The sequence below is a fragment of the Struthio camelus genome, chromosome 1, assembly GCF_040807025.1.
Source record: "Struthio camelus isolate bStrCam1 chromosome 1, bStrCam1.hap1, whole genome shotgun sequence".
Classification (NCBI taxonomy): Eukaryota; Metazoa; Chordata; class Aves; order Struthioniformes; family Struthionidae; genus Struthio; species Struthio camelus.
In genome coordinates, this window is record NC_090942.1 from 169,664,530 (window position 1) to 169,736,618 (window position 72,089).

A 72,089-nucleotide genomic window follows, 5' to 3' on the forward strand; every position below is an offset into this window, starting at 1 on the left:
GCAAATATTCATCTCTGTCACTCTTCTCTTTTTCTGCAATGTTTTCCTTTGTCCCTACAAATAGTGTAATGAGCATACAGTATAATGAATGGCACATATCTATCATTATTTCTTTGAAACTTTCTCCTGTTCCGTGAGTCAAAAGGAAACAGACCAATAGCTCTGTTCCTCTGTTTAAGAGCGATAGACCTAAAACTGACAGCTCATTGCATTTCCTTCGAGTACTGAAGTCTTTTAGTTGTGTTGCTATGACTCATTGCATTGCAATTGCTATCTATGTTTTTTTCACCACATCTAGCTGTTTGAGGAACACAAGATAATTAGGAAGATAAAATTAGTGAAAAAAAATAGCTGTCTGCTTATTAAAATCATACTTTAAGTACATTTCCTTTGCATTACATTGCCTGTACTATTATGCACTTGTCAAATGGAATACAGATGGATATTGATTTATAGAAAACTTTGTGTGATTTATGTTTTGGCTTCCAGATCACTCTTTCTATCATCCTTCCTTTGTGCTATTGCTGTAATTGGGATCATCAAAGATAATGAACCAGTAAATCCCAGCCTGAAAAAGCAGGCTGCTTCTAAATGCAGTGTTTAACTCTGGAACCAAAGTTGATACTACTTGGGAAATGGTATCAAGGTAAATACCATAAATTTTGTGGCAGTAGGTAATTAGGACAGCTATTTATAATTCTGACATAGCAGAAATACATCTTTCAAAGATCAGACATTGCAATCTATGTTTTTAAAATATGTTATCTATGAAATTCTATTTCTAACCAGTCAAATAATTTTGTAAATCTTTTTCTTAGTCACCTTTTCAAAGTTACATAAATTTCTAATGGTAACCATAAGAAACATGAGAAGACTTATGGAAGAGATTTAGGAAAAAATCAGTAGAAAAACAAGTCCTTTACTTATCATAACCCATTGGGAAAGAAAATGGGCATATTCCAATATAAATGAATCATACAGGAGCTATTTCAATGACTATGTTCATCCCACAGATACAAATGCTTTCATATGGTGAGCTGATAATGTTTTGCAGGTATTTATAAAGGATAAATAATTTTCAGTTCTAAACCTGTACCAGCGCCTGATAGTAGCTTTGACAAGACAGATCATTTCAGTTATTCATGAATGTATAATCAGTGTGTTTTTGTGAATTCTAATATAAGAAATTAAGGCTTTTACAAGGTTAAGCACACTCACCCACTTCAGTCCGTGATTTTTTCGTTATAAGGGAAATAAATAATTCTCAGGTTTAGTCTCAATGATTTCACCTACATTTTATCCTGGAAAAAAATGAAAAAAAAAATAGGCTTCTCCTACACCTCTTACAATGAAATACCTGTGAAATCATTGGAATGACCATAAATTTCTCTTAAGAGCAGAATTACAGAATCAGGTTCAAATGCTGCCTATACAAAACATCGGTACCAGCAAGAAGAACTCTAAAGCATAAAATCTCTTTCATCCCACCTTGCATATAATAAATGTATCTCCATGGGGCAACACAAACCAAATTTATTTGAAATGCTAATATGTAGTTCTCTTCAGTTCTGCTGAGGTCAAGAGACATGGATCAAATAACAGCAATAGAGAATTAAGCTTAGGTCATTAAGTGTAAGTGTAATATACTGCCAGGGATGTAGGAGAAAGTGGAATGTTCCTTTAGAAACATTTTTATTTTAACTGCGTAGCAGTACATTACTACACAAAGTACAAAGCAGAAAAGAATTCATTTCTACGTGAAAATACAATCTATTACAAATATAATGAGTCTGTATTTGCTTTGGAGGTAATCAATGAATATTTAATAAATGCATCACATTTGTATTCAATTTAAATTGTGCATTATAGCTATTGTTAGGACATAAGGAACTTTTAATAACTTGTCGTTGTCTTCTTTGTAAGATGTTTTAAAGACAGTTATATTTCTTATTTTTTCTGTATTGCATTCCCTTCTGACTATTTGAAAGAAATTTATAGCATTGAACATAATCTTAAGTGTATGTATGAATTTCACTGTGTCATTCATTTCAGTGTCTTTACTCATAGTCTATTTTTCCTGTGTAAAAAGGATACATACACTGGTTGCATTTACTTATGAAACATTTCCTTAGAATCCTAGACTATGCATTTTGGCTTATGTAACAGGAAACAAAAAATTTCAATTAGGGCAATAATTAAATAATTTGCCTATGAAAGAATAACATTTCAACAATAAAATTAGCAAAAATGGCAATGATAATATTGGAAGTCACTTCATCAGTCTGTGCATTAATTTGCACTGCAAATAGTTTTGGGTTTTGTTCTGTTGAAACCTGTGGGGGGATTCATTTCACCTACCATTAGGTGTTAAAAAGCAAGAAAGTTCAGGTAGAAGTCATCTTCTTAGCCTTAACCGTCTAAACAAGTTGTATTTCTAATCTAAACTAGTTGTATAGGCATATGTATAATCAAAAGATACAAATCTCCAAGAGGCAATAGATTTTCCTAGTGTTAGACAGCCCTCTTGGATAGAATCGCTGTTTGGAGATAAATTTTTCTCCCTTAATTATAGAGGGAACCTAGACAAGAACTAACCTTTAATAGCTGTTTGCAAGTGCAAAATATTCTGTGATGATGCTGGAGGAGCCTAATAAAATGTAAAATTAGCCCTATCCTACAGAAAATAAATGTTTTTCAAATGATCAAGGTTTTGCTTTGGAGAGAACTGGTTAGTGGCATTTTGAGTTTAATATCTTAGAAGTGATTTCATGTTGTAGGATTTTTCACTCATTAACTAGGCATCTCTGTGCTTAATTATTTTAAAGGATACAATCCAATGGGCAAGGCACCATTGCACTCAGTTCAGCATAGACCTCATAAACACTTTCGTTGAAAACCGCAAAGGAAAATTATTTTTTCACAGTTTTCAAGAACTTCCATGGAGAATAAGGTGTGGCGGGGCAGGGGGCTGTTAAGAATCAAGTGCACATCTCACACTGCTTGAGAGACAACTTGAATGCACAAATATTCCTAAAACATTCTGTTGAAGCTGGGACACCATGTAGTCAGCTATAGTAAAAGTTTTAAGGAAGTTATAAGAGCTTGCTCCATACCAGTCTATAACAAAGTACAACCCCGAACTTCTATTGATTAAGATTATACAATACTGGAGATGGAGAAATTTTTGCTCAGGGATCCAAAGAAACATTAGGACAGAGTCACTGTAACTTTTCAGCTGTTCACAAGTGATCTATTAAAAATGAAGTGGCTCAGTAAACAGACTGATATTAAGCAATAGGATTAGTGATAAAGATAGGATGTACAAAATATTTTTTTCTAACTCCTGTGTCTTCCAGTTTATCTAAATTGTAACTAACTATTAACAAGATAAACAAATCTTTATTCTTTTTTGATTGTCTGTTATCTTCATCTAATTGAGGCCTGGGTCCAAACAGAAAGTGATTTTTCTGTAAATGAAAAAAAAAAAAAAAGGTGAGATATCTAAATTTGTCAAACAACATCAGCTGTAATTAAAAGTGCAAAAGCATTATGACTGTTTCCAGAAGCAAAATAACTAATAATCTGGAGAGATACAAAAAATAACAAAGACAGCAAACACGTGAACCCAGCATTCCTACATGGGAACTAAAACACCCTCAGGGGTTTACATAAACTTGCATGAGTTTAACTGGCACTTACTTCACTGCTGATCTTGTTTTCACCCTAATTTGTCTTTTCTCTGAACGAGATTTTGCCTTTCAGCTATCGCTTATGGTTGTGCTATCTTTGCAGGATAAATAGAACACTTTTTTGAACACTTTCCAGTCAGTGCTCTTGCATTTTAAGGCTGAGAAGATAATGAGACAAGACTATCTTAATTAAGTAGGGAGAGTGACATATATGAGAACAACCTTGAATATCACTACACTATAAACACTAAGAAGAAAATAGGATAGGTTAGAGCAGCCTTAATGAGACACTCACATAAAAAAGACATATATAAGAAGAAAGGAAAAAAAAAAGACTAGTCTTCTGGGGTTCTGATGTGCTGACAGGGAAAAATATATGGAAAGAGCCGTCTAGTCTATTAAATCCAATAAACCACTGTCCTAAGCAACTACGCCATAGTTGCACCAACCTTTAATAATCAAACCAAAGTCTTTAAGTCAATCAGATTTCTCTATGAAAAACTACAGTGGAATTGCCCTTAATATTTGCCTTTTCAGTTTTTTTATAGAAAAAAAAAAAAAACAGTTCACTCTTATCTTTATTTTGCTGAGCTAAAAAGTTTGTGTTTAGCCTTCTCTTATGTGGCAGGCTCTGTATTTCCTTGATCAGCCAGGAGCATCCTCTTCATCCTCTTTCAGTCTGAATTTATCTTAATACTGGGATAGAATATTCTAGATGAAGCCTTAGTATTTTAAATCAGATGAACATTTCTCTGATTCAACTGGAGATAGATCATATTTTCTAGCATTACATTTATCTTTTTTCAGGTTCACATTTTGATGGTTTACGTGCATATACCAATCATTTAACTTCACAGTCATTTCCAACTCATGAGCCCTTTGTTTAGAGCTCATTATCCTTTTCACTCTTCTCTAAAAGTACAACCTTATTCTTTGATTCCTTAGATTTCAAACAATTTCTTATTACTTCAGATTATCCAAACTGGATTTCTGGATGCTGGATATGATCCTCCTTTGTATTAAGAATGTCTCCTAACTCTGTGTAACTTAGCGAATTGCATTTATATGTTTCCAGTTCTTGTGCTAGGGCCACAAACTACAGTATTCATCAAGTCAGTTCCAATGCACCACCCTGAAAACCTCCAGGTAGTTGATTCCCCTCTAGTCATAAACAGATTTATTTTCTCCCTAGCTAATGCCATCTGTACTTTACAGTTCATGTATTATGACAACCGTCTCCTTTTTAACAGATCTTTTCTTATCTGACACTATATCATAATCTTTAAGTTCTGATAAATTGATTTTCCACATTCCCTTTCTCATTTGCTTAAAGTCATATATTAAAGAATCAACGGAATATCTCACATCTCATTCTATAACATTTTTATATATGTGTATAGCTACATATACAATAAAAATTATTAAGATGGCTTTGGATTAAAATCAGAGTAAATTTATAAAGTCATGACTTCTGTAACACTAAAGAGCCAGACTGAGCTCTGGGAGTCAAATTCACTATAGTAGTGCTTAGACGGCTCTACAATGAGAGAGAGTTGCGTGCGTTAATTGGGACTCATAAGAAGGAATTAACTTAGTTAAGGTCCTGAGCCTATACCATGGAAGAGGAAACATTATAGAGAAGGACGTTTGAAATTCTGTTGCCTGAATGAGTTTACATTTTTATTTCAAGACTTCAGTGCTTCTGTAAAATTAGAATCCTGATCCTGAAAGACAGTTCTAGGATTAGACTCTTATATTACTATTTTCTTTCAAAAAGCAGCTTTCTTTCCAAGTGAACACCCTATATGGCAGGTCATTCACTGAAAATGGTGAAGCAGCTTTAATTTCTTCTTGCTGCTCTGTCTGGCCACAATGTGCTGGCAATCAAACCTTTAGATTTTTTTTTCCCCTAAGTATAGAGAAAATTGTATTTCAAATTATCTAGGAGCACTGCATTCCCCTCATATCTGACTTTTTTTTAAGTGGAGCCAATTTTCTCAGCTCTTACATTTTAAGTGACAAGATGACTATAGAATTCAAGTAGATCATCAACTTTTTAACAATGTTATAGACATAATCAGAATGAAATTAAATCTGAGATTTCATAGCACAGAGCCTACCAAAGATACCTAAACCATGAACTAAGCCTTCTAGCAAGGAGTACAGGAAGATGTCAAATTACAGGTATCAGATGATTTGGTCTCAGTCTTGTAGGAAAGAAATGCATATGTGTAGTTAAATCAGTTTCTGCCTTAGTTGTCTTTCTCATTACCTTTATGCAAATAAGTACTCTTTTATATATTTTACTTCTTCAGTTTAACCTCTAGCATGCAATGTTTTACATCAGTGAAGCTATCTGGATCATTTTCCTTTGTTGTAGGACCCTAAGATAAATCAGAGAGACTGATTTTCTTTTCTCCTTGTTGTTTTGTTTACCGAAGTATTTGGCTTAGAGACTGTGTGAATTTGATGTCAGTCTAACCTGAAGCAAGTATAATCATTTTAGCACAATTCCAGTTTTTCTTCCTATAGAGATTCAAAGGAGGGTATTAAACAATTGCTCATATGCTCAGGAAGTTGTCTCATCCTGCAGGAATCTAATCTGTCACTCTTCCAGTACACCAGTTATATAAGGCCTTCGGGAAAGAACGTGAGAAGACTGGGTTTGAAATATTATCATGATAATCTGCAGCAACACGTGCATTCACACATACTCACACACACACCCATACTAAAGAAACTAGAATCCTATATAAAAACCATTTGGAACCATGCAGTGGGACACTGAAAAATGCAAATTTTTTTTGGCTAGATTATGAAGTGTTGAATGTAAATTAAACATTGAACAACACTGATTGTAATTATTGAAATGATACAAATAATACCAACAGGAAAAAAAAAGTTATTTAAATTTGATTTATAGAATGACCATGAGTGGATTACTAGGTGGTGATTTCTTCAGCTTTGATGCCTCACTTAAACTACTCTAAGGACTATGAATCTAATATTCAGGGATTGATAGGTTTAACATAATATGAAGAGTAATACATATATAGTACTAATTACTGAAGACAACATTCTGTTTCTCCTATAAATTTTTAAGTTGCATGTTTAGAATATTTGCCTTCAAGTTTAAGATTTTGAGTGATGTGAATTCTGGTCATCCAAGAGAACCTCTGTTTCCTCAGTTGGTGAAACAACAAAGGAGGTATTTCAGCTAGTAGTCTCTCTGTATTTAAGTATCTGAGGACTGCAGAGGGCTAGTTAAGACTTGAGGGCCTTTCTCACTCTGCTTTTTTTTATATCTCAAATCTACCAGGCTGCAAAAAATTAGTTGAAGATACTTCTTTCCTCAGGTGGATGCCATGACAAATGATTGTGAATGTTAATTTAACAGTTTATAATCACCTAGTGTCAATATTAATCAAGAAAACATCAAAGATAGTATGCTAAAAGATAGTACGATGGGTGCTTTTTGCATACGCCTACAGAGACATCTGTGGTAGTCAAATATAATGTTTCTTAGCATGTAGCACAGTGTATTACATTGCCAAAGTTAGTGAGATGTCTGACAGAAAATAAACACAGGCCTGACTTAAAAATTTGAAGCTACTAACTTAGTTTTCTTTCATGGTCTTTATTAAAAACAGCATGTAAGGTTGTTCAGTTTGCTCTTCTGGCTATCTTGTGTTGTTATTACAAGCCAAGCAAATCTTTTTCTGGTTAAAGTAAGTACAGAACATTACTGACGCCAGTGATGATAACGTTTCAGAAATCTTCTGATTAACACAATAGCAAATGTGTAATTTTTTTAGCCAAACTGCCTTTATATTTACTAGAATAGTACAAAGTAGCTAGAGCATATTAATAAACCTTTAGTAGACTATAATGTATAAACCTGAGAGGGAGAAATGATTTCACAGAAACTTCTTCCTCTGACCTGTCTTATGTAGCTGTTTTTTGGTCAAATCATTTTTGAAATGTTTTTTTTTAATTTTTGCCAACATTGTTACATTTTTTAAGCATGGCTATTTAAAGATTTTATCATTATTATGAAATTTGAAAACTTAATGTTATCTAATTAAATTCTACATTATGAAAAACATGTGTAAGATCAATTTGAATAATTATATTAATTTGAACAGTCATGCTGACTGATTGAATTGTCATTCTTCAGAAGTAACCTCAAATAGTACAGATGAAGATTAAGTAATTTCAGACAGTATAGAGGAAACCTTGCACCAGCTACAGAACTTGAAAATATGATGTGATGCTCCTTGGGTGAAGAGTTTCACTGAAATTTGTTTATTTTTGTGTATTTGAAAACAAAGGGCAATGGTAAGGAAAAATGTAGCAGTTACACATTGTTGATATTAGATATAATTATTGTAAGCCTAACAAGCAAAAAATAGTAGACTATTATTCTTTACATACTTCTGATCAAAATAAATAATCAAATAAATATATAGATATGTAGTCATTGTAGTAGTCACTCGGAATAGGTAGAAAAATGTAAAAATAAGACCTTTCAAAAAAGCTGAATCAGAATTATACAAGTGTTACTGTATTTAAATAACAAAAAGCAGATAAGGTTTTGTACATGTGTATATGCACATATTTTTATGAAAAGATGGAAGGCAACTCAAATGCACCCATGAACTGAATGGGAAAAAACATGGAAAAAATCATATAGATACAGAAGCACCAAAAAATCCCTCATACTACACAGTGAAGATAAACATAATTGTGTAGCAAGGCAAAAACAGCATTATCTGAAAATAAGTTCTCAATGGAACTTCCAAACAGGGTTTGAGTTATAAACCATTTATGCAGGGATAATAATGTTCTTAATATTTTGGAAAAGGGCTATTACTACATTTTCAATTCCAGCCCAATGATCATCTGTGAATACTTGTAAGTATCTCAGCAACCAGATTATACCTGTGTGCAACTAATTTCAGTAGAAGAACAGAGCTTTCCCATCTTCTCTCATCTTGGCATAGACTGTTCTCCGAGTTCACAACTCAGCTGTGTGTGTGGGTTTTTTTTAGTTTTTGTTTGTTTGTTTGTTTGTTTTTCATCATTCATTTTCTCAAGCCAGGCTCTTTTCTGCTTCCTTCTCTCTGTCACAGATTGGAAAGTAAAGCTCTTCTGCAAGACAGAGTGCAACACTTCTGCTCCTGGCCATGCCCCAGTACAGAGCTAAGTAAAGTCTCCCAGCACGGAACAGAAGTGTATCCCCATCTTAGACCAGGATAGAGTTAAATCCTTCCTGGTAAAGGAATTAATTCCACCTGACTTCAGATGTCACCATTTCAGCTCACTGTCTGAACTCCCCTTATGATTAAAGGACAGAGATGGGAACTTTTATAATGTTTCTGATTTCATATTTACATAAACATAAAATAGGTCTGATGAATCATTCCTCACAAGTACCTTTTTTCTCCCATTAAGTGTCATCTAAATGATAAGTCCAGATATAGATGGCTACATTGCATGTTTTGAAGGACAGATGAAGTTAAAAGCATTCATTATGACTATGCACCAAAGGGAGAAGCTACAAAAATAAGTTGTTGTTGAATATGCTGTCAGACTTCAACATGAATTGCATTTTTATGCTAATATTTTCTTTTAGATTTTTGCTGATAGCTGTTATGAGCTTCCCTTTAGATGATTATTTTAGTTGTTACATTTTGACTCAGGAGCAGATCATGAAGCACTAACCTTAGTTTGATGAGCAAACAAATGCTAGGAAGACTGTTAGAAATTTTTCTTCATTAATACAATATCTGGCTTCCATTTCAAATTTATCATATCTGGATATAAAAGGTCAATTTACTTCAGAGAAATTTTAGAAGAACACAATCTTTTTACTTAATGCTGAACTTAGGTATGCATTTTCCTGTTTCATCACTACCTGACAATCCACTTTGTGCATAAACAGATACTTTCGTTTTTTTTTAATGAAAAATTCTTGTTCTCTAATATCAGCTTTCTGTATTTCACAAAATAACAAAACTGTGAGCATATACACACAACACAAACAGATACTTGGAAAAGATATGTCAATTTTATATTGTTTATATCAATGGACAACTAATTTCTAATTTTACTTTTTTATTACTTTTTATTGTTTTAGCTTTTATTAGTTTTACAAAATTTAGACCTTTTTTCCTTTTTTTATAATTCACCCCAGAAGCAATTGCTTCTGTAATGTCAGTGTTTTGGGCAACACAAATTAAACTCTAAATGGCATTCTATTGTATAATGCCACACTATGGTATGTGATTCAGGCCACTTAATTTAGGCCCTTAGAGGCTCAATTCAGTTGCCAATAGTTAGGCATCCAGTGCTGTTTGAAGTGACACAAGGCACCTAAGGTATCTACAAAAGGCTATTGGATATGCCTTAGGACTTATCAGAGATCCTTACCTCCCTGGCTCAGTACTGGGAAGCCAGGGGGGATACCTTAGAAGCATCTTGAAGGAATACTAAATGCCTCTATTTAGGCAAGTGACGCTATCCCAAGTGAAGAGTCAATGGAATCTCAAAATATCTATTTGACCAACTATAGGTGTCTAAGGGGAGCTCAGTAACTCCCTAGGTTCCATTTACTGTATGTATTCAACTTATTTAACTCTAATTATGTTTGTAGATGTGCATACTTAGATACCTAGATGATGTCTACATTTTGGAACTGAATCTCACCCTTCATTTCAAGTTCCTTGTAAAGCAATGTTACTAAAGAAAATACTGAATGTGTAGCTCAAGGGAAGAGCTAGGCATAATTGAAAGGCTACAGAGAAAACTACCTCCTGCCTATGTTTAGGTATCTCTGTGACAGTTCTTCTATGTGGTGTGAAATTCCAATAGGTATGGATGAAAGGCTAACATAAAAGGTATACTCTTATTTTTCCAAACAATTGAAAACTGCTTAGGTGGGTAAGTTGTCTGTTAGCTAGGAAAATCAATTCACCTGTATGGGCAGGTGACTAGGTAAGCAATCAACTGACTGAGCTGGTCAAATGAAACCAAACTGGAATCCTCCTCAGTGCCCCCTCCCACCACCACCACCACCACTACATACACACACATAAGTCAGTTTAGACTGTATGAGTGCTCTGGCTGTAAATGCAAGGCTTAGAGGCTGGAAGTAACCTCACAGTGAAGATATCTGTATTTCATTTTATCATATTAAGTTCCCTTTGTAGTTAGGAGCAATAAATAGATATTTTTGGAGGACAATTTATTTCATCCTAAAATTAAATGTCTCAAATATTTCAGCTGAACTAGCATCCAGAATTGCTTAGTTCCATTGGTTAAACATAGAGCAAACTAAGAGTAACCAGTTTTGATGTACACGCTTTCACTACTGACAGCTAAATTTGGGAGAGATCCTGCTCTGAATAATCTGAAGATGTAAAGCAGTAGGGGAAATCTGATATCAAAGAATATTTAAAGGGTGAAGAAAAGAACAATGTCTAGTGCTTTATAGGTTCTGCTCTCAGTGTTGTGGAACCTATAGCAACTTGCTGAATGTGCTAAATGACAATAGTATGAGAGGAATCAGTTAGAAAAGCATTATTCTATATATTTGACTTACAGACTCATTGGACACTTTAACAAGTCATACTTCCTTCCATGATTTCTGACCAAGATTATCTGTGAAAAATTACTACACTCTCTGTGTCTACAATTTAGCACCAGGTGCCTCACAAATGTGTGATTTGCAGAGGCAGTGATTGACAATCCTGACAATTTTCCCCAAATCCTTATAACTGACAACACACAGAACGTAATGAACATGATTATATAGCTTTGCTGTTTCAGTATTTAATGTTCAATGACATGTCCTGCACAAATAAATCCACCAGTGTTTTTCAAACTGCTGCTGCTCTTCTTAGTTCATTTAATTCCATCTCCTCTTAATGAATTCCTCCCCTGTATCAATTGACATTAATTTTCATGTAATCATTTTCAGGTGAAATGAGTTTTCGTCTTTGGCAGTACCTATAGGATATATGAAGGGTAAAAGTTATGAAGATATCTAAAATGTAAGGGCATCCAGTTTGTGAGGTATCTGGTTAATATTAGGATACATGGAATATAAAGGATATATGGATGCTTGGAATGTAAGAACATCTCTTTTGTAAAGCTATCTGGTTAGCAGCTATTATTTATTTTTATAATTGCTCATATTTTATTTCTATCTATTATTTATGTTTATATTATTAGTTGTTAACATAAAAACTAAAGATGAGAGACTAGAAAAGTAATAAAGACCTATATACACAAACCCTAGCAAATAGGAGAAAATGGAAACAATATTGAAGATCAGAGCTCTCAAGTAACTGACTGAAAGGCCACTGAAGGAACCACACAAATATAGTCTTAGAGACGTTCAGCCAGAACTCTGTAGCTAGTAAGAAGGAGAGGGAAACAAGATTATTGTAAGTCTCTTAAGGGGCTGTTGTGGAATTTTGTAAAAATTACTGTTGGATACTTTAATAGTGAGAATATGTAAAACTTATTTTGGGATGTTTAGGGGAAAAGACAAGACAAGGCAAGGATCAAGGTGGACCATGGAGGAGCAACAAAAGACACACCAGAGGGCTGTGCGGCCCTTCAGAGGGACCTGGACAGGCTGGAGAGGTGGGCGGAGAGGAACCTCCTGAAGTTCTACAAAGGCAAGTGCCGGGTCCTGCCCCTGGCAAGGAATAACCCCATGCATCAGGACAGGCTGGGGGCTGACCTGCTGGAAAGTAGCTCTGCCGAGAAGGCCCTGGGAGTGCTGGTGGACAACAAGTTAAGCATGAGGCAGCAGTGTGCCCTGGTGGCCAAGAAGGCCAATGGGATCCTGGGGTGCCTGAGGCAGAGTGTTGCCAGCAGGTCGAGGGAGGTGGTCCTTCCCCTCTCCTCAGCCCTGGGGAGGCCTCACCTGGAGTCCTGTGTCCAGTTCTGGGCTCCCCACTGCAAGAGAGACATGGCACTACTGGAGGGAGTCCAGGGGAGGGCTGCAAAGATGATGAGGGGACTGGAGCATGTCTCCTATGAAGAAAGGCTGAGAGAGTGAGCTGGGCCTGTTCAGCCTGGAGAAGAGAAGACTGAGAGGTGACCTGATCAAAGTGTACAAGTATGTGAAGGGAAGGTGTCAAGAGGATGGGGCCACACTCTTCTCAGTGATGCCTGGTGACAGGAGAAGAGGCAACGGGCACAAACCGAACTGCGGGAAGTTCCATCTGAACATGAGGAAGAACAACCTTGCTGTGAGGGTGACGGAGCCCTGGAACAGGTTGCCCGGAGAGGTGGTGGAGTCTCCTTCGCTGGAGATATTCAAAACCCGTCTGGAGGTGATGGCCTCCAGGAGGAGCTGCTCCATCACCTTTCCAGGGATGGAGGTGAGGCTGACAGGCCTGCAGTTCCCTGGCTCCTCCTTCTTGACCTTTTGGAAGCCTGGAGTGACACTGGCTTTCTTCCAGGCCTCAGGCACCTCTCCTGATCTCCAGGACCTTCCCAAGATGATGGAGAGTGGCCTAGCGATAACATCCACCAGCTCCCTCAGCACTCGTGGGTGCATCCCATCGGGGCCCATGGATTTATGGATGTCAGGTTGGGACAAAAGATCTCTAACCCAATCCTCCTCGACCAAGGGAGAGTCTTCCTTTCTCCAACCTTCCTCTCTTGTCCGCAGGGTACTTACATTCAGTGCTGAGATAGATTAGCAGTGAAGCGCAGAGACTTTACATCACAGTCTCCAGGCCTATCAGACCTTTCACCATGAAGGTAGTCTTTAATGTCAGTATCTAAAGCCTTCAGTTGCTCACTTTTCAGAAGAAATAAAGCTGCATATTTTTTGGAGCTAGTAAACTACTTTGCTGAAATAGGATTGCTGCTATTTATAATTCAATAATAAAATGATGTAGTTGTGCATGAATTTGCATACAAATAACTCTCAAGATAAACTAACACAGACAGTGTCCTGAGAACCAGCCAGACTATAATAACACCACATACACTGAAAGACAGAACAGATATTGATACGAGGATAAATAATAAGATAGAAAGAATTAGCTGATGGCAACCACAGAGGTAGTAGTTCTTTTGTCTGTAAGAGGTCAGTTATACAGCTATTATGTCTTACTGTTTTGTCTTTATACATTGAGACAAACTATTTCTTTGTACATCTCTAAAATACAATACAATGGCTTGAATAAAGACAGCTTGTGACTTTCTTTGTTGACCATTACAGGGTTGCACAGCAGAAGAGAAGAGATGCATGTCAGTGAATATTCAGGAAGTAACTGGTTAAGAATATTGCACAAAGAAACAGTACAGCATATGCAGAAGTGCAGGAGTTGCATTTTATTTTTTCCTTAAATGTTTTCAGCTAAAAATAATTGTACCTTCTCATTTAGATAAACCAATCTTTTAAGTTGCTTTTTGTAGCAAAACTGCTAAGACTCAGAATGCTTTTTAACAAAGCATTGTACTATAATGTAAAGCTGCTAGCTTCTTGTCATAACTTTAAAATAGAAAGGCAGAGTGGCCAAAAAATAGTTTATTACTTTCTTCAATTGAATTACTTCTATGTCTTTCACAAATTAACTTTTTGGAAGAGTCCGTATATTTGCTTGCCTTGAAATTAAGAAATGATAGAGAAGTCTCTCAAAAAGTTCTTCTGTTCTCTTCTTTTCTGCTTTTCCTCAAGCAATTTTTTATTAGTTATATAACTGTTTCCTTCCAGCTTAAACATTTAATCTGTATAGAGATAAATAAGTATTATTTCCTACCTTTGCAAAGATATTAATATCAGATCTCAGAGCAAGATATACTATTGCAAAGTCCAGTTGATATTTAAAACTGATTTTTATTTATTTTATGGTACAAATAAACTTTTATGTCAAACACTTGATTTGGCACTCAAAAAAAAGTGTAAAAAAATTAAAAATGCAAAGAACTAAAACAGCTGGCATCCCTGAGAATCTATGAAAATAAATTAACCTATAAACTAATCACTGACAGCAAAAGTAATTGCTTTAAGTGAATTGACTTCAGTGCATCTGTTTGTTATGACATGGTCATTCGGGATACCAGTTTTCATCTGTTTGCAGTTTCCATACAAGCCATTTATGTAGAGCTGAAAACAAGCAAGGTTTTTGTTACTGAAGATCAAAGGCAGATTTTCTAAGAACTAGTAAAAGGATTCAAATACATGGAGCTGTGTGAGTGAAAAATCTTAGCATACAAACATGTAATGCAAATTACTAGACATATATTAACAAAGGTGATAAATTCCTATAGTCACTCTTTTTTTTTTGTAAATGCAGAGTTAGTACTTTCACTTGGTACTTTTCTGCTTGTTCTCTGCTTCATGAGTAAACTATCTTTTAATAACATCTGTAAGACTATCTGTAAGATTTCTCAGGGGCCACAAAAAACATTTCTTCTCACAGCTAAGATGTTTTGACATTACTGCAGCAATTTCAATCATTGATTTCTTTATTTTCCTCCAGAGCTCCATTGATTACTGAACATCGTAAAAGGAGTCATTCATTAGTGACAAATTTCTTTTAAGAGTTCAAAATGCCTCACTGTCTGTCAGTTAGGCCCCTGTTCATTTAGACTTAATAGGCTATTTGCCTGCTTATCCTTCCACATGTGCTTTATTGCTTTCACAGGTTAGGATGCTCTAGAAAGTCACATCTATTAAATGAATCATTATATACATAGCTTAACAAACAAATAAGTTTCCATGTATTTAGCTTCAAAATCTTCCTGAACATCCCTGTAATGTTTGACTAAATGACATGGTTGATCGGTCCCCGCAGACAACTTTTTAAATTTTAAAATAAATTTAGATCTTCTTATTTTTCTAAATATGTAACTTGAGAACTAGCTAACTGTATTTTGGTTGAGTTTATTTTGTCTTTTAGATTGTTTAGGGGAAAAAAAAAGAAAAAAAGACAAGTTAGCTGTCTCCTGTGCATCCGTTCTCATGATTAACTTGCACCCTAGAGAGAAGAATACAAATTATGTATTTTTTCAAAAGGATTGAATTAGCTTTGCATATACCTGAACAAAAGAGATGACTGTTTGCTGTAAGTGATCATATATATTTCTATAGTGTATTTTTAATATCTTAATCAAAATATATAGCCCATGATTTTTATACATTATTAGATGATGCTGTATTACTATGTTGTTTAAAGCAGATCATGCTCAGTGAAAAATTTTAACTCTTCATTATTTGATAGCTTTATTGATACTCTTAAAAAATACTTTTGGGGTCCCAGAACTTAAAAATAAAAATCAAAGAAAAACTAGGCTAAGCTAGATTCTAGGTCTGGTTGCTTAGACACTCACTGACAGAAACGTCAGTTAAAAAAATAATTTATTGGGATCTTTAGCATAGGATAAAGTTTCATGTGCATAATCTAATCTTTTGAATGGGATCATCGGTTCCCATTCAAATGGCAATTGGTGTCTTTGTTGAAAGGGTCCTTGCAAAGGCATCTTTGACTAGATTGGTTAGACTCATCAAACTGCTCTTCTGGTGAACTCTAACAGTCCAGGTGGCCCCTGATCCTATGTGACCACTCCAGCATGCATATGACCCACTGCTACTGATTATCTCAAACCACGTACAAAACACGTTCTATCTTAACTGTGTACAGACCTTTCTTGTATATGCAGCAGAAATTTATATTTGATTATTTCAAATTGTCCTCTTTATGTACAATTTATTCCTTTTGTCTACAGCAGGAACTCCCTGGAAGAGTCTCCCAATGCTTTTGTCAGGGCATTAATCAACACCTTTAAACATATGAATAATATCTATTAGTTGGTCAAAGGAGGAGCTGACTGAGCATATTTCTGGGCTTCTCAAACTCTCTGCTCCCACAGGTCTGGTATGATTTAGCTAATTCCTCTGCTGTGAAACCAGCTAGAAGTTCACTCAATTACCTGGCTACAAATCCACCTAAAAGTTCAGTCAGTTACTTGGGTGCAAATCAGTCCCTTGTCTTACCTAGGCAGAAACTAGCTGGAGTATTCCTGGACCCAATGACTAACCTGAGCTGGAACTCAAGACTAAGCACCCTAAGCATGCACACAAGCATCACCCTGATACCCCTCTACCTCAGCGTTTCTCATCAAATGACATATTTATCATCAGGAAACATAATTTTAGTCCTATTTTTTCTTCCTTGCTTAATACCAACCTCATTTTACCACTATTAGGAGTTCTAAAGCAGTAGAGAAAAATATACTTTGTGCCTTATTACGAAACACAAAATTGATAAAACCAAGTTTCCAATAAGAACTAAGTGGACACATTGGAATGTAATGGAAAGCACATGTAAAATAAATAGGGTAACTGGAGAGTGGATACTTTTGTTTTAACTAAAAGGGAAGGATCACCTGGAAATCAAGAAGTGGAAATTAATTTTGGTAAAAAGTAGGGAGGCAGATTATTTTATCTTAAACACTCACTCAGCCTACTACAGGATGAAATGTGTTCGGAAAGTCATCTTTACACTTCAGCTATAAATGGACCTTTGGGTGGGATTCAGCTGCTGATCCAGATTCAAAAATTTAGGTGATTAGTCACAGGTGGACACTTATATTGTAAGGTCTCATTATAATCTATAAAAATCTAATCAATATGGTCAATGGAGTCTAGAGAATTACTCATCTCACACAAATTGGACTAATACCTGTGGTCAGCTGAATAGCTCTCTAGACTCCTTTGACTATAGTTCTACTGTAGATCTACTTTCAAGTTAATTGCTCACAATTACACAGAGCCAGTAGTAAAGCGTGTATTTCAAATGGAATCGTCTTGACTAAAACTATGCTATAAATAGAGCTAGTCAAGGCCCCTTCTCTGTCCTTAAGAGCAAATAGTAGGCCACAGTTCATAGCTGTGCAATTGAACTTATCCCCTACAAAACAGGAGCACCTTATCCATACTGTCTATCTGTCAGTTAGTGCTGGTGCTAGCTTTAAGAGGCTTTTCCAGGGTCTGTCTGGGAAAGTGCTCATCAGCCATAAGTAACCTAACAGCAAACACTGGGAAAACACTTGCCTGTGCCTCCCTGTTTAGTTTGCTACTGTGAGGCTCTTTAGTATGCTAACCCTGCAGCTGAATTCTTTTATACAACCTTCTGAGCAGAGGATTTGTATTTATATCTCTGAGGCTTTAGTTGCAACACTTTAGCATGCTAGTATTCAATTCCTATGGATTCAGTAGAAGACAAGCTACAAAATGTCTCTGTTCTGTTTCTCTACTCTGTTATGCCGCCCTTATCTAGATGCTTCCTGTTGAATACTAAATCAGTATAATTAAAATTTGCTATAAATATTTAGAACAAATGAATTTTAGTACAGTAATAAAGATTAAACAATAAATACACTGATTAAAATAACAGTTGAGTTTTTTTTTTTTTTTAAAGTTGTGCTGAAGATGGAAGGAAGAATGCTTTTATTCTCAAATGCAAATAAACCCTTCATGGCAAGACTGGATAATAGGCTTTTATTGTAGTAACAAATAAAATGATTTGGGAGCAAAATCCCATAAAATCTCCACAATTACTTGATTCAGCAATAGCATGTATCATTTCACTTAAGTACAGAAAGAAAGCACTGAGAAGTCCATTCCACTTATTTCCCATTTAAAATTCAGACTAAATAATTTAGCAGTATAAAAGCTACATATGCACTTTTTATATTGTTAAGGCTGGGAGTTTTAATCAATCAAGAAACCAAGTAGGTGGGTTCTTGTGTGCTCTGTAGCTCATTTCCTAAGTTAAATTGCATATAGTAACATTAAATGACAGAACTATAGTTACTTCAAATGAGAACTAAGAAGCAAGGTATGTGGTAGTGTGTATATTCCTATCCTGCTTGCTTTTTAACAGCAGTTACTTGGTGAGAAGTCCAAGTGTAGATTACATATGGACACTATGGACCTTAAAAATTCACTGAATAGGCCAGTACAGTTAACATTCATGAAATATGCTGGCAAGACAAATGATTAGGAAAAGAAAAGAAAAGAAAAAGGGGGAGGGAAAAAAAATGCTGACTGAGGAGATCACATTCATTTCATTGTACTTGCTTTCCTTGTACCCAGTTTGCTCCTCAAAATTGCTGTAATGCCGGTAAGTGGCTTGAGTAAATGGAGAGTGCTTACACACATAGTGATTACTTCATGTTTTTCACAGGAAGAAGGAATTGAGGGCCTAACATTTAAACATGCATTGACTGGAAAGCACCAACTTTTTTTTGTGAAGTCAGATGTAACCAGTCAACATACAGTTATCAACTTAGCCTTCAAAGTAGCACAAAATGCATAATAAGATGCATGCCTTCAAGGAAAATCCCAATTTAATTAAAAAAAAAAATAAATACATTAGAAGAACATACAAGCCTTTTATCACAGAATCACAGAATGGTTGAAGTTGGAAGGGACCTCAGGAGATCATCTAGTCCAACCCCCTTCCTCAAGCAGGGGCCTCCAGAGCACATTGCACAGGATCGTGTCCAGACGGGTTTTGAATATCTCCAGCGAAGGAGACTCCACCACCTCTCCGGGCAACCTGTTCCAGGGCTCCGTCACCCTCACAGCAAGGTTGTTCTTCCTCATGTTCAGATGGAACTTCCCGCAGTTCGGTTTGTGCCCGTTGCCTCTTCTCCTGTCACCAGGCATCACTGAGAAGAGTGTGGCCCCATCCTCTTGACACCTTCCCTTCACATACTTGTTGTACACTTTGATCAGGTCACCTCTCAGTCTTCTCTTCTCCAGGCTGAACAGGCCCAGCTCACTCTCTCAGCCTTTCTTCATAGGAGACATGCTCCAGTCCCCTCATCATCTTTGCAGCCCTCCCCTGGACTCCCTCCAGTAGTGCCATGTCTCTCTTGCAGTGGGGAGCCCAGAACTGGACACAGGACTCCAGGTGAGGCCTCCCCAGGGCTGAGGAGAGGGGAAGGACCACCTCCCTCGACCTGCTGGCAACACTCTGCCTCAGGCACCCCAGGATCCCATTGGCCTTCTTGGCCACCAGGGCACACTGCTGCCTCATGCTTAACTTGTTGTCCACCAGCACTCCCAGGGCCTTCTCGGCAGAGCTACTTTCCAGCAGGTCAGCCCCCAGCCTGTCCTGATGCATGGGGTTATTCCTTGCCAGGGGCAGGACCCGGCACTTGCCTATGTGGAACTTCAGGAGGTTCCTCTCCGCCCACCTCTCCAGCCTGTCCAGGTCCCTCTGAAGGGCAGCACAGCCCTCTGGGGGTGTCAGCCGCTCCCCCCAGTTTTGGGTCATCAGCCAACCTGCTGAGGGTGCACTCTGTCCCTTCCTCCAGGTCACTGATGAATAAGTTGAGCAAAACTGGACCCAGGACTGACCCCTGTGGGACACCACTAGCCACAGGCCTCCAACTTGACTCTGCGCCATTCACCACAATCCTCTGAGCTCGGCCATCCAGCCAGTTCTCAATCCACCTCACTGTCCACTCGTCTAGCCCACACTTCCTGAGCTTACCTAGGAGGATGTGATGGGAGGCAGTGTCCAAAGCCTTGCTGAAGGCCAGGGAGACAACATCCACTGCTCTGCCCTCCTCTACCCAGCCAGTCATTCCATCATAGAAGGCTATCAGATTGGTGAAGCATGATTTCCCTTTGGTGAAGCCATGCTGACTACTTCTGTCCACCTTCTTGTCCTCCAAATGCTTAGTGAGGACCTCCAGGAGGAGCTGTTCCATCAGCTTTCCAGGGATGGAGGTGAGGCTGACAGGCCTGTAGTTCCCTGGCTCCTCCTTCTTGCCCTTTTGGAAGACTGGCGTGACATTGGCTTTCTTCCAGGCCTCAGGCACCTCTCCTGATCTCCAGGACCTTCCCAAGATGATGGAGAGTGGCCTAGCGATAACATCCACCAGCTCCCTCAGCACTCGTGGGTGCATCCCATCAGGGCCCATGGATTTATGGATGTCAAGTTTGGACAAAAGATCTCTAAGCTGATCCTCCTCCACCAAGGGAGAGTCTTCCTTTCTCCAGACTTCCTCTCTTGTCCCCAGGGTCAGGAATTCCTGAGGACTGGCCTTAGCAGTAAACACTGAAGCAAAGGCAGCATTCAGTAACTCTGCCTCCTCTATATCCTTTGTCACCAGGGCACCTGCCCCATTCAGCAGCGGGCCCACGTTTTCCCTAGTCTTCCTTTTGCTGTTGATGCGTTTGAAGAAGCCCTTCTTGTTGTCCTTGACATCCCTTGCCAGATTTAATTCCAAATGGGCCTTAGCCTTCCTTGTCGCATCCCTGCACACTCTGACAACGTCCCTGTATTCCTCCCAAGTGGCCTGTCCCCTTTTCCACATTTTGTGCACTTCCTTCTTCTGCTGGAGTTTGGCCAGGAGTTCCTTGCTCATCCAGGCAGGTCTCCTGCCCGCTTTGCTGGACTTCTTACTCAGAGGGATGCACCTTCTTGAGCCTGGAGGAGGTGATGCTTGAATATTAACCAGCTTTCTTGGACCCCTCTTCCCTCCAGGGCCCTACCCCATGAGATTCCCCTAAGTACCTCCCTGAAGAGGCCAAAGTTTGCTCTCCTGAAGTCCAGAGTTGAGATCTTACTCATTGCCCTGCTCCCTCCTCGCAGGATCCTGAACTCCACCATCTCATGGTCACTGCAGCCAAGGCTGCCCCCAATCTTCACATCTCCAACTAGACCTTCTTTGTTCGTTAGTACAAGGTCTAGCATTGCACCTCTCCTCGTTGGCGTCTCCACCACCTGGGTCAAGAAATTATCATCAATGCTCTGCAGGAACCTCCTGGACTGTTTGTGCCTAGCTGGGCTGTCTTGCCAATAGAGGTCAGGGTGGTTGAAGTCCCCCAGGAGAACCAGGGCCTGTGATCGTGAGGCTTCTTCCAGCTGTCTGTAGAAGGCCTCATCGATGACTTCCTCCTGATCAGGTGGCCTGTAGTAGACCCCCACAACAGTGTCACCCATGTTACCCTGCCCTTTAATCCTTACCCATAGGCTCTCCACTTGCTCTTCATCCACCCCGAGGCAGAGCTCCACACATTCTAGATGCTCCCTCACATAAAGGGCAACTCCACCACCTCACCTTCCTGGCCTGTCTTTCCTAAAAAGCACATAGCCATCCAGGACAGCATCCCAGTCATGTGAACTATCCCACCATGTCTCTGTAACTGCAGTGAGATCATGGCCCTGTGACCGCACACAGATCTCTAACTCTTCCTGTTTATTCCCCATGCTGCGTGCATTGGTATACAGACATTTCAGAGAGCCAGTCAAGCACGCAGGCTTCCCAGAAGAGGTGCAAGAAGATCCTCCATAGCCATGTCCCATGCTGCCTCCCCTGGCTGTATGCACCTGCTGGAGGCATCCTGACTTGAGCGGTGTTTTACTGACTCCCCTGCCACTATACCACTCCCCTTCCCCCATCTTGCCTAGCTTAAAGCCCTCCTTACCAGGCTGGCCAATCTGTTGGCAAAGACACACGTGCCCCGCTTGGTAAGGTGGATCCCCTCCCTCCCCATCAGCTGTTGATCTTCAAACAGCGTCCCATGGTCATAGAAACCAAAGCCCTGTTGCCAACACCAGCGGCACAGCCAGTTGTTAACTTGGAAAACTCATCCACTCCTCCTCCCGTCCTTCCCCCTCACAGGCAAGATTGAGGAGAAAACGACCTGGGCTCCCAGACCCTTCACCACCATTCCCAGAGCTCTGAAGTCCCGTTTGATGGTTTCCAGTTTGCCTTTCGTGTCATTAGCACCCACCTGGAAGATCAGCAGAGGGTAGTAGTCTGATGCATGGACAAGCCTTGGCAGTCTTTCCACGACATCTCTTATTCGAGCCCCCGGCAGGCAGCAAACCTCTCTGGACAAGAGGTCAGGTCGGCAGATAGGTGCCTCTGTCCCCTGCAGCAAGGAGTCACCCACAGCAATCACTTGCCGCTTCTTCCGGGGGTTCCTGCATGGCATGGTGTCTGCCAGGCCAGTTGCCTCCCTTGGAGCCATGCCCAGCTCCTCCTCGGCTTGGAGGGCGCTAAACTTGTTCTTCACAGGCAACTCTTGAGGAGGAGCAAGAGCCTTTCTCCTTCTACGAGAGGTCACCAGCTTCCAGCCCTCTTCAACAGCGTTATGATGCACCTTTACACACGGTGCTGAGCCCTCTGACAACTCTGCTGCAGTGGGGGCAGGGGACTCCCGGAGCTGAACAGTCTCCGAGAATGCCCTGTCAATCTCCTGCTCATCCTCTCAGATGCTACGCAGCGTACTAACTTCCTCCCGTAGCTCCCTTATCTAGTGATGCAACTGGTCAACCACAGCACACCTCACACAGGAGAGCTGACTGTCAGCCCAGGCCTCACAGAAAGGCCCCAGGCACTCCCTGCAGCCTGGCACCTGCAGAGCTGCATCTGCTGTCTGAGGGTCTGTCTGGGTTGAAGCCTCAGACACAGCCAATGCAGCACCTCCCGCAGCCACTGGACGTGCTCTGCGGTGTGTCATGACCATGCCCTGGGGAAGGACACACCACTGTGCAAAATGGAGAGGTGCCTTCTTTGCCTTCTGGCGCCCTGCTGCACAAACTGCTGCACAAACTGCTGCACAAACTGCTGCACAAACTGCTGCACAAACTGCTGCACAAACTGCTGCACAAACTGCTGCATCTGTTCACTGCCTCTGTCAGCTGCACTCTGGGAGCTGCGCTCCAGGCCTGGCTCTTATATAGGCCTCTGCCTAGCAGTGACTCACAAGGGTGCTTGACCCACCCAATCAGGAGCCACCTGAAACAAAAGCCCCAGCTCCCTCTGACCAGGGCAGCCCAGAGAGCTCGTTAGCAGCAGCCCCACCTAGCTAGAACTTCCCAGGAGAAGTTAAGTCAAGGTCCCCTGCAGGAGTCCTTGCCCAGCTCTCCCTTCCTGCTAGCAGCAAGCACCGTCTAGTTCCTCGGGGGTCCCCAGAAAGTCTCCACAACTCCCAACAAGGCCCACAAAAGGCCCAGGCAGAGCCCAGACACTGCTGCGCAAACTGCTGCATCTGTTCGCTGCCTCTGTTGGCTGCGCTCTAATTGGATATTTCCTAATATCCAATCAGAAATTTCCTTGATGCACCTTGCATTGGCTTCATATCATCCTTTCACTGTGCCCGTCTGAGACTTTCTTTTCTATACATAATCATTTGGGGCTGAAGACAGCAATGCCTGTCACTTCAGACATGCCTGGTGATGGCTTCCCGAAGCATTGGTTTCACGGGGCGTGAGGTGAAGCTAATGGGCCTTGTTCCCCCCAACCCGCTGTGGTGGCGAGGCTGGGTCTCCCTGCAGCACCACCAGGTCGGGCTGGGACTGGTCGGAGCTGGTCGGGGCCGGTTCCCCCCACACTCACGTGTTTCTCGCCCACCCGCCTGGCGGGAGTTGCCGCTTGCTCGCTCGCTCGCTCGCTCGCTCAGGGAGCGCTGCAACCTTCCCAGGGCAGCAGGAGGTGGAGGCGCTTTCCTCCGCACCCTCCCGCCCTCAGATGGGTCCTGTCTTGCCCTGCCGCAAGCTTGTGGGGGTCCACGCCACCTGAGTGGTTCTTCGCTCAGTCTTCCCAGCGTGGTGCTTCCCCGCTGTCAGCCCCGTCATCGGAGTGAGCGAGCAGACCTGGCTGAGAGCAGACCTTGCCGTTAAAGGCTCAGAGGCAAAGGAAAGGCGTTGTAGCTGAAAGAGTGTGTGCGCGTGCATGTGTGTGTACGCGCATACGTCTCAATACACAGACCTCGGAGATCTGGAGACGGTTATAACAGGAGAGTTTAGAAGACTGATGAATCAGACCGACTTCAAACTGTTTTAATGCTTTACTGGATTGACATTCATTAATAACACACACTGTCAGTGGCCAGGTCTTGTATGTTATCCACCATTATCACTACCTATGCAAAACAGTCAGTCCTTAACGCTCATACCTTACGTTAGCTGTGAGTACACAGTACCGCAGGGCTGATACTTAGCACTGAAGGCGGTGGTCCTTGGTTGTTGGTAATCACTGAGGTCAGGCTTGAGAGCTCTTCCACAAGGGAAAGAGGAAATGAAATAAACAGACTTGTCTTCCTCCTCTGTTCCCATCAAGCCATTCCTCCCCACCACCCCCAAATTCGAGATCTTATGTTTTATATTTCCATCTTCTGACAGTTCCCAGCCCTTGGCCCCCACCCCAGACTATGCGCGCTGCATGATGCTTTGAGGGAGAGGGTTACTTCACCAGGCCAGGGCAGGTGACTTACCCTATCACTTAGTAGAGTTTTTCCCTTGCTTAGCTCCTGCTGCTTGTCTTCTAGGAAAAAAAAAAAAAAAAATCAGCCCTTTCCAAGCTCCTGAGGTTGCCTTTCTGCAATGACTAGTACTTGACCATCATTGAGTTGTTTATGGTTCTGAGCCCTCTGTTTCCAAGCTTTTTTTGTCAGCTTTGCTGTTATCCCACGCTTAACCTGCAGAAGAGACACTTGTTCCAAACTCTGGCTCACACAGCCAGTTCTCATACCAAGTTGATAATAAGTTTAAAAGGCCAGGACTGATGCTTTGCACAGTTAGAATAAATCACAGTTAGCACAAGAGCTGAGGCCTATTCCTAGTGATGCCTTTTTTTTTTTTTTTTTAATGTGCCACTATGTACAAAAATGCTTATAAAAAATAGTTATGCAGTATTAGTATGCTTCCATGTGTTTTCAAAATAATTTAATTTTAACTAAATCCTGCTTAGTATTTCTACTATTTTGACTGCAACAGGCCTACTGTAGTAAAGGTCCTTCTAATTGTCTAAAGAATACCTTATCTTAATTCTCCATTTCCTCAGGTAGTCTGCAGAAGATACACCCCACAATATCCCTACTTGATGGCCCTTGTTCTGATAATAATCCATAAGCTCTCAACTACTATGTCTTATTACATAACTGTTCACACAATATTGTAAAACATTTGTTGTTCTTATGATACATTTCAATAATTGTTTTGTAAGCTAAATATAAACTTGAATTTAATAATGTTACAATTTAATATTTAATGGATAAACAAAAGCATATTTTTGGCAGCTGTTCCTCATTTATTTAAATTGATTTTCAATGTAAGGTCAGATGGTATCATTAAGAAGTGGATCTTAATATGAAAACATACCAGCTCTCTCCCCCTCAAAAAAACCCCACAGATGAACAAAATAGCTTTATTAATTTTGTCTGTTTATGGTATAGTTTCTGATGTTTTTTTTATCAAGAACTAAAGGCAAAAATTAAAACCCAGCAATGTTTGAGATCCAGGATTCCCTCCCCACATCCAATTTATTTCCAATTATGAAAGGTATTCCCCTCAGTACCTACAAATGGAAAAACAACATAAAATTCAATCCCAGTCAGCAGAACAAACAACAAAGAATCCCCTGAATAACACATATTTCAAAGATGTTCAGTATAACTCTGCAGAAGCAAAAAACTGACTATTTCAATTTACAGATGCTGAATTATCAGACCAGTAAGATTTGTGAAATATTTACAAAGCTATTTAAATGTGAATTACCTGTTCTGTTATTTCCTGGATACCTCAAAATTCTCAAAATTCTGTTGCAAAAAGCAGGAGTTTTGAGATTAGAAGGAAGATAGATCAGAATCAAAATGAAAAGAATGGCATAGGTAAGGAGAAAGGTAGAAATACAGACATTTCACGACAAAATAACTATAACTGACCTCAAATTAAGTACTACTAAGCCTGTCTTGAATCCTAGAAATCCCTTCTTTAGAGGAGATGATTAACAGCTCTAATACAATGATACATTACGTATTTGGAAGAAGTGCTCAAGAAAGCTTGAGTTTTAATTCATATACAGATTTACTAAGTGACATCAACAAGATGCATGCCAAGTCTGTGTTTAATATTTAAATAAAATATTTATTTCACAAGTATATTGCAAAGATTTTTCCTACCAATATTGAAATTCAGTAATATTCTCTGTCACAAGTAATATAACTTTCTCTAGTGGGACTTTCTCCACCTATGAGAGGAAGACAACTCAGCATTTTATGTACACGTATTGTGTGTGTTTGTGTGTGTATAAATATATGTATGTATACACATAATTCAGTATTTAATTTTATATAGATATATAAATGTATATCTATCCATATATAAGTGCTGTATTCTGTTATACATAATTACTGGAAAACATTTTCAGCCCTTAGATAGTACAAACCTACAGTGTACAATACAATAGGTTTCACAAACAATAGATTTTGGGGAGGTAAGCCAAAGAAACCAGTAGCCTGTACTGCACACACAGAGGAGCGGGTGCACATCCCTCCCCTTTGCCTCTATCTTCTTTTTAAGCTGATTCGTACTTCCTGAAGTAAGATTTCAAACACTACAGCCTAGGAATCACTGTTATCACTCAACCCACTATCTCTATCCTCATCAACTGATTGTAGCTAATTACCTGTGTGAAGATACGTAGCCACAGTTTCAGCACACAGGTGTGTATACAGGTAAGTTTTGAACCATGGGGAAAACACTCTCATGGGGTCAATTACATGCTAAGCTGCCTGCGTGGAGATATAACTGCTATGTTAGTGTTTCCAGATTGAAAGCACCGCTCTCCTACTTTGTGAATGCAGGAGTAGGAAGTTTAATTGGATATCTGATTTGAGATCCTAAGGTAATCCTAAGGATCCTAAGATGATATAGAATCCAACACCCCCCCCCCTCCAACCAAATCTTTCATGCGTAACACCTGGAAGACGTAAGAATACCGAGAGCATGCCCTTTCTTGGAGGTTTGGCTGCCTGGGCTCAGAGCCAACATAGCAATAGTGCAACTGAGGGCTGTTCTCCCTGCCTCTGGTGACACCTGACCTGGCCCCGTGGTGACTGGCAACTGATCTGCTGTCACCCTGATCCATAGAGCTGCACCGCCCCCTGAAACACCCCACAGTGACTTTTGAATTAGCTTATGGAGCAGCAGACGATGTGTATGCCCCTGCTGCAAGCAGAGCATTTCTCACCAAGCGCCTCTGACCCTGGAGCTGTATGAAGTGTGAAGACACCCTTGTTGAGGGGGAAGGCCGCTTTCAGGGCCCTGAGTGCACCTTGCTTCCTGGATGTTGGCCCCTCCAGGGCCAACTCAGAAATAGGGCAGCTGTGCGTGGTCCTCCCCTTTCCCTTTGCTGGCCTCAGCAGCCAAACCTCTGGGGCGGAGGATGCTCTCAGGGCTCTTTCAAAAGAATCTTACTCCTAGTTGTATTCTCTCCGTACCTATTTCACTCAGATGCCCTTACAAATAATAACATAAAGAGAAGGTTTCCATCTTTTAAATAACAGCCTCTGGATAAGAGCTTTTATTCCAGCCGTAGGCATCCAGATTGTCAGTTGCCCCTTAGCCTGAGGGAGCATGAGTCTAACTCTCCTACAAAAGCTCTTTACCCTAGGTGATATGGTGCTATCAGAAAGAATATCCTCCACCACACTGAGTAGCCTTTCCCATTGTTTATCCAAGAGTGTGAATGGTTTAAACATTTTAGTTCATCATTTACCCTTTCTATTTCCATGATTCTTGCTCTGCTACATAAAAGTAATGAGATTGGGCATAGCTACTGTGAATATCTATCACTTGTTTTACTAGTAAAAAGATTAAGGTTTATATACTGTAAAGAGGTAATATATCTCACAGTAATATGTTGAAATGATAATATTTTAATTCTTTCAAGTATCACATACATTTACATAAAGTTTCCATCAATGCCGTAAGTTTCTAACACTGTAGGGAATAAAGCTGGGAAAAAGCTTGTAGGGTATGAAAATGTGGAACTTTTCATAAGCATATTTTATAACCTAAGATATATTTTGTGTGTGAAGTTTCAATATCCAGCTCCCTGAAGTGATTTGTGTTAACACCATGAACAGGCCAGAAAGCAATGAAGTACCTTCATTGAATTGTTTGCTTTCACAGATATCTTGTTTGTTTTCATATGAGAAAATTATGTAAAATCATATTTCTGTCAAAATTATCAAGCACTTTTAAATATTAAAAAGCCTAGCAAGTTGTTTTCAAATATCAGACACATAACATTGTAATGGCAGATATTTAGCTTTCAATTGATAGTGCAGCATATTCCATGCATGACTAGGTTAATATTCTTGTGAAGAAAAAGTGCTCTTACAAGTATGGGTGAATTGTTAAATTCATTAATGCTATTTTATCTTTTTTCGTTTTGTAAGACAACTTCATAATGTATACAAATACACATTACAGTAAATAATTTCACATCAAGGACCTGATTAGAATTCACATAGGAAACTTCAATTAAAAACAACATAGGCAATCTGCTAAAGAAAAAATGAATTGCAGAAATATATTATATTGCTCTCACAGCACGTCATCCATGGACACACTTGACGATACAACATAGCTTACCAGAAAGAAAGCTAAAAAAAAAACAGCAAAAAGAGTAATGAGGAAGTGGATTAGCGTAAGAGGTTAAATGTCTTAAGGTAGGGACAATGATTACAAAATGATGAAAAAGAGTGTACCGCTGTATAATGGGAAACACTTAAACAAACAGGATTTTAAAGATAGCAAATTAACAGAGTTCACATTAGAAAAGTTTGACACTTGAAATTAAAGTTGTCAAAGCAAGATGGCAGAGCATAGTAAGCAGTGTTTGTATCTTTGAAAATATTGTCCGGGGTTTCGCAAGTATTTGAGCCTCAGACAAAACATTTAATAGAAGTAATAGGTGGATGATTTATTTTCAAAGGCTTAGCTTCACTGAGGAAATAACTGAGAGGCTCTGTAAAATATTTCTTGAGCATTTAATGGATCATTAGAGATAATAAAGAATAAGCAGGACCAGCTTGAGCATATATTTCCGATACAAATCTTCAGGCATGTTTCAAGCAATAGTCTCAAAATTGCTGCTGCTCCTTAGGAAATTGATACTATTCCTTATGCTGTCAATAGCAAAATATTAGCTAACTGGCTACTGTTTTGAAATGACACCACATGTAAATTGACTCTCGGAGTATAAACTCATAAAAGGAGATACAAATTTTATTGGCATTCAGAAACCTTCTGAAAGCGTGGAACTTTCTTTGAAGCACAAGAGTGAGAAACTCTTGTCTTCTTTTTAATCATTGCTCTAATGCAGATTTCCAAATTAGTACTATGTATTCCTATCTGTAAAATAAGTATAACAATAGCGTTCATTCTTTTTTCTTTAATTTAAAATTTTGTTTGAGATCAAGTGCAGAATTGTCCGTAATGTCATTTCAAAAGTAAATAAAGTTTTGATATTTCAGTGTTTTAGAACAGGAAATTTATGTTAATTATTTTATTGGCATTTCTCAATAAAAGCGCTATAAAACTGCAAGTTTCTTAATAAAAAATAATACCATCATTTCAAACAGACATTAGCTAAATAGTAATTTAACAAAGGGAAAAAAACCAGAAAGGTAATGGGCATTCTGCTAAAGCTTTACAAAAGAAATTCAGAATTGCTAATAAATGCTACAGAAATCATCCCTAAACTCTTATTGAAGTCACCTGTTTTGCATCTCTGCGGAATGCTCTGCATCTCTACAGAATGAAATAGATTTAAAAGATTTTCTCAGCCCTGTTTTTCTTCTTTCTTTACCTTGGAGGTGGATGTTTAACAAAATATTGAAAGATTTCTTGTATTTTATGTTAACAGTAATCGGAGGCACACAGCTAAATTCCCAAGCATTTTATTGAAAGTGCATCTCATTATCTTATCTTACTGCATTTTGGGAGGGTTGAATTAAATGAGATAGTGAGGAGAACAAAAGTAGAGATTTAGATTGAAAAAGTAAAATATTGGTATGTTTTTGTTTCTGAATATATATAATATACCCCTGAATCTGGAGTACGTGTCTTTTGGGATAAATCTAATATTAATAAATTAACCAAGAAACAATAAAGCCCAGCAGTGACTGGCAATTTAGTTTGCAATACTAGCACAACACAGCTGTAAAAAGTGTATGCAGTAAGCTTACGGATGGAATAGCAGAAAGTGTTGATTCAGAAGACTGAAAACTATTCAGCTATTCATGCTTAAGGTTTGCCACAGACTTCTGTGTAATTTTATCAAGAAAACTGTACAGCCCAGTAAAGCCCAGTAACAGAAAATATTAAATTCTGAGAAAATGAACGGAAACTCATAGAAATAACAGAGAAATATAATCTACTTTGTATTAAATTCTTGTAAGCGGCTACAAAATTTTAAGGGAATCTATTTTGCAGCAGGAGTTGCTGATTCTTTCAGATCCCACAAGAAAAGCATAAACTCTCTTTCAAGAAAGTTAGCTATTTTATTAACATCTCAAAAAAAGATGATAGCAAATTATAAAATATTACGTCCGTTCTAATGCTGGGAACCCTGAGTTGTTACAGCATCGAACAGACCTCCAGTCAGTCCATGGCATGCTGCGCAGATTCCATTCATGGTGAGGTGTAGTGCTATTCACATCTTTAGAGGTTTTTATAGGATTTTCTTAGAAGTTCTGTGGTATAGAAGGAAAACATGTTGCTCCACTTCAAGATAAAGACAAGGACATGATGGTTATGTCATTGACACTGCCAGGCTCTTCTATTACATTTACAATTAGGCCATTAAGTTCACCCTACATCAAGGGATATGTGCAGCACAGTAGAGTCTTAAAGGTGAAGCGATACGGGCAGTTCATACAGCACAGCACATGCCTGTGCCTACTCAGGTCAGCTTGTTATGTGGATCATGAATTCCTCAGTGTACGATGCTCTTCCAGTTTGAACCTGTTAAGCAAGCACTTACATATGTGTTTAATTTCATTTCTACTCAAGAAACAGCTTCACAAGGATACTTGTTCTACTCAGCATTATAGGATATATCTGTTTGGCATAGTGCAACATTACTGACTCAGTGCTGCTGTAAAAACATTGTGAGTTTACCTGTTCTGGATTCTTACAATCCAGCAAGAAGTATGCTACAAAAGGACATGTTTGGACCTTGTTCGCTGTTACTCATATGCAGGAGAAAGAAAGAACTAAAACTGATGAAGCACCTTTCCCTCTATTCCGTGAGTGTCCTTCCTCTTTTCTACCCAACTCTCTCCCTCTTATCTGTACCTGAAGTAGATCTACTTACTGGACAACTGGATGCTCCAGGAGTCAGGCTGGCACATCTCAGGACTATTTTATGAGGTTCCCCATCCTATTGTTCATTACACATCCTCTGAGAATACTAACTTGGTGGTCTCCAGCCACTTCCCTCCGTTTTCCCAAACACTCAGAGTCATAAGATTAAATGTGGACAACCATATTTGAGTAGTGACAGCTAATGAAATAAGGACTACAAGGCAGTAGTTCCTCTCATCCTAATACAGAGGTTAACCACCAAGTGAATCATTCTCCGAATCTTTTTTTTTTTTTTCATTTTACTCCAAAGACAGCCTGAAGTCCTCTGATATTGACTCTTCCTCAGGAAGAAGAAGGGAGTAGATGACCTCCTGAGGTCCCTTCCAACTTGAATGATTTTGTGATTTCATGAAAGAGAAATCCAGTCTTCAAGAACATGAACTTAAGTTTGGTTTCCTGATTAAGCTTAAGAGTGAAGCAGAATGTATAGCGGCTCAGTCTTGAATATTTCGGAGAAACTTAAGCACCTAGGACTTCTAAGGGAAGAAAGATTGTTTAGTTAACACCTAGGTAAATGTGCAAGTATGCCATTTCAGAAAACTAGGTGACTGTAGGACTGTACTGGCCAGAAGAATAAGTTGAAATGATATTTAGGCATCTACATGGAGAGCTGGTACTCCTGACTGCTGATATTTAGCACTTAGTCACCCTAAAATCCCTCTTAGTCAGCGTCTCTCTCTATAACCCCTTCTATAAGCTCCCCTCATCCCAGAATGGGTGTTTAGCTGCCTATGCTCCAGGGCCCCAGGGCCCCACTCCGGTACGGCTGCAACGCGCAACCCAGGCTCGGGCTGCTGAGCCAGAGCAGTGAGAAAGTCAGCGCAGCAGTAGGATGATGAGCCAGGATTGTTTGTAGATCAGGGATTCACAAGGGAAAACACAGCAAGGAGCGGTACAAACCCTGACATTTAGGACAAAAGCCAGGGACACCAGGCAGGCAAGTGAGTCCCAGCAGGGATTGCTGGTGCACGGCCAAGCCGTCTGTGTTGTCAGCATCGATGGAGCTGGGGGCAGACAGCAGCTGGGCAACGCTGAGGACCTGCTGCAGGGAGCTGCAGGGGTCACCCCATCCCCTCCTGACAGCAGAGGCTGTCAAGGTGCCTCACTGGAGTGGTGAGCACACCAGGGCTCAGCTGAATGGCTAAGTCCTAGCTATCTTTTGTGTATAGTAGCCTTATATGTAAGCTGTGTACCTCCTAGCTGCACGGTGTCTTTACACCCAGCTAAAGATGCCCAAACTGACCTAGAATTGGGGGTTATAAAAGCACTAGTTTAGGTATTAGAATATATGTAAAGGTCCTTCATGAATAGGGATGTTTCTTAAAATATGATTTCACTTATTAGTGAGGATGAGTAAATTACTGATGAAAAGAATTAATTAAGATGATTACTAAAGCAAAACATGGTTACCATTGAAAGGATTATTGAGAATCATTGAGAATTATTGAGCTACTGATTTAAGATTAAGGCATTTTGTAGTTCCAATATTAGCAACATCCTACATCTGTGTGTCAGACTTGTTATGCTATTTTTGCTTAAAGAGATAGAATCTGCAAAACACTGCATTAACAGTATGAATAATAATTGCTGAAATTTTAATTTAAATTAAAAGATATTCACCTCCTTTGAATCTTTTGGAATACTCCACTTTAGGTAAGCAAATGCCTTAGAAAATTAACTACATAAACTAAATTTTGCATTATTTCTTCACAAGTAAATACAATTCTGGTTTATTTATAAATTTGATGGGGTTTTGGATAGCTTTTTTTTAGTTTTCTTTTTCTTGGGTTTATGGCATGAATCTGCACAATTCCTGAAGTTCTTTACCAACTATCCATCCATTTAGTTGGTTATTTTGCTTTAAAGGAAATTTGTTAAGAGTGAGACTAGAGTACATTTTTAAAAGTAAGCATAGCAGATACTTCTGGTAAAAAAAATGTAAATTATTTTTATCCTTTTTCATCTTTTCAGAGAGATTTTTTCAAAGAACCAAGACATACAAAATTGATGCTGAAACAATGGGATTAAACTTGATCAGTTTACTAATATGTAATTAATGACTGATTTCTCAGCTGTGTCTGTTTAAATAAATCTTTTTCTTAAGATTTATTCTATGTAACATATTTGAGATTGGAAAAAAACTACATAAAATGATTTTGTGATTGATACTGCTCATAAGTGTTTTTGCTTCATGTTCTTTTGTTAAGATTATTACCTCATTTTTCAAAAATTCTGATTATCCTTTCTTCTGTATCAATCCATTCTCCTTTCTATTCTCATCTCTCTGCCAAATATACTAGGTAAAAGGTACAGGTTTATACAATTGGTGTATCAAACTTCTGCTCCAGCATTTCTACTTTATATTTAGACAGCCTTTCCTTGGGGGACGCAAGACCATATGAAGACACAAATTATTCTTTCACTCTTTACATGATAATGTAGTCATCTAACCTTCTTAAATTCAGTGATATTTAGTCACCTTACTGCATCTTAGACTTTTGTCAGTGACTTGAGTTAATCTTAGAATTTTACCCTACTTATGTAACTGGTAGACTACATAAACGCTTAATTCTATGGAAGGCTTCAATTTCACATCTGTTTTTATGAACATTATTCTATTTTGTGTTATTGTAGTTGCTGTAGATAATTTATTCTGTCACTAATATTTATTCTGTAAATTGTTATTTCAAGTCGCTTACAAAAAATCTCTTTGCACTGAATTTAAATAAAAGATTATTTGAACAACAACAATCTCTTTCTTGGCCCTTTTTTTTTTTTTTTTTTTGCAAAATAAGAAATATAAACTGATTTATCAGAATAGAATGAAAGAAACTAGTTATTCCTAATTGAAAGGAGCTGCTTAGTAAGCTTTCAATGAATTGCATTCTAATCAAGTGAAACTATTTTTAGGTTGACACAAATATGTTAGTTCTCCTAGAGAACTTTAATCTTCTAATATCATTTTTTCATTAAACTAAGCTTAAATTATTCCTTATTGTTCCTTATTCTGCAAATCATTCTAGTGATTTCAAGATGACTTTGCCAACGTGGTATTCATGATAACTTGAGTTGAAAAGAGCATGCTTTATTAAAATGGAGTTACACTTTGTAATATTTTAAAAGAAATACAAAAAAGGAACGTTATATTCATATTGGCTTGCAAGAATACATCTTAGTATTTATACTTGGTAAATAGGGAAAATTATTCATTGCCATGCAGTGTGCAATTGTCACATAATACTCAATTGAACCCTTTGCTGGTGATGTGATAATCTAAATAGTAATGAGCTATTTAAAAACAAAGCGTTCTGGCAATGTGTGCTCAATAACCCAGTGGGAAGTGCTGTTGAAGTTAGTCTTGTGCATGTTTGAGCCTTAATACAGGTGGAAATAGAGTTTTTTCTGGAGCAAATGCCTCCACTAAAACAAAAAAGTTACCTAATCACATTTACATATACATACTTTGTGTGAAGTGCTTTAGTTTTCATGAAACTTTACAAATTAGAACAGGTAGGTTTCTTTTCCAAACAGTTTAATCTAACCGCAGAGCTTATTTTAAGTCTGCACAGAAGCAAACCGGCAATGTATACCAGCAAATCATTTGACTAAGCATGTAATTTTGATGAACCAGTACGTATAAAAATGTAGGAGCAAGAGGTAGAGGGTTAAATGAGAGTACAGATAAATGTGAAAATTATTAGATTTGTAGAAATATGTCTCTTCTGATTGTACTTTATATACAGTTTTTTTTTAAAACAAGAATCAACCATTCTTGCACTTCAGTCTTTTGTGAGGCAGAAGGTGACCAGGGCAGATACCTGAGACTAAGCAGATCTTCCAGTGCCTTCACTCTGTTTTATGTGGAAGGCCAGCAGTGCTAAAATTTCCTTACTCCATTTTTTTGTTCTCTAGCTATCAGTAGAAGGAAAAGAAGAGCATATTTTCTGTAATACAGCAGTGAAACCCATTTATTTGTACTATGTTCCATGTTTGGGATTTGATAGCTTCTGAAACCATTTTCAAACAAATGTTAATTAACTAGTTTTACAAAGGATTTATTGGTAGAAATTAAGTTTCTGTTTAGTTTGTTTTTCCTTAAGTGATAGCTTAAACTCGGTGTAAAATTTCTTCTGATGGTGCTATATTAACTTTTGTCATGGATAAATTCTGAGATGAGATAGCTGCAAGAACAGAACCACACCACTCAACTGTATAAAGTCTAAAATTATTTTATCAAGTAGGATGGGCATAGTGGGTGGGTTGCACATCTGTTCTACAGCTCACACACACACACGCACAGCCAAGGCCCCTGGTGCAGCTGTAAAAAGCACCATGGGCTTTGGGGAACAGGATGCTCACTCCAGCTGGTTGAGATGTTGCCTGGTGTCTGGCTTTCACATGTAGCAGTTCCACTTTGGACTCAGCCTTCAGCATAGTGCTGTACATTCATGTAAGTATTTCACTATTAATTGCTTCTAATTTAGACATGCAGCATAAGTGGGCAATGGCCTTGCTCGTCATGTTACCCCAGGCTAATCTCTCAGACTTTTTCTATATCTAAAGCCAATTAGCAGTCATTACCTGTGTTATTATTGCCTTCTGGCTTCTCGCTCCCAATAATATTAGAAGGATATAAAGTTATTAGGAGTTCACTTCTGCATATTATTTTTTTTCCCAGGCATACTAATTTATTAGAGCAGGGCAGATGAAGTCCAGAGTTTTTGGTAAGTCTCCCCCTCAAAAATTATCTGTGCTTTGTTTGATTTCCTAGCACATACCAGAATCATCTAATGAGTTATAGCTGGGCAAATGTAGTCAAGGTTTCATTTATTTGAGCATGCTTTTGGGTAGGCTTTAGCCCATGACAGCTTTAAAATATAACCAAGCACTACAGAATTTGCATAATATTTATGACAGTCAGCAGCTACTGCAAGGTGCTCTGTGTTTACTGCTTCTGCAATCCTATTAGCCGTTGGCTGACTCACTTTTTATTTTGTAGATTACAGAATCTGATTAAAATAAATACAACAGCAGCTGTGTTCAATTTGTTAATAATATCTAGTATAGCGTGATGTAATTTTTTTAGTTTTGCTAAACAGTAAATACCTGCATCTCTCTAGCTAACAATTGGCAAAGAATGAAATTCACTTCATCTGAATAGATTATGAAGCTGACAGCTCTCTCTTGTTCCAGTACACTACGAGTGTGCAGCATTATAGCTGGAATATGCAGCCAGCAGGAATATTTATTTGTACCCAAAGGTAAAATCTGCAGTCCTCCTTTTTCATTTCTTACATGATTAGGAAGCATTATTTTCCATTTAATCTTCAAAGCAGCCTCATAAATGAGGTTATATTTTGCGCTGCATTTCAGAGCATTATTCTTAAAAAAATCAAGTTTAGAATATTTCTTTTCTATTCAGGAGCAATTTCATGCAATCCTTTTAGTTCTGTTGCACTAGCCTCTAACCTTCCTGTCACTTACTTTTGTATCCAGCATTCCCATATTAATCTTTATTCATCAGATCCTGCCCTACTTTGCTTCTTTCATGTCTTTGCTAGTAGTGCAAATAAATCAAAGTACAAATACACCCAAGAAGTCAAGACACAGTGGATCTCTATTCCATGCTTGCAAACTGTCCTAATATCCATATTGTGTTTAATTTCTCCTAGTTCTTATGGTGCTCCTATTGCCTCTTAATTTTAGCAACATTCACAAAGGATTTTGATACACAAGAAGATAAAGAATATTGAGATTTATGTTAGTTAATATGTTAACACTGCAGAAGGAATAAATATATCATTATAAAGTTCTGTTGTTTAAGAATGTCTATTTGAAATTATGATAAAACTTTCATATGGATGGATTGATTTTCAGCTATCTACTGTGCAATTTCATGCTTCTTCCTCTGAAGTGTCTACTGCTAACCTCAGCTAGTAACCTCAGTCAGAGTAAGAATGCTAAATCGGAAGGACTGCCCTGCATGGCTGAAAACTAGACTTATCTCTAATATTTGTCTTTTTTTTTCTTGTATTTTTCTGTTATTCTATTTTAAACTCACTCATCTTTACAAAGCTCAATTCCAGTTCACATTTTACCCGCACTTAACATTCCATTTCTTTGTGTTAGTCAGGAATTATCCTTTTTGTCTTAACCACTACAGTAAGTTCTTTACAACAGTAACACATTTCCAGATTTAAAAAAAATGCTTATAACTGAACATCATGTTCTAGACGATATCACTGCATTTGGTTTGTATTCTGCATCTTTACTGATGCATTCTTGTGTTCTGTTAGCAGTTTTTATTGTAGTAATATATTGCCTTCAAAGACACTTCCGCTATAACCTCAAATTCTGTTTTTTCTGGTTGGTATGCCTCATGACTCTTCCAGTCAATAAGTAGCTTCTGTTCTGATTTGGAATATCAAAATTTGAAAGGACTCTATGCACACCAATACAGAAGTTGCAGAAGACGCCCATAGCAATACAGTTACTCCTGAAGGTGTAACTCCAGTTAAAATATCTATAACTAAAACTGCTTGTTGCCTATCTTTATATTATGCTGAAGTGAAGAATAAGTAATATAATCAGACTATAACCCTGAAAATCTAAATACTGTGGTTTCTAGTGAGCTAATCCACATTTACCTTTTGTTAGCTGAGTCCTTTAAAACTGAATTGTGGTGAATCTATTTCCATTGCTTATCTGATAAAGCAACTTTAATTTTGATATCAGCAAACTTTCCTACCAGCAATGGAAAGTAACATTCAAATTACATGCAGCTTTTACTGGTAAGACCAGCTTTAAAACGAATATATATCTTTTTGATCATGATATATTCTTAGTATTACCCCTTTTAGTTGCATTCCCCACATTCTTTCTTCTTATCTCTCCTTGAAAAAAGAGGTAGTCAGTCACTCAGTCAGACGGGGGCCAGCCTCAGCTATTCACAAATTCACTTTCTGATTTTCTTCCAAATGAGAATAAAGTGTTTGGGGGCAGTTTTAATAAAGGACAAAAGAAAAAAGGGACAGTGCTACCTCCATGCAACTTCACACAGTACTCTGTCATTGCAGCACTCTTTTATTTAAATGTCTTGTCTAACTGAGGAAATTTTATGACACATTCCCCACCTCCTGAAGTAAGTCACATTCAGTCTCCTCACTTGATGCTGTTCTGCTCAGCATTCAGTGACCTGAATGGAGAGCAGTATTGCAGTATGGTGGCAAGGTCACTAACCTAGTAACTTATTTTAGATCTTCATACCTGTTTAAGAACAGAGAACTAAAATCCATTTCTTTAATTTTTAGGAGAAAACTGAAAAAAGTGCTGAATAAATTTCAGATTGTGTGGCTCAATGAACAGTTAGTTAATTCCTGAGCAATAAAACATAGTATATACTTAGAGGAGACTACTGCACAAAAACCTGTTGTGTGGTTGTTAGGCTAGTCTTTCTGAAGTGGGTTCAGAGTTCATTTGCTAAAGGAAAGAATTAAACCTGTTTCCCATAAATCTCAGGAGAGTTTTCTAACCATGGAACTGATGGGCACTAGGATGAGACAAGTCCTGTGTGTCTTTGACACGTCTCTGACAATGAAGTAATATTTTAAGATGAATGGAACATTGTTCCATTTGAAGCATTTTTATGTGTTCCTTCTGGTAACAATAATCTGATAAATTCTGTGTGTGTGTGTGTGTTTTCTTTTGTTTTAACTAAGCAGTGTATTTGGTACTAGGTTTTTTGATTTTTTGTTTGATTTTAGTTTTAATTATTCTATAAAAGTTTTGTAGAGATAGGAGATTGATATTTTGTAGAATACCCCTTGGAATACAAAGTAGCCAAAAGCACATATTAACTTCCTTATTTCTTTACTAAAAAAAGAGATGGAAAACGGATTCAAGGGAGGAATCAAGCAAGACAGAGCCAGAGACACCTTAATGAAATGTGAAGTCTACTTTTTTACCATTGCAGTCAAACACAAGCTTTTGATTTCTTGAGGGGTAGAGGAACACTGAGGGATGCTAAACTTCCCTGTTTTGGTTGTGCTTTAGTTGCTGTTTATCACATAGTGATTCAATTCTGCTATGTTATAACATGGTGCTGCTTCTGAAATCAATTCATAGTGTCACTAGGACCTTTCTGTATTTCCTGTGCCACATAAAAAAATAGATAATATCAGAAATATCAGTATGTGAGGAAAAATCTATTTATAAAGAACACTCAAATTTAGCGACTGTTGGGTCCAATGGACATATAATACTCTGTTCTAGTAGTTCACCCACTGTTTATATCTTCAAGGTTTTATTTAACATTTTCCGTAGCATCATCTACAACGTAAAAACAACAGGTCCAGTCAGACCAGAGCTCAGTCTATCTCATTGTCCTGTCTTTTAACAGTGATAATAATAGATGCTTAGTGAACAGAGCAAGTATATACTTCTACTTTGCCAGAATATTCTCCCAGTCATCATGGTTATGCATGTCTTCAGCTTACTGGACCACATCTCCACATTGAATATTATAATATTATAATATGAGCTCACTGCTTTCTAAAAGAATTCTCTGTCTATTATTTATTTAATCTTTTAACATTTATTCATATTCAAAGTTTACTTTTTGCTTTGTTTTGCTCCTAATTCCAAAAATGATCATTCAGTTATAAAGAAAGACAAATTTGGAAAGGTTCTCAGTGTTTGTTTGTTTTTTTTTTTTCCCCATTTCTGAGAGTGGTAAAGTATACTTCAAGTGTCCTAACAGATACTCATTTACTCTCCTCTTAAATACAGCAGCAACAGGAATTCAGTGTAATGAGCACTCAAAAATTCATGTGGTTAGAAGATTTTCCTAATGTCTAATTTTAACTCCTTAACTGATAATTATACAGATTACTTCTTGTCCTATATAAAAATAAATTATCATAGCCAAAATAAAAGTGTTATTACTTTCCTCAGTCTTCCCTTTGAAACATCATTCTTTCAGAATTTGCAGACCCCTCATCACTTCTAAATTTGGTAAGTATGTATTTATATACAATCATCTCATAAAGAACACATATTTAAAAATTGAAAATAGTATTTCAGTTAAAGGTTCAACATTCTTCCATCTTACACATGATATTCTTTTTAATATGCATAATAATGAGATTTGACTTTTATGCAACGATATCACACCGTTGACTTAGTTCAGTTTATCTCCCATTATATTCCTTGGGCATTTTCTCCAACCATTTATTTCCCATTTTCCAATTATACCTTTGATTTTTCTTGTTTAAGCACAGTACTTTGCCCTTGTCCTTACTGAATTTCATCTTATTGATTTTTAAACCGTTTCTCCAATCTATCAAGATCATTTAATTTCTAATTTTGTCCTCAGAAATGCTTGCAACCATATCCAGCTCTGAGTCATCAACAGATTTTATACCCACACTTTTGACTGTACTGTTTAAATCATCCATGAAAATATTTAATTGGACCTGTTAGACCTGCTGGACTCTATCTGAAATGTTATGATAGTTTCCTGTGAGGCACTGTTAACTACTCTTCAAGTACAGGTTCTTAGTGAGCTGTACAGTCATCTTACTGCTATGTTACTTAGACTTCATTTTCTAATACTTATGAGGACTACATGAGAAAAGAATAGGTATATTACCTTTCCCACTTTCCTCTTCTCTGTTATGCCAGAAATTCTGTTGAAGAAAGAAATGAGAACTGTTTGACATGATTTGTTCTTGACAAATCTATCAGTATTAGCATTACTGTAACACTTAAAAGCACAATCTTGTATCAGGATCTTGCAGTGAAAGGAGCCGTGCAAGCAGAAAACAGATGGATGATCCCTGCCTTGTGGCATTTACAAGTTAAATATAGCATGTAAGATAACAGATGCACACAGATAGACAAGGGAATACATGGACAGAATAAGGCAATATTGGTCATTGGGAGAGGGAATGGTATCAACACACTAGCAGTCTAAATATCATTGTACAATTTCTTGTGCTTATAGATATATTTTCATTTTAGAAAGCATAATTTTACTTTTATTCCAAAGTAAAATATCTACAGATAATTTTAGAAAATTTTTCCTCTTGTTTTTTAAAACCTGTTCCCAGATCTTTGCAGTCCAAAAAGTTGCTGCCAAAATCATTTCTCTCATCTGTCAATCTGCCCACCTTCTCTTGAAACATTTCACTAGTTCCCCACTATGTTTCACGTCAAATTTGTATCAATTCCTTGGTTAGCTGACTCGAGGTTTCTTAACACCTTGTCTTCCCTTCCCACAATTCTATTCAAAGGATGGCAGCCCTTAATGCATCTTCATCTTTCCTTCTATAGCAAGTATCACTTGACAGGATCTAGACTTCTAAGCAGATCTTGAAACACCAAAAGGTTAAGTGTTTGCCTTCAGAAGGATGATCTGAACCACCTAAATTGTCTATATATTTTGTGAAATAAGGCTGAAGCTCCTCTGTGCCTTCAGAAGATATCATTTAGATTTCTGCCTTCTGTCTGTGTGGGGAACCTAGATTTCTCTGAACTTATGCTCGCAAAGCCGAGAGGATTTTAGGAGCACTGACATTAATTCCTGATAATTAATATAAATGGTAAAAATTACTATCTCATTCTCCAACCCTAAAACCATGCGCAGAAGCCAAAGTCAAATTCTTTCATGTCTCTTCCTTCTACTTTTTTCCATGATTCCTTAAAAGGTATCTTGCACTTCCAAACTGTAGAGATGATAAATTCTCTTCTGGTTCAGAGCCAGGTCCCCACATTACTGAGCAAAGCTTCCGATCTCCTGGCTCTTACAAGATTGGAATCCACCTTCCTATGGTCTTGAATGTGGTTAGAATATGTTACACACTGTCTAACCTGATCTAATTTGTAAGGCTTCTCTGGGGATTTCTCCTGTTAGGCTTTCAGTTTAAACCTTAAAGATAAAAGAATTTAGACAGTGTTTCTGGGGAAAGTACTACTGGTTTTGTGGGGCTACTTATGATACTTTTAGGCTGGCCAGGAAGCCTGTAGTATTTCTAGACACCCAAGGCATAACTAGTGCCAGAGACTACGTGGGTTGGACAAAAGTAGATTAGATGGAATTTGTGAGGGCAGGGTCTAACCTGATGTTTGCTCCCATTTTTAAAAAGCCATTCTTCAAACATTCTTCAAAAACAACAACTTTTTGCTTTCTGAATTATTTCCTAAAATGTTACTTCTAATTCTCTCATCTCCGCTTCACTTGCAAGGAAGGAAGGAAAGGTATAGCTTTTATATTGTATTTATATTTTAACTTATAGCTTTTAGGGCAGGAACATAGCAATCCTATCATCTTTGTTACTTTTTCTTATTTCTTTTTACGTAATTAATATCCTAGCACATTTGGCATGTCCAGTGCTTGAAGTACTTCAGAGTGGGAACTGGAGACTTTGAAACTCTATAGTGCCTCATTTTGCTGTTCAGAAATATACAAAGAAGCCAGAAAAAGAATCACACATGAAGCGCTAATGCAGGTAAACTGCAGTGAGAGTTCATCCTGCTATGGTAGTACTGTGAAATAATTTTTCTCTTAGTATTCCGTAATTTTTATTCCTATGTATGGCTTGGGCACAGACTTTTCTAGGTTAGCTTTTTATTCTGTCAATCAGATCTATATATACATATATTATTTTCCTAAGTAGTAAACTTTTAAATTTATTTGACTTTATTTTTTTTTTATTTTTTCATTTTTGCTGTTAGGTGCCTGTGATGATGAGAATAATTATTTTTGCAGTTTGGTCCCTTTGAACAGTTTCATAGAGAAACTCATTTTATAGATGTTGCACTGATGTTAAATCTTTCTATAACAAAGAAAAACAAAGAAAAATGCATGAGATGTAATGAATTGTGACATGTTAAAATATTTTCTTAGTCTATGTCTATCATGATAAAGAAAAGGTGGTTTATGACCAAACCCTGACCCTGAGGCTAAATGGCACTATTTGGCTTGCATCCATTGCACTAAGGAGTAAGTACTTCTAAGGCTGACTCATTCTAGAATAAGCTAGTTGGAGATTTCCTAAAGAGATCCAGGGGCATAAAAACAACGAAGAAGTGCAGATAACCAGGTGACCCAGTTCTTGAGCTCACACCTCAGCCCTCTGTTAATTAGCAGGATAGATGTATCATTTCATGCAGTAAAAAATAATAATAATTAGAATGCGTAGCTGTAAAAAGTATATATTAATATAGTGAATTGCTTTTTTAAGAAATAAGTATAACAAAACTGAAAAATTCAGGCCATATTCTTGTAAGCTTGAGTTTTTTTGAAGAATGGGTCTCTGAAGGCCATTTTTGATGCTTGTTCTTGAATATTTCTGTCTGCTCTACCTAATACCCTTGGTATGCATAACTTCTAGTAAAGATTCAATGAGAAACTATTTCTGCATAAGGACTTAAGGTACTAAATGCACTTGCGTATTTCTCAGAAAAGAATGAACAATACTATGTGACTATACAAAATATTTTTCCTTTCTTATAAAACTTTAAAAATAAAACTATTATTTATATATACCTTTAAGTATTCAGGCTAGGTAAGGGCAATGTTTAACTGTACATTTACACCATATTTACTCCTGCCTATTTTCCACTTCCATAAGGGCAAGTTACTGCCACTTTGCATTTCCCTTGTGTTGGACTACGGTAGTTTATGAAGAGAAGAAAGCTAGACACCAAAAGCAAACCAAAAAATGTCATTCCTTTCTCTGGTTTCACATATTATCAGTTTACTAAATAAAAATATACCCTAAAATTATATTGTGATAAGAGCTGGCTGAAAGCTTTTCATCAAATACTTTTTGTGATGTTAACAGGAAGCCTATACGAAATGTTCATATCACTCCTCTTTGTGTAGTTAATTCCGTATAAAGGATTAAATGTCAGATGGTATTTTACAATACTATGAGTTAGGAGCAAATGAAAGGTTACATCCTTTCGTTTTATCTGGACTAGAGTGGTGCTTAGTTTCTGCATTTCCTTTCTCTATTTCAGGTTTTTGTAAGCCAAAGAGATTTGCTGGGCAGGGAGTATTTCAGAGTAGGTCTAGTTACAAAGGATCACAGAATAATTCAGGCTGGTCTCTAGTTTAAAATTCTGCTCAAAGCAGGGTCAGCTATGAGATCGGATCAGGTTGCTCAGGGCTTTATCCAGGCAGGTCTTGAAAATGTCCAAGGATGCTTTATACTGGCTCCTCAAATGATAACTTTAGAAAGTTCTTATCTTGTACTCATGCACCTCTATGGCTTCGAATGGACTATTAACAACGAATTCATAATAAATTCTATGAAAATGTTTACGGAAAAAAACATGATGCTAACAAGCCTAAATATCAGAAATTATTCAAAAAATAGGACCACAGCAAATAATCTTTCAAAACGCACTACGGTACAAGGCAATAAATGAATCTAAAAGAATGGGTTTAAGGAAAAAATTAAGTTAAAATAAGACATACATTTTTAAAATGAACATAAGCATTATGTCACAATACAATTGTCACTGATATAGTCTGTCTATTCATAGAATTTTATAGCCAAATTCTGATCTGATTTTTTTATTTATTACTTTAGCCTCCTCTTCACTTTATTCTGTTTGTTCATCATATCGGCTGAATCATATCTAATACCAGGTTATTACTCCTTCATTTTGTATATGCCTGCCTTTTTGTTTGTATAGCAATAGTTTTCCAAGCTGTGAAAATGAATAAATGATATCACCACTATTATTGAAGAATTCCAGTGTTTGTTTTTTTTTTTGCATGCGACCCATACTAAGTATTAATAGTGCAATATTAATAGTACAATAATACAAATGCACAGTGCTGATTTCTATGGTCCAGCCTGAATACTTTTTCAAGATAACTATATAAAGGTTCACACTGAAAACTTTTACAGAATAAATTTTCAACATGCATAAATAATGAGAAACCACTGCAATTATGTGAATTCATATAATTAACTTTGGTATTCTTTATTGTAGAAGACAACAACTGAGGCCAAACTAATATCTGTGAATCATAAATATGTACAGTTCTTGAAATTAGAACATCCACTTTTTCCTCTAAGGAGCTCTTGAGACATAAAGTAAACATTATATAAAAAATCTAAAATGCTTATCTGCAAATGAACAGGATGTGATCCGATTCTGCTTTTTTTAAGACTTTCTATAATATTAGGGAATACCATAGGCAAACATCAGTACTGCACGTAACAAGAAGGATATATCTGAATGGATTTTATAACTTTACAGTAGATCAGTCCAGACCTACCTCATTCAACTTTTAAACCTGTGATTGTAGCAGCCTAAGAAAATTCCATGTTTAGTGGCCCTGAAATTCATTCATGAAACTATTTTCTACATAAAGTTATATCTGATCGCTAGAGAATCAAGCTTTAATCAACCCACATAATGTGCATTTTTCATCTTTTAATTATCCCTTGGGAATCAGCATATATAATATTTAAAAATTCTTTAAGTAGGTAATAATATTGTCTAGGTTTAATTTGCTAGGATATATAGTGCGTAGATAAGAATCCCTGTTCTACTAAACACAAATACACTCACAGGTCAGAACTTCAGTCCCACCGGTGCAGTTTAGGCTGGTCCAATACCAAAATCAATGATCCAGAGGAATGAGGCACTCAGTCCAACAAGTCAATGTGCTGGGTCTGTAGCTGAGTTTGGCTCCTATGCATTGCGGTTTGTCTTCTTGGGCTCCAGCTTCTAGGCAGTGTCTAATGTCCCTGTATGGTGTTTCCCTCCAGAGGCTATTATCCTAACTATTTATTGCTTTCCATATTAGATTATCAGTATAAGATGCCAATGACTTTGCTAATCTTTGACTTCTTCCATCCCTGAGTACAGTTAGGGACTGCATCTGTGGTTTCCCCTACCCTCCAGCTTCCCACCCAAGTATGTTACATAAAAAAGTCACCTTTGTTATCCTGCATATACCAGATGTAATCAGGTCTCGTTTGTCTGGGCAGTGCTGCTGTGTAGGCTACACTCAGAGACATGACCTAAAACCATAAAATGCATTTACTCTACCTCAGCAAATTAAAAAAAAAACAAACAAAAAAAAACATAGTATCTATGAAGAAAATTCTAATTAAATACCACAATGATTTCTGTGACTGTAATTCATTTTCTGCCCCTGTGTATGGCTGTGGCCTCTTTCTGAGCACAATCTTTTCACTAGGTTATCAGTACTGCAAGGAAATTGAATTGGTATTTATAGCGATATGAACACAAGATTCCCAAATCTTATTAAAACCTACTAAAAAATACAGGAAATATCATCTCTTCTCTGGACTTCAAAGTCTATCAAGCTGACCTCTATACACTTCTGATCCTACTGTGTGATAAATGCCATTGAACCTGTGGCTGCATTGTGGCTGTTGGGAATCTCATAAAATACGTATTGTGAGGGATGAGCACATCCAGAATGTATTCAGTTTACCTAGATCAAAGGTACCAGAAACACCTAACATTCATTTAAATGGTTTGCAGTCTGCACTATTACAGAAGTTTTTTTTTTTTTTTTTTTTCAATTTCAACTTAATGTAACTGACTTTTAACAGAGGTGTGAGGCTGTAGGATCCCAAATTCAGCCAGCATCTTAAGCTTGCATAATTTCTCATTTTTATATTTGTATGCATTTAAACATCCATGTTAGGTACTTCTATGAGCCCTCGCATTACATTATCTGAAAATCACACAGTGCAAATCAGGTTTGTCCTTTATATAGCATGTTTCATAGGGAAAGACGATTTTATGAATAGCCTGCTTCAGGTCACTTCAAGAATTCTTAAGTTGGGCAGGGGACTGTTGATAGCATATAACATGATTAAGACTCTGTTTGCACTGGAAAGCAGTACAGTGTAATAGGAGTAATCTGCAGAGTATAAGCTTTTCAGAGGGCTATGTCCGAGACTAGCTTGATCCAAGGAAATGAGCGGTTGGAGCCCATTCAGTATAGTCATGGTTTATTTTTAGCTGGAAAAAATGCTCTTTGCTGACTCCAGGACCAGTCTGCAGTGCAAATCAAAGCACGGTAAGTGAGGAAATCTGGGAGATTTGCTTCAAAAACCATATTCTGATCCAAACTAAAAGAAACTAATTTAACACCCTAAATTAGACATATATCTCTCTCCCTATTGAAAGGAGAAACTGAGTTGCTTTAATGTTCTCACTCCCAACAAGACGCTGAGAGACGACCAATAGAAAACACTAGATGAACCATCCAGAATCCAGTCCTTTTCTTAGCTTAGACATTGTGGTGAAGGTGTTACTATTCGCCTTTTTAGTAACTTTACAATGGAACTATTTAGATATGTAACAAATATTTGTTTTCGGATTACTTTTTTGGGAAGTGAGAGTTGTGACTTGATAGTCCTTTTCAAATTAGAACTTATTCATGGTGGGGCCTTTCTCTTTGGCCTTTTTCATCTCTATGGCCTACATCATCTCTGTTTAAGTTTTAGTACTGTGCAGCTAAGTCTACGTAGTTCATGGGATTTGGAGGAGAACAGTCATACGGATTCTGATTCTAAACTAAATGTTGTGCTTATCTAGGAAAATCAATATTCTAAAGTTTGATCACTGCTTCTTTTATCTAATGTTATTCTAACATAAGATATAAATACTGCAGTGACAGAACCTAAAATCTGACCCCCTTCCTTCTTCTTCCCCAGTCCATCTGAGTGTGCAATACTTCTTGTTATTGCACGATTTTCCTCTGACTATATGCATATATGTGTTGCTCAAAACTGGGCAGGAAGTTGGTACAAATTACCCTGAAACATTGGGTTCTGAACACGTGTGGATAACTAAGACGGGACCATGGAAACATCCAGGCAAATTACGGAAGTATTTAGTAAGATTTAGTCTTTATTGTTTGGAGATTCTGGCATACAGAAGATTTCAGCTGCATCTAGGATGGACTTTGGTGGACTTAGGGTTTTTAAAAAGTCTAGTGAATGCAACTCATCCTAAAATGCAGCATTTGTCTAAAACTAAATTTAGGAATTGAAACTCAAGAATTTCACCATCTGACTATGGCAGAAAGTTGAAGGAGTAGCAGGACTTAGAATTTTTGCAGACACAGGAAGTCCACTTTTCTCAGTGTTTGCTGTTCTGTATCATGAGAAAATGCAAAGGCAATGAAATTGAGCATCTTATGCACAGAGGTTTTACCCTTGTCAGTAAAGACCATAGGATCAAACTGCAGACAATAAAAACCCTATTAAAATCAAAAGTAATTTTCAGGAATTTTCAGTAATAAAGTAATAAGCACATGAATGTGCCGCTAGTACGATCTTGTCCGGCAAAGTTGACATGAATTATGTTATGTGTTTACATAGTTCCATTGCTCACTGTAAGATGGCTCATGTGAATTAAAGGTGCTCAAGTTGATGCTTTAGTTTATAGACTTTACAGGCTCTTAGACTTTAATGTCAAAAGGACATTCAGAACATTTAGGTTAGCCTCTGATACACCACTGAATTTTACCAACTTAACGAATAAGCCAAGCAACATGCAAAGTTTGCAAGAAAGGACATTAGTAATTCTTTCATATGCATCTTAGGGAATGCTGAAGAAGTTCAAATATTGTGTAGTTATTCTAAATATTTGACAAGATAAGGAAGGCTTTGAATAATTAGCATGAAATAGCATACTTTATAATTAGCAGGCAGATATTCAACAGCCTTATTTACAGGTAGATATTCTTTTCCTGTGTTTATAGAACATCCATTTCTGTGGTTTTTTTATACCACTAGTCACGTTTTGGTGATGCTATCACTTGAATGATTTTAGGAGAAACTTTGGGAGAACCAGAGTGATTAGGTTTGTGAAATCCTGTAATGCATGTTGATTTCAGTGTTTTGTATTAAATTCCCAACCAAGTTTAAACTTCCAACTGCAGGTTGGAAGACAATAGTTTGCAGAAAATTATTTAAGTTTTTGTCTGCTAGTATAAAAAATATCAGCCCATTAACTGAATGCTATGAATGTGTATTGGGACTGCATATTAGATTGCTTTGTTTCTGTCATATCTTTACATATAAGATATAATCTGAATGAAATGACTTTCCTAACAGTATAAGAAACTTTAAAACTAATAATATAAACGTTCCTTGAAGTGACAGGAAGCATCCATTCACAGCTGTGTGCAAGTTTCTATTTTCTGTCAGAATGATATGTGAGCAGCTAGTTCCTTCCTCTTCAAAATCAGAACGAATGATTCATGAAACCACAGCTGATACTGATAATGTGAAATGCAAGTATACAAATGGCCAGTTAATATCTTTTTTATTTCTCCATCCAAAACCTTTTCTGGGCTACCTAAACTTCATATCTATCCTACTCCGTTAAAATATGATTTGAAAGCTATACAACACATATGAGACAAATCATGAAGTTTCTACACTGAAAAAATACCACTTGTCTGATTGATTGATCAGTGTCCTTCAGTATGTTGGCTGATACTTGAAAGTCATATGACAGAATTAAAAATGAAATAAGCATAAAACCTTATTATTGCATTTTTTAGACTACCCCATCACTGCAGCTGTTATACTTTGATTCCTCTTCAGTATCAGCAACAGAAGCTTTTGTAAGCAAGATATGGAAACTGGATGCCCAGGCACCACATGTTGCTTTAATGCCAGTCCCTGAATGTTGGGAACCTTTCCACATAAGCAGAGCAGGTAAGAATTCAACGTCTGAAATTCAGAGGAAGTATGACATGATGTATTAAACATGAAGCTGTGTGAAAAGATATGTTGGAAGACTGTTCTCAAACAGAAATAAGTGGCAGAGTAACTGCTGGAAACTGGATTTGCAGAAGAGCACTTTGAGAGTTATGGGTAACTTATAAAGACAACTTGGTTAGTCACCTTGATCAAAGGAGGACTACTTACAGGACTGTGAAACAGAAGAACAACTGGGGCAAAGCAACATGTTAACTATCTGTTCCTTAGAGGTAAAAAAAACCCAGTATCCTATTGAGTCATTTGGTTTGATAACTACAAAAAGTGGAAGAGGTAAAACAAAGATAAGGATTCTCAGCCTGATCCTAATCTCTTCTGGGTTTATCACATTAATACTTACCCCTGAATGTTCCCAATTTATCTGAAAGTGTGCGCCTAAAATTAGAGATTTTCCTTTAACTGAGGTCTCACAAGTGATGCAGGGGCAGAATAACACTTTCCCAAAATCATGCTAAAACTTTATGCTTTTTCTGCATATAATTTTTTACGTGAAAGCATTTAGCCTGGAGAAGAGAAGACTGAGAGGCAATCTGAATAGTGTGTACAAGTATCTGAAGGGGGAGTGTCAAGAGGATGGGGCCAGACTCTTCTCCGTGGTGCCCAGCAACAGGACAAGAGCCAACGGGCAGAAACTGAACCACAGGAAGTTCCACTTAAACCTGAGGAAAAACTTCTTCACTGTGAGGGTGACAGAGCACTGGAACAGGTTGCCCAGAGAGGTAGTGGAGTCTCCTTCGCTGGAGATATTCAAAACCCGTCTGGATGTGATCCTGGGCAATATGCTCTAGGTGACCCTGCTTGAGCAGGGAGGTTGGACTAGATGATCTCCAGAGGTCCCTTCCAACCTTGGTCATTCTATGATTCTGTGATTCTGTTATTCACATTAAATTTATGATCGGCTGTATTTGCCGGATCTTCTTCTCCAACCCTACTCAAGTTGTTCATTCTGCATTTACAATTTGTGCATGCAATTTCTTATTCTTAATGCTAGGATTTGTCCTTGTCAGATTTAACCTTATGGATTTTAAACCACTTCTCCATATTATCACAATCATTTTGAATGCTAAAACTGAACTCCAAAGTACTTGCACTCCCTACTGCTTGAGGTCACTTGCAAATATTTAAATATATATATTTTATGTATTTTTAAACATATGTTATATATATATATATATATATTACACATATATATTTTAAAATTTATCTAGAGTCTATCCAAGTTACAACTGAAAATATTGAAAAGAATATAATCCAACACAGGCTTCAGTGAATCCCCTCTAGAAATGCAGTCTCATAGTGTAACTACGCTTCAACTAAAGTTGTTCAATTGATTATATACCCACCTTTTGGTTAATTCATCTATTTCTTCAATTTTCTTTATAAAAGTGCCATTTGGAAATAGAGTTCCACTATATTCCAGGTGAATTAGTTTTATTATTTCTTTCACAAGCTCTCAGGCTTTCTATCAAAGAAGTAAATTAAATTAGTTTGACACAATCTATTCTTGACAAAACACTACCTGATGATTCTTGACAAGTCCGTTTTTATCTTCCCTGTACATTTTTATTATGTTTAGATGTTTATTAACTGAATATTCACAGTTCTTTTCTAATTTCCTGAGGCATAAGGTTAGAGTAACTTTTTAGTAATTAATTCTCAAGTCCTCTTTTCCTCACTTTTACAGGTTTCTCCTTCGCAAAAACCTGTGACATCTGCAAGAGCTAAACCATAGGCATTGGTGGTTCAAAAATTATTTTAGTAAGGCCTTTAAATGCTGGAATTTCATCAAGGCATCTGACAATCTAATGTATGTAGTTATTCTCTACCTTCTTCCTGCCTTATTCTGGTCTTTAAAACTATCATATCATTTGCTCACAATTTAGCTTTTGTTATAGAGATCAGAATATAATGGCTGAATGATTCAGTGACCTTTCCTATATCATCTATCGTATTTTTATACTTCCTAATTAACTGAGTTTCCTATAGGTTTTTTTGTCTTCCTCTTACTTCTTATGTTTTTCTGTCAACTTTAGCATAACTTACTAGTTGCAACTCATCTTTGAACCTCTATAATTTATTCCTACGTGCTTGACCATAACTTTGAACTTCATTCATAAGCTCCTGTTTATGTTTTTCTATGATTGCTTTCTATATTCAGACTACTGAAAGAGCTTGTGGTGTAGTAAACACAGTTTCTTACCACATTTCGTCTCTTTAGCACTGAGAAAGCCTACCGTGTTCTCTTAAACTCTTAGCTCCTCTCCTTTTATTTGTGTGTAGGCACAGGCACAGGATGAGAAAAAATTCACAAGTGGTCATGCCGCAAATTCATATTTATATTTATTTAGTGGTATCTTGTTTATATTTTACATTAGGAGGATGATTTCTTAGATGACTTTGTTTAAATATTGCAGTGAGACTTTCAAGTCACCCAGCTGTTTCCCATGGAACAAATCCTTCATGAAACAGAGATTCTTAATACATAGTACCCTTTTACATATGTTCTGTGGCATATGCTTTTACAATTGTCTAGGCTGATATTCTCTACAAGGCAAAGCATATTTTTAAGAAAATTGTTAAAGGTCTACCATGATGTGTAGAGGAAGCTTTTTTAGTTTTAGCAGGTTTGTCTAAATCAACAAATAGTTGTTGGGGCATAAACTCAAGTTTTCTGTCGTTCTGGAGGACATAGTTGTATCATGATTTCAGTTATTCATCACATATGTGGCTTTTTATTTTTTTGTGGCTCTTTAGGCTGAGGGCATTTTTATCATACCATTGAAATATGGCATTCAGCTCTCAAGGAGTGGGACTACTTGTGGAACAGGCTGAAAGTATTCCATTTTAGCCTACAATAGACACTTAGTCTACTGAATAGATTTCCAGACTCCATTCACTGTGTTGATTAGAGCAGCATTTACTATGAGAAGTAACTTAAATACCTTGTTTGTGTCAAAACTGTAGATATCCACACTGAGAGGTATGCATCTGGAGCTGAACCCAACTCAGTATTTGCTTTGTTGGTGTTTCAAAAAGTAGACATTATTTTTATGACATAACAACATTTTCTGGGACTCTAGTGCCATAAATTAATGAAATGAGGAAGTTGGCACAGCAGGATTTCCATCTCCTATCTAACTATATGAAGCATAACCGTCTAGTGTTATTTTATTTGATTTTGAAACTCATTACAGGATATATTACTCCATTATCCAGCCTTTCACACAAGTAACCGTTTTCTAGATAAAGTAGTTAGACATATATCTTTCAATTCTTTTTTTTATTTTTCTTCCTTACCTCATATTTTTAATTTCTAAATAATAAAATATTATTTAAACAATTGTGGTAGAATATCCAGACTTTCTACAGGTCTTCTAAATACCCATATGTACGCATGTGTGAGTGTGCGTGTGTGTGTGTGTGTGCGCGCACATGCACATGTATGTGTAATAAAGACCCTGTTGACGATTCATCTAATTGTCTAAAAGTTCTCTCATGTTTCTACTTACTCAGTCTTTAAGGTCACAAAAAGCTTGAAGCTTTTTCCTTGTTTATACCTTCAGGCTGAAAGGCTGTCCATTCCACTAATGTCCTATTCCTGCTTCAGTGGATGCTTCACTACGTGAAATAAAAATCTGTGGCTTCCTGTTTTTCCTGAGTGAGTCTAGGCATGTTGCTGAGTAACTTCTATCAACGGTCAATTTTATTGGTTTCTGGAAAAAGAGAGCCTGGGAAAAACAAACCAATGTGTGCTTCCTTGGTATATTACCACATTTCTTACTCTTACTTCTCCATCATGTTCTTGAGAACTACAAGAACTGCAATACAGTGGGACTGAGCTTAGCATTTTATCTTTCCAATGTCTGTTTCCCAGTTCTCATGTGTAACAGGAAAGAGGAATGCATTTTATTTATTAATATAGGCTCCTTACAGCTCTGGTGGAGAACACCAGAACAGAGGAAGCACAAAAATACAGTTTTTTTTTTTTTTTTTCCAAAGATCAAAGTGTCTCCAGCTCACCACTACTAATAGGCACTCATATTACACACTCAAAAAAAAAAAAAAAAAAAGAGAGAGAGAAAGAGAGAGAGAAGAAGAAACAAAACCCCAAATCTCACATTTTTTGCATAAAAAGTCTCCCTGACTTAAGTTCCAAATGAAGTTGTTCAGGTGAAGTGTATTGAAAAGTGAACTTGTTAAAATACAGATGTGTTATCATATATGTAATATTAAATAAATAAATCAACTGATCAGCTCTAAGAAGAATGAAAATGCTATTAGTAAACCAAAAGTTATGGTGACTTAAAACATGGAGGAAAAAAGTAAACAAATAAAAGATGTAACAGCACACATACACACACACATGCAAACGTATTCATAAATCTATCTATATGTGTACTTATTCAGTGAAGGTATAGCTATTTTAAGTAGTTAAAAGGAGAGTGGAGCCAAGGGTCCACCATTTTCTGTTCTTGCTGTACTTTTGCCCCATGAAGGGACTAAGGAGGTGGGCAACCCTCTTACACCCATGGTGTGAAGATCCTACCTACTCAGGTTAGTCAGATAAGTTGGATTCTGGTTCCTTTCTTGGGGGCCTAACATCAATGCAACAGGTCATGCAACTGGTTAGGAGGAAATTTGTATTCACTTTACTAAATTCCCTAGGTGAATCTTCTGAATCACAATCCAGTTACGGGCATGAAGATGTTATTTTTATATGAAATGATTAGATATTTTTATATGAAATTATTAGAAAAGCATAAGAACAGGCTTAACAAATTAAATATTTCTGTGAGCCAGAAGATCTCATAATTTGAACACTTAAGATAGGTAGAAGAAAGATCAGCTATCTTCTGTTTATAATCACTCATTTTTAGGCACATATAAAGTTGCAGATTTTCAGAGGCCAGATGTTTTTGTTCATATTGACGGAGATCTAAGGCTCAAGAGGGGAAGCAGAAGACTAATAGACGAATAAATATTTTTATGCATCTCCATCAAGTATTCAGGAAGATTTTTTTCTCATTATTCACTTGAGCTTTAGTGTGAAATAGTGACTTTTCTCAGAAATTCTGAACTTAATCTAACCCTTACTACACACCATGCTGTCTGAGCATATGATTCAGCTGGGCATCAGTCAGACTACAGAGAGAGACCAAGCATAAATTGGGAAAGAGGAAAGAAGAAAAGGAAAGGGAACCCAAAACTCTAAACTGAGCTCCTTAGAAGTCCTTTGATTTTCTTGAGGAACTTCTGCATGTATTTATTTATATGGACCTATATACATTACATATGCATAGATGAGCTCATATAGGTTTTTTTCTTCCTGAATAAAGAGGAAAAAGATTCACAAAACAAATTATTATTTCACTCAGATTATAAATTATTTCTGAACGAAGTAAAAATTATAATTTAGCAGAAGGAAAATTATCTTGTGAGTTGTTTTGGTAGCAGAAAGACAGCAGAAACGCTTAACATACATACTAATAAACCACTTCACACAGATGAAGCTATTAAAGTAAATGGAAAGAGCCTTAGACTTATTAGCAACAAAAAGCTTTCTTAAGTGTTCTTCAGCTATAATGGTTCCATTTGGTCTCAAAAAAAGGATGAGAAGAAGTACTTTGTTTATTTTTGAAAAATAATCAAAAGATTAAATTTTGAATAATAATACTTTCCACAAGTGCAAATTACTCGTAAAGCAGAAAAATGCAATATTTGTTTTAAACTGGGTTTGAGTTTATATCACACTTCATTTTAAGATCAAATTCTAAAATGCAGATGCCTGAAATTTTACCCTTATAAGTCAGTTACATCAATTTCATAGGAATCAAACTTTGCATGTTCTGTTGAATGAAAGAAGCAAAGTGGAAAAAAATTCAACTAAAAAGATGAAATAACAATTTTTTTTTTAGAATTCATGTCTCATCATAATAAAAAATCCCAGAAAAGAAATAGATGAATAAGAGCTAGGAAAATAGAGAAGTGAGTAATTTTCATTACTTTTTTTTGGTTGATTTTTTTTTTTTGCCAAGATATGTAATTTCATACCGCTGTAAATGAAATTATTTGTGGTATTCTACCACTGTAAGAAAAAAGACTTTATTTTTATTATTAATATTATTCCTGGAGTTTAGCTTTGTTTTTTCTCTGTAACAGAAATAAAACATTTGCTTCATTGTTACATGGATGTTTTTTGAATTACAGTCACTGACAACTAAAATGAAGTTTTTAGGATTTTTTTTAATGTTAATACTCTTCCGTATTTTGTTAGGAAAGAACTTTTGGGGGAAAAAAAATCTGCAAGATACAGAACTGAGTGTTCGTGCACATATGAAGGTATAAATCTGAGGTAATTCAGTATTACCTTTCAAGAGAAACAGCTTCCTGAAATGCTAGCCTTAGGTATGGTTGTGCGGGATTTTTAGATTATTGTCATTTTAAGACTAAAACTGGTAATGAAAGCCCCATGAAAACTATGAAATTTATTTAACATAAATTTTGATATTGACAATACAAAAAGAAAGTTGATCTCCTGACACTTAGCAGAACTAAGCTGATCTAAGATACCCGTGGAAAAGACTCTTAAGGTGTTTATTTCCCTGCTTTGACTATAGAAGGAATCTATCCAAACAATGGCAGTAACCTGGGTGCTTCAGTTAGATGGCTGAATGCTGGTGAAACAAAGCTGGGGTAGACTGGGTATATCTGGGTATGTCTTTGCTGTATGCAATGAGATATAGATCAGACATTAACCCTTACTTCATATGCCAGTATTGCCAAATATATTATCCAGGATCATAAAGACACACAAATACAATGTTAGTCAGACCTCAGGCTGCTGCTCAATCTCTCTGACCTGTTGCATTGATGTTAGGCCCCCAAGAAAGGAACCAGAAGATGGCTAACCTAAGATGTCTTCATAAGAACAGACACTATGTGCAGTGGTAGATGATCAAGTTTATCCATACTGCAAAGAAGCTAACTACAGACCTTAAACTTATTTCTCTTGCAATGCCCCTGACTGAAGTACAGTTTCCCTGAAAATGTAAGCTGCAAGGAGATTCTGAGGATATGCAAAGTGTAGCACTGACTTACCGAACGAGAAGTGTAACTTGAACATATATGGAAAGCATCAGAATAATGCCTGAAGAAGGGAGATGGGTAGAGACTCTGAGGAATTATTAAAAATATATTTCCTGTTCATCTTTATGTACTGTGAGGGGCACAAAAAAATTATTTTTCCCATTGAGAAGATGGTAAGTCTATACCGCTTAAAAAAGACTGAATTCACCCTACTTAATAAGCATTTGTTTAGAAATGCTATTTCTTCCCAGTAGCATGACATATGGACTTCTTAAATAAACCCTTTAACAATGAATCCTAGCTGTGAAAGATGAGAGATTCCAATAGTATTAAACCAACTCTTCTAAGTAAAAAATTATTACTTTACATTATTTAAAGCTCTAGTGTAAAGTAAGCTTTCTTAATGATGAAAGAGGTTGGAAATAAAACTGTTCCTTTGGTTAAGCATTAGTCTAAGGTACCTGCACATTACCATTACCAAAGGTTTTTTTTTTGATTATAGATTTGTTTAGAGCTGAGTAAGTCTACACTTAAGTATGCACTGAAAGTTGATGCTGAAAACGCTTGTCCAAATTCAACTAGGTTTGTGGGAAAAGGATAATGCAATTAGAATATATGAACAAAAATTCAAAAAACAAATTCTACCAAATCTTGCTTAAAAATGAATTATATATTCTATAATGCTAAAAACAGGATTCTTATTCATTTAGTTTGACACATATTTAGAACTTTGAATTGCTTTAAATAGATTATTAACATAATCTATAACTTACATAATTCTGCTTGGATGTAAATGTCCGTATTTATATGGAATTCAAGATATTTTTGGTCCTCTTGAAAATCATCTATTAAAAAAGATATGATTATTTAGAGAGTTAATCCAAAGTACCAGGTCCTTATCTGATCCAGATCAACATATCTTTACACTTCAGAAAGATTGCTCCACAGTAAACCAAATGAAGATTTAGCCGAAAGGTGTTTGTAAGACAAAACATCACAAAATTAAATTTTCCCAAGTAGTTAGCAAGAGCATTAACCCTGAATCCTCAACAGTTTAGCTAATTTTTATTTTTTGCATTTGTTTTCATTTGTCCCTGTCAAATTAGAACCATTTTCTATTCTTATATTATTATGTCTAGATGTCTCTTAGGCTGTCAGCTGAGGCCTATATCAAAGCTACTAAGATTGCTTCAACATGAGAAATGTTTTAACTATATTATACTCGTTAGTTTCTATGGAAACAGTTGCTATTTTATAAAAGATGAAAGAGTATGTATTTACAGAAACATCAGAAACAAATGTAGAATAATGTGAACTTCCTGACTTTACAGATTCAAAAAAAGCTTCGTCAAAGAGGTGCTGGAGCAACCTTTTATTTTAGAAAGAACAGGCATCAAAGTTGCAGTAGGTGAGATGGTAGGCAAACAAGGGTGAAAGAATAATGGAAGCTAGGGAACAATTTAAGCTTACAGATTTATCGTGATGACCGTCAAGGTCACCATTTTCACAAAACTCAAGTGGCTGTTTGGTTCCTCGTTAAACTGCAGAAAGCGGATTCTGACTTCAATTCCTAAGATGTTATGCTGAGTATGGCAGTCCAGTGGCAATTATAATTTTGATAGTCAGAATAGGATAAAGGGAGAGTTCTTGCCTAAAGAGGATCTCTTGCTCATTCATTCGCACTTGCACTCTCTGTCTCTCTCTCTCCCTTCTTCTCATTCTCACCCTCACTCCCCATCTCTCCCTCTCCAATCCTTTCTCTGTGATGAGTCATCCAAGCCATCTTATTGAATACATCCCTCTAGTCCCCCTTTTTTTTTCTTTTAAGAGAAACTTGTGGTTCCCTGCTTTTATGTACTATGCTGACTGGAGAACTTAGAAAGTGGACAGCTAGGTTCTAGGTGCTCTTCCTGAGAGGAAATCACAGGCATGGGTTTCAGGAAAATTCCCTTACAAATCAGGAGCTGTGGGGCTGAGCGATCAGACTGAAAAGGATTTGGAAACAAGGAGCTGTGCTTCTTGAGTAGATGTTTTAAACATTAAGCTATTATTCAAAAGTGTATGCTACCTTTCACTCTAAAACTTAAGGAAAATATCTGTACCTGGGGAGAACTTCTGCTCAATTGTTTATTCTAAATTCAATGATGTCAGTGTGATTTGGATTTGCATACTTTACTGAATCTCTCAGGGGATGTAGCCTAGCTGGGTATCTTTCTGCTTAAAGTGATCTGAAATTTACAGTCAAGATTTTTCCAAGTCTCTCAAGATGATTTTTCAATTTATGCTGCAGCAGCACTATAGGCAAAGTAAATTTTTGCCAAAAAGTTAAAGCATATGCAGACACGGAGGCTCTTAAAAGGTTAAATAGTTGTTTTTCGTTTAATTTCTCACAAGCAGTCATTTAAATTCTTATTTCTACTTAACATGAAAGGGAGCCCCTTTTTATATATGAGATTAATTTTGTTCCTATGGTCACCAGTATTTTGAGAAAACCATTCATACAATACAGAAAGTAATCAGTTCATCAAATATAAATTATATTCAAAATCAGCGTAGTCAAGTGTTCTAATTGTTTTCTGTTCTAGTTTTTTTATTGTAGCTATATAGTTACAGTCTTTACTTACAATCAATAGTTGCTATTTTTATTAGTTAAATGCAAATCTGTCTTGCCGTATTTTGAAATTTCTCCCTCAGCAACCGTTGTGCTATAAGTTATTTTCAGAAAACACTCTTTTTTCCTCTTTTTATCCTGAATTGAACTAAATTATTTACATACTGCTTAAAATATAACCTCTTTTGCTGTTTGAGGCTGTATCCTTTCTGTATCCCAGTTATCTTGATGTAATATCTATAAATAAACAACAATGCTGGGCCAACGTCTACAAATATACATTGAGAGAAAAAGGCTATCAGCTCTGCTTGACCACATTCCATTATTTCTGCCTTGTCATGGGAACTATTGTGCTATTCACTGTAGTTTTCCCCACCAATTTAATGTTAACTAGTTTTATTTTCAGGTCAGACTACGAACTCTTCAGGCAATCAATTCTTAAGTAGAATTCCTGCAACAGTCAAAAACGGGACAATACTTTCTCAGTTTATATGAGTGTTTTAAGATTTGATTAATTCAACCTACTTTTTCAAAAATGGCAGCCTAAAATTATATTCTAAGACCATTTTGAAATCTAAATATTTGGGCTGCTTTTAAAATAGCTAAACATTTAGCTAGAGGTCCTACGAATTCAACAATGGAATTTCTTAAATAAATGGTTTTACTAATATTACAGGCTACTAACTGATACTTATTTGTATGAATCTGGATCCTATATCTGTGATTCCATTCCCACTATAACTTCACAAAAATGCAGGGAAAGAGCATTTCCTCCTGCCTGCTCCCTCCCTTTTGTACTGCTATTGTTTGTGCAGCTACTTCATGAACCGCATTTATAAATTCATGGCACTGAGAATGTATTTTTAAATGTATTTTATTTGTTACTGGGTTAATTTTCAAAACAAATTCCCTGGTTGCAGCAGAAGTGTTATGGCCAGAAAAAAAGAAAGCAAAAGCAGGGAGAATTAAACAGCAGTTTGCAGTAATGTCATATTAATGGAGACAAGGGAACTGTAGCATAATTCTAGGTACAGATATTCTTAAGGAAAAATTGGTCTCATGAGCCTTATATACTAGGGAGTAATTAGTTGTAATAATTAATTGGATCAACCTTGCCTTCACAGTAAGCTAACAACTAGAACATTCAGTAATTAAGTGAAGCATAAACCTGACTTCATGTTTTAACCATGTGAAGTTTTTCTCCAAAAACAGTAGGATACAATCCCACACACTTTACAGTAAGCAGATGAAGAGGGAATTTCCCAGAACAAGGTAGAGTGATAGTCCTAGGCTATAGGTTAAAATAGGTAGAAAGTTTGCACGATAGGGGGAGCAAACATAGCTTTATCCTTTAATTTTTGCTTTAGTGAAGAAAAAACTTCTGCCATTCTCCTTGATTCAGATGTTTTTCTTCCCTTTACCCCATTTCTTGTTCTTAAGACCTAGGGAAACATATCCGTAGCAAGGATTGTTACAGCTTTTTTGCAGCCTAAATTAGAACATACTGTCCCTCTCCATACCAGTTCTTGTCTGTAACCTGATTTTTGTCATGAATATACAGAAGTACAGTTCTTGGGACTGTTGGTTCTGACTCTGACTGTTAATATTTTGAAACATTTTTGCATTCCTGCTTCAGGTGGTCCCAGAAACCAGTCAAGGAACAATATAGCTGTATATTGATCAAATGAGGAATGTAATATTCCTACATTCATGCTTGATTGAAAATACACTAGAGAAACATGATATTGCCATGAGAACTTCCATGACAACTGTGAATTTGTTTTTGCAATATTACAGAAATCAAACCTGATATACAATAAAGCCAGAATTCCTCAAGTGAATAGGGTTACAGCAGCCTCAAGCTCATTAGTAATTACAAACCCTAATTCTATAGATACTCTTCTCCTACAAACATTAACTCTCCTGGACAAAAAATTAGGTTGACTTATTCTCAGTTTTCACTACAATTCAGTAAAAATACACTATTTGTCTGAGGGAACAGTATTTCAAATTCTTCAGGATCCATCCTCCTCTGAAGACGGCCTTCCTTATTTTCCTAAACCATCTTGATACATTCCTTCTCCTCATTTCATTCCCCAGTCACTCTGAAGTCTTCATATTCCCTGTCTTTACACTTCATACAACATGGTCTTATAGAGCAGTATGATTCTCTTGTAAAAGAGATGAGATTAATATCTTTTTTTTTATGGAGGAAGGCTTCAGCCTCTGCAAACTGGAACTGTTTTCATCGATTGCTGCTTTCTGGTTCACAGGACTGCATGTCTATCTCTGCCTGCAGACATGAGACAAAGGCTAAAAAAATCTAAATACTTGTTTAAGATATTTGCTGCATAAAAGAGAACTTTGAGAGCCACAAGTGTGAGTTTTTTTCAGAAGCTGTGGGATTCATCACATGTCGCTTCAGCTTCATATCTACAATATAGATACCTATAGCTAAGCTAGTAATATTTATTTTCAGTTGTATGGATCATTATTTTGCATAAATCACATGAATATATTTATAAATATGTAGAATATATAAAAAAATATAACAACTATGTAAAGTGAGTTACTGGTTTTCTGAAGATAGACTATGCAATTTTTTTTAGGCTTGTATTTCTAATTCTCTAGACTTTCTTTTTTGCTGTTTTCCAATACTTGGGTTTTTGTTTTCTTTTAGCATTATTTAAATATTGTTCTTGTTTAAATTATTCAGGGGCTTATTGTTCTCATAATTTTTCTGTGCTTGCCCATTCAAACCAGTCCCAATTTTTAATTCTTGTTTGTTTGCTTGCTTGTTGTAGGATCTGTAGCAGTATTCAAGTAAGTAACCCTTTTATTTCAGCAAAAATTCGGAAGCTACAAGTTGACTTTTTATTATCCTGACAAGAATATAACTGCCCAGGGATAACAATCACACACAGCTATTATACATACAAGATGAAAAGAGCATTAAGGTTGAAAATTCAAGTACAGGGTATTTAGGGACGTCTGTATTAAACTTGTCTAAGTAATTTAATATAGCTTCATTGTAGAAGCATATATTAGTCTGTACTACTGTACTACTATGCTACTTTTCCACTGTACTGATGTAATCATATTTTAAACATGCTTTGTGCATGCTTCCTTCACAAGGAAACTGTTACAAACCTTTAAGAACAGGAACTCAGAATCCCAGTTTCACAGTGCCTGCTACTTATCTAGCACTCCATTTAAAAAAAAAAAAAAAAAGATAGAGAAAGTATTTTCATACAGAATATTCTTGTAGATATGTCCCATCTCTAAATCTCTTAGATAAGTACCCCATACTTCTAGCCCACAGGCTATAAAGCAAATGCTGTGAAAACAGTGATCCAGACATGGGATTCATTGTACATCAAGGCACAGTTAGGTGTCTGAAGTATGTATCTACATGTAAACTAAATGTCTACATTCTTATTACAGTCAATGGAGATATAGTAAATAAAGTACAGGTCACCTGAAAGTATGTATACAAGGCTTAGCTCAGTTGCTCCTATGTAGGATCCAAGTTGAGATGCTCTTGGGCACCTTACCCAATAGTTAGTGGACTCTTCAGAAGCGTGAAGATTTTCTGTTACTTTTTATTATATCTGCCAGATCTGTGTAGTTTTTTCAGATACTCCAGGACATCTCAAATTACATTATCTAGTTAGGCAGCTGAATCCCTCCCCTAATACTGGTAACCCCGTAAGACTGGTAATCTGATCATTCTGTAAACATCACTGACTATATGGATTCTCACCTTAACTTCAGAACGGGATTTAAAATTTTGAATCCCAGTTTCAGAGCAGCGGTCATGACATGGACACCCAAGACCATTTGGCGTTTCCTGCGTTTTACCTAAACCGTCTCATGTCACAGAACAGATGGGCTGTAGTATCTCTTGCACATTTACCATAAAGGGAATATTGGGGGATGTAAATTAGAATCATGAATTATATTTCATGGAACTGGGCCTCTAACTTACGCAATTTGTGCAAATATTTTAGATACCTATTGAAACATTCCTACTAAATTAACTCTTTTGTATAGTTAACAAAGAGAGGTAAGTATTACTATGTTTCTTTGAGGAATGCCTTCTGCCTGATTTACGTGCCAAAAGTTAGCTATATGGAATTGCTTATTCAAGTCCTTTGAAAATATATATATATTTTTCGCCACTGACTGTATTGAAACCCAGGTATTGCCTTTACAAGGAATAATTCACAAAGCACCCAAAAGCTACGAGTAAGTGAAGGATTTCAGGGTGTTGTCCAAGTAAACTGCCACCTTCACAAAGCTAAAGTTCTACTATTGAATCCAATCTTTCATTAATTTCAGGATATCTTCAGGAGAGCTAACTTGGGCCTCTTGAGGGACCTCCTTAGGGGAATCTCATGGGGTAGGGCCCTAGAAGGAAGAGGGGTCCAAGAAAGCTGGTTAATATTCAAGCATCACCTCCTCCAGGCTCAAGATCAGTGCATCCCTCTGAGGAAGAAGTCGAGCAAAGTGGGCAGGAGACCTGCATGGATGAGCAAGGAACTCCTGGCCTGGCAAAACTCCAGCAGAAGAAGGAAGTGTACAGAATGTGGCAAAGGGGACAGGCCACTTGGGAGGAATATAGGGACATTGTCAGAGCGTGCAGGGATGCGACAAGGAAGGCTAAGGCCCATTTGGAATTAAATCTGGCAAGGGATGTCCAGGACAACAAGAAAGGGTTCTTCAAATACATCACTAGCAAAAGGAAGACTAGGGAAAACGTGGGCCCGCTGCTGAATGGGGCAGGTGCCCTGGTAACAAAGGAGATAGAGAAGGCAGAGTTATTGAATGCTGCCTTTGCCTCAGTCTTCACTACTAAGGCCAGTCCTCGGGAATTCCAGACCTTGGAGACAAGAGAGGAAGTCTGGAGAAAGGAAGACTCTCCCCTGGTTGAAGAGCATCAGGTTAGAGATCTTTTGTCCAAACTGGACATCCATAAATCCACAGGCCCCGATGGGATGCACCCCCGAGTGCTGAGGTAGCTGGCGGATGTTATCGCTAGGCCACTCTCCATCATCCTGGAAAGGTCCTGGAGATCAGGAGAGGTGCCTGAGGCCTGGAAGAAAGCCAATGTCACGCCAGTCTGCAGAAAGGGCAAGAAGGAGGAGCCAGGAAACTACAGGCCTGTCAGGCTCACCTCCATCCCTGGAAAGGGGATGGAACAGCTCCTCCTGGAGGTCCTCACTAAGCAAGTGGAGGACAAGAAGGTGATCAGGAGTAGTCAGCATGGCTTCACCAAAGGGAAATCATGCTTGACCAACCTTGACCATCCTTTGAGGATGGAATGACTGGCTGGGTAGAGGAGGGGAGAGCAGTGGACATTGTCTACGTGGACCTCAGGAGGGTTTTTGACACTGTCTCCCATCACATCCTCCTAGGTAAGCTCAGGAAGTGTGGGCTAGACGAGTGGACGGTGAGGTGGATTGAGAAGCGGCTGGGTGGCAGAGCTCAGAGGATTGTGGTGAATGGCACAGAGTCAAGTTGGAGGCCTGTGGCTAGCGGTGTCCCCCAGGGGTCAGTCCTGGGTCCAGTTTTGCTCAACTTATTCATCAGTGACCTGGAGGAAGGGACAGAGTGCACCCTCAGCAGGTTGGCTGATGACCCAAAACTGGGGGGAGTGGCTGACAACCCCAGAGGGCTGTGCTGCCATTCAGAGGGACCTGGACAGGCTGGAGAGGTGGGCGGAGAGGAACCTCCTGAAGTTCCACATAGGCAAGTGCAAGGTCCTGCCCCTGGGAAGGAATAACCCCACGCACCAGGACAGGCTGGGGGTTGACCTGCTGGAAAGTAGCTCTGCAGAGAAGGCCCTGGGAGTGCTGGTGGACAACAAGTTAACCACGAGGCAGCAGTGTGCCCTTGTGGCCAAGAAGGCCAGTGGTCTCCTGGGGTGCATTAGGCAGAGTGTTGCCAGCAGGTCGAGGGAGGTGATCCTTCCCCTCTCCTCAGCCCTGGGGAGGCCTCCCCTGGAGTCCTGTGTCCAGTTCTGGGCTCCCCAGGACAAGAGAGACATGGCACTCCTGGAGAGAGTCCAGCGGAGGGCTACAAAGATGATGAGGGGACTGGAGCACCTCTCCTATGAAGAAAGGCTGAGAGAGCTGGGCCTGTTCAGCCTGGAGAAGAGAAGATTGAGAGGGGATCTCATCAATGTGTACAAGTATCTGAAGGGGGAGTGTCAAGAGGATGAGGCCAGCCTCTTCTCCGTGGTGCCCAGCAACAGGACAAGAGGCAATGGGCAGAAACTGAACCACAGGAAGTTCCATCTGAACCTGAGAAAAAACTTCTTCACTGTGAGGGTGACAGAGCACTGGAACAGGTTGCCCAGAGAGGTGGTGGGGTCTCCTTCCCTGGAAATATTCAAAACCCCCTGGATGTGATCCTGGGCAATATGCTCTAGAGGACGCTGCTTGATCAGGGAGGTTGGACTAGATGATCTCCAGAGGTCCCTTCCAACCTAAATGATTCTGTGATCTTCAGGTCTAGAGATGCAGCCGGCTGAAGACTTAAAGACTTAAATTACTTCGGGTTTGAAGCATTCAGACTGAATTTTAAAAACACAGCTGGGGCATGCATTACTTCAATTTTTTAGGAACCTAGTTATGGAAAAAATAAAAGCTCTACAGCACGCTCAAAATATATTTTCAACAAGTCTACAGAGTATTTGGATTGTTTTCCAGCACTAGCACTGTGATGTTACTGCAAATATCAAACACCTTCAGAACTAGCATACAGATAAAACATTCTGCATTTTACATTCTACTTAGATGAGGCAATCGTAGTGTGTAAGAATTTGTAGCTTGTTCAAAAATAGGGGAATTTAGTGCATATTTTCATAAAAAGGTTTTATAAAATGTCATAGAAAATATATACATTTTCCTTATAGGGATTCTTTTGAATTAAAAAAGAATTTAGATCCTTATATCTGCATATGAAAGAGACTTTCTATTATATAGGCTTTTCTGTTATATAAGCTTAAAGATCAGCTGAATGAATTCAATTCTGCAGTATTTTTCTGTGCAGACTGCTGGTAGAGAAATGTTCTGAATAGTAAACACCTTTTTGCAAGATTTGGCCAGAAAGAGTCAAACGGCATTTCTCATCATTAGCCTATCACACAGAAGAGAAAGACAGGTAACTGATTAAAATAGAAAAACATGCTCAAAACTTCCACTTAATTAAGGTAGTTAGTTCCAGTATTCCCAAAACTCTCCCTTACCCGGCATCCCATAGTAAGGCCTCGTGGCAGGTGGCATGGGTTGGGTCTGGCTCATAATATCAGTAGAATATGAACTTTAATTAACTCTGTAGGATAAGAAAGTAGCTTAAATATAAGAATAAAGGAGTACCTTGAGTTTAAACATGTCAAGTAGAGTGAAAGCTATGAACTCTCAAGAAATTTCCAGATGGGCAAACTGTGAAGGCTGGTGCCAGCTGGTTGGTAGACAATGAGTGAATCTGAACAGGCTGGTCAAGAATTAGGTTTTCTCTGCCAAGCCCAAGCACTGACAGTGCCCAGAGACACATGTGGCAAGATTTCAGGGTAGAAGAAAGAGAGCTGTGAGACTGCAGGAAGGCCAGAGATCCCAGAGCCCAGCCCCCAGCTCACATCACAACGCTGGGTCCACCATGCCAAACTGCCTGACTTTTCTTCTGGACCTTGTTGTCTCTCTTGCGGGATAGAGGAGTCAGGTAATTCTTTTAAATTGCATATATCTGTGATTAAAAAGTTTTCACGTCCCCATCCTTTTAGTTTCTGCACAGTCTATTTCATCTTAAGCCCTGGTAGTCCTACACCCCTTCAGGTAACCCTTTAGCTTGGGTGGTCTTCTAGGGAGAAAAGTTTCTTTAGCTAAGTCAATTTGGCAGTTTAACAACAAGGAAAATAATCAAATCCTTCTCTTTTAATGTTCTTAGGGAGAAGCCAGTTCAGGATGCTGGGTCTGCACTGATTGGGTTACGAGGGTTCCTCACCTGTCACTGTTCTCCTGATCCTCCCTGGTATTCATGCTTAGCCTTTAATCAGGTAACTTTAGAAAAGCACATCTCACATGGTAAAAATGAGTGCAGATGCAAGGAATCTTAACTTTGAGTTTAAATGCTCCAAGCTTATTTTTAGTTACTACAGTACAGCGGTCAGTGTTATGTCAGAATCACAGAGGTTTCTATATAGGCTTTTAAAAACGGCTCTTGGTAAACTTTAGCTCTGCCTTTGATAAAAGCCATGCCTTACATGCTCAGATCAGTGGTTGGCTCCTTTTCCCCCCTCTTCCTCCCACATAAAGTGAAATTCATAGCTCCCTACTTCTTTTATGAAAGGATCCATACTGAACCATAATGAACCCAAACTAATCACGCAGTTATGGGTTTTAATACCCATATCTAGTGGATAGTTCTATAGTCCAAGTAAGAATTTCTTTGTATAGAGGTGCAGTAGCTTCATTCATTTTCCTTCCCTCCTTCCTATGATTCTTTTGGATTCCTTTCATGTGATTTCTGCTATAAGCCTTCCTCGGTAAGAGGTGTAGTTTCAGAGTATGTGTTAATCTTGGTTCACTGTACTAACTTCTAGTATGAAATTCATCCAGACAAAAGCAAACATTTTACAGAGACCAATTGTTTTTTTTTTTTTTTGTCTGCTATGAATGTTAACTCGTGATTCAAGGCATCACAGATACAGATACACAGAGGGATCTCCACAGTGTCTCAGGTAAGGTATTAGCACAACATGAAGTAAGTGCTTGTGTCACTTCACTATAACCTCAGCTCCCTATACTGAATGTTAGGTTATCTGACTAAAGGCAAATGCAATTAAACTTAGAGACCCACCAAGGATCAGAAGAACAATGACAGACCACGAACCCTAGTAATTGAATCAGCTACTCCTAGAAATATCAAACGTGAATGATTAGACCATTGTCCCTGGTCTGAAGCTCACCCAGATGCGTCAAGCAAAGAAATTATTTCTCTGAAATGCCATGCAAAAAAGGGGATAACTGCTGAAAGTGCTATAGGATTTATTATGAAATGCAGGGGTAAAACAAATTTTGATATTGTACAAAACTTATTATGGGCTGTTTTGGGGAAGGACAAAAGGTAGAAGAAGGGGCTGATTAAGGGGGAACAATATTGTATTTCTACGTGAAGCAACCATAGGAAAATGGAGGGAAAGGGAATAAAAAGACCTGGTGAAGTGTAAGCAGTACACCTCTTTGATCGAGTCCTGTGCTTGGTCGCCATAGTTTGTCCCATTTTCTCGCTGAATCCTCCTTCAAAATATTTTCTGTGTGACTGTACACCCTATTCTGAGTGTACATGAATAACTGCTAGCAAGCTCCAGCAAGCAGGATGTGAATGCCAGTTACCAGCAACTGGAGAGAGAAATTCCAGCTCCAAAGGGCCTGAGGGTCCAGGTGCCAGCAACTGGAAGAGAGCAGGATCTGGGGACCAGATACTGGACAGACTGAGTGTCTAAGACCAACTACAGAAGAGACACAAACTTATATGTGTGTAATCGCTAGCAAACTTGACAGGGTCAGAGGTAGTGACTGGGTAAGGGGGTCTGTGATCTGGGCATAGATACTGGAAAGACTTAATTTGTGCTAATATTTGAAGGATCTATGAATGTGAGTGTCCTTGTGAATCAACAAAAAGAGGGTGTATGTCCACAACAAATTTCAAACCTGATTGGGCTGAGAGTAAGCGCAAGATTGGCCCATGTTACTCCTATTTATGTGAGCGCCATCTGTGGTCCTGGTGAGGACATTGTCCTCTGTGTTATCTGTGTGGCTTGCCATGACTGGGGTGGGTAGGTGCGGGTGTGAGTTTTCACAGGGAATACATGCTCAGCCTCAACACTGGCTCTACCTGGGGATGTAAAACTACACGAATCTATAACATCATGATGGGAGGAACTTCCTGTGCCTTAAAAGTCCATCTGGTTGACTTTAAATCCTGTTCTAGTTGACTAGGAAGGAGAAAACTGCTGGGTCTTGAAATCCACTGGATTTAACTACCTTTAATAGATTTTGTCTTTTTTTTTTTAGTTTGCTGTGAGTTCCAACTTGTGAATAAACGCATTACAGACACAGAGACCATTTTACATGGAGGGATCTCCATAGTGCCTCAGGATGAGGTGCTCACATAACGTGAAGAAAAAGATGGTGTCATTTCACTATAAACTTGGCTCCCTATCCTGTCATGTTGTGTCACCATCTGCCCAGTACAGTCAGGGTTACAGGTGCATCATATTTCATTCTAGCCAAAGCTGATAAGTGTGTTTTTTTTAGAAAATAAAGATTTTTTTTTTGTTTAACTTGCTTTTTCTGGAAGATTTTTATTCAATACAACAGAAACTGTTACAAGAAAAGGTTGAGGAAAAGAAGTTATGAAAATAAATTGCAGAAAATGTAGAATTGTTGAAATTTTCTTTCTTGTTCTTTCAGAATCTTCTTAAATAAACTACTTTTTATAAATAATATCAATTATTTATTTTAAAACACAGTTAAAAAGGAAATAATAATTTTGTGATTAAAAACTGAAACAGCTTAATTAATACAGACTGGTTATTTTGCCCTAGATTATATTTAATGAATATTCTAATTTTTTTTCCATCTTAGATGAGACTGGGGATTATTTCTGAATTAAAAAAAAATAATGATAACTTTCTAACATAAGACAATTATTTCTTTGCCAGCAAAAACTTTTAGTCTAACGCAGTTTTATCACTATATTGCATATCTTTACCATTTAGATAACTTCAGTGGTATATAATAAAGTGCAAATATAAAACAAAAAAGTGTGTATGCTTATATAAATACTCTAATTTTGAATTTTTTTCTTTATTTTTAGATACATTAGGACTCTGCCTGATAAATGACTGACAATGAATGAAAGTTAAACAATATTGTATTTCTTTGCAATTTCTAACACACTTAGGACAAGTCATAATTTATCGCAGCTTAGATGACATGAAGCAATCTGGTTGTGAGTCTGAATATTTAGGTAAATTAAGATGAACAAGTAAGAGAATTCCAGCAAACCTCTGTAGGAACAGCCACAGAGCTTGCCTTTTGTTCTTGTTGTTATTCTATTTTCAGTGCATTAGTAGACATACTTTTACGTATAAACTCTTATTTGCATATTTTCAAACATAATACTGTCAGCCTTTGTAAGTATCTGTATTTACTGTATAAATCATGATAGGTTATTATTTTTACTTCAGCTGAGGTTTTGCTTGTGTACAACACAAGTTCACATCTACACTGAAGTAGGATCTCCCAGGAGACAAAATTGCATACAAAAAGAATATAGAAGTGGCTACAAGGCTTAATTATAGGAAAGCTTGAATAGCTCCACTTTTGATGACTAGAGTAAAAGTTGTTTGTAAAGTTTTGTTCAGTTCATAGCCAGATAAAGTTTTTAATTAATGCCTACATCACTGAAGAAATGAATAGATTAGATCTCCAAATCCACAGACCAAGAACCCAAAGGCCACCTGTTTACTGTTTACTTTGTTTCTTTTATTTTGTACAATGCATTCACAGGGCTGTAATTCATGTCCATGAATTGAATATGAACTATATGTCTAACGGTAAAAGATAACAGAGGCATGAAACAGTTTTTGAATTTATCATCTAATTTTGACAGA

General features: G+C 37.5%; 1 long non-coding RNA gene across 1 annotated transcript; it reads right to left on the reverse strand.

Annotated features, from left to right (window-relative positions):
* Positions 1 to 3,293: 3,293 nt before the first annotated feature.
* LOC138065813 (uncharacterized) lies at positions 3,294 to 41,677 on the reverse strand. The gene is made up of 3 exons (XR_011138881.1): positions 41,559 to 41,677; positions 24,967 to 25,016; positions 3,294 to 3,467 (listed from the first exon to the last, which is right to left on the reverse strand). It is a non-coding gene; the product is annotated as an uncharacterized lncRNA (long non-coding RNA).
* Positions 41,678 to 72,089: the final 30,412 nt, after the last annotated feature.